Genomic DNA, 71,397 nt, shown 5'->3' on the forward strand with positions numbered 1-71,397 from the left:
TTCCTCAGCTCTCTGACTCCCAACACAAGCCTAGATGATAGGCCGGGGTGGCTAGGAAAGTGGCCTCTGTGATGCTATGTAAAATGTACATGGAACAGGAATTTCTAAGAATGCACTCCTTGACCCAAACACAGTGCTGGACCAGGAAGAAGTCCACAGCACAAAGATGGAAAGCCTCTGCACAGTTATGCCAGCCTCATCACATTCGCAATTAATAGCTCACCCAAAAAGAAGATAACGTTGAGATTTACCAGTGGATTTGTGATAACTTCCTGTATTACAGAGAGTCTGGCAATGGAAGAATTCCATATGGTATAATCTGTCACTGAACAAATGTTTCCTTAAAGTGCTTCAGTCCAAGGATGATCCTGTAAAAGGCAATAGACACCACTCCAAAGGAAGGTAGGCTTCCTTCTCAGCCAAAGAAGAGGGCATGATCTGAAGAACGGCAAACCATGAGCATGCCTAACAGTGACCTTTGAAGTCTCCAAAGGGAGGAGAGAGCCCCGCAAGGATGATTCCACCAGGACAATGATAGCACCACTAAGCTAAAAGACAGAACCTAAAGATCAGCTTTGGAACTACAAACTGCTCAGAACAATTTCGAGGTGGCTAGCTGAGATGATCCAGCCTAACAGACTACTCTAGCCAGGACTTGAGACAGCCCTGCACTTTCCCATTATACAGAGACTGGAAAACAAACGATATAGCTTCCTATCCCAGGGCTTGACAATTAACCCCAATTTTTCTTTTCAGGATTCCCTAAAGATACCATCACCTCCAGAAAGCAGAAAGTAAATTTAAGAATACAACACCCATGTTCTCAAGAGGTGGGGTGGGTGGGTTTTGATCATTCAATAGGTTATGGATATTTGTCATTGTTTAGTGTAGTTGGTTATAAGCTGTTATTGATTATGTCTAGGAGGAAAGTTGAACAAAGGAGATTAGATTCAGAGTTCTTGTTTTGAAAAGAAAAAAGGGGGATACACATATGATAGAATAAAAGGGTAGAATATTGAATTTACTCTGAAAACAAAAAATGAGGACATAGATGTAAGATAAAAAGGTAGATTATTTATATTTATTTATTTATTATGTATATGATATTCTGTCTGTGTGTGTTTACAGACCAGAAGAGGGCAGCAGACCTAGTTACAGATGGTTGTGAGCCACCATGTGGTTGCTGGGAATTGAACTCATGACCTTTGGAAGAGCAGGCAATGCTCTTAACCACTGAGCCATCTCTCCAGCCCCAAAAGGTAGATTATTGAATCTACTTTTAAAAAGCAACTACTAGGGGGCTGGAGAGATGGCTAAGTGGTTAAGAGCACTGGCTGCTCTTCCAGAGGTCATGAGTTCAATTCCCAGCAACCACATGGTGGCTCACAACCATCTGTAATGAGATCTGGCGCCCTCTTCTGGCGTGCTGGCATACACGAAGGTAGAATATTGTATACATAATAAATAAATAAAATCTATAAAAAAAAGCAACTACTAGTTTTAAATGTTTTACATTGAATTGAACTTTTGTATATTGTATACAGATTTTGTATATTGATACAAATTTGAGGTTAATTTTGTTAGAACATGCTGTACATACATTTCTACTCTTGTTCAAGGTATTGTACCTATACAACTCATTTAACAATATAATGCAAGGCCGGGCGGTGGTGGCGCACGCCTTTAATCCCAGCACTTGGGAGGCAGAGGCAGGCGGATCTCTGTGAGTTCGAGACCAGCCTGGTCTACAAGAGCTAGTTCCAGGACAGGCTCCAAAGCCACAGAGAAACCCTGTCTCGAAAAAAAAAAAAAAAAAAAAAAACAATATAATGCAAATTTCTAGTCCTTGAAAATTATTACTACCAACTGTTTAGAATAATAAGGTATTGCAGCTTAGTAGTTAATCACCTATTACAATCAAACTTGTAGTCACATTAGGCATGTTTTCAAGATCAAACAAAGATATAACTTAGATAGACAGGTCATCTCAAACACTGCAGAGATCTACAGAATATGGCATTTAGGATTATTTAATAGCATAGGCTCTTTTATGATAATAAGACAAATATGCTCCTGGCAGCACCAATCTACTATAGAGAAGATGATGGGCACTGAAGAAACTCTGCATGGAGTTTACTTTCTCTGTGGTAAATGTAAACCATCAAGCAAGAAAATGTCCTTGCCTTGACTGCTGACAGAACGCTGTTCTAATTGGACAAGCAAGACACAAAAGAGAGTGACTGCCAAATATTGTCAAGACAAGGAAGGACAGCTCTTCAGAAGATCATGCTTCACAGAAAAGACTGTGAGATATGCTAGGACTATAAGCCAATAATGGATGCCCCAACGTTGCAGAGGAACTTGGGGTGACTGTCCAGGCAGCCAGGTATTTCTGCCATTTCTCACATTTTTTTGAACTCGCTTGCTTGTGTTTCCTGCTTACTCAGTTAATATTATTTCCTTCTTGGGTCTCTGAGGGAGTTGAAGACTAGATAGCTATAGGTACAGTTTTTCTTGTTTACTAGATGTAGAAAACAAGATAAAAAGTAAATTAAGTGCAAGACTTTGGACTCACCAACATAGGATAGATAATTGAATATTTTCTCTGAATTTGTCAAATGCAAATGAACTAGACATTGTTGATGTATTTATTGTCTGTATACATTGTATATAGTTTTGTACTTATTGTGTATAGTTTTTCTAAAAAAGGAGGAGGAGGAAGATGAGAAGAAAAAGAGGAGGAGGAGAAGAGGAGGAGGAAGAAGAAGAAGGAGGAGAAGGAGAAGAAGAAAGGAGTGACAGTGGCTTGAGCACTAGAAACCTCACAGCCAGCCCCAGTAACATGCTTCCTCGAGCAAGACCACATATACTCCAACAACTCCTGACTGTGCCACTCACTATGAGCCCATGGGGCCATTTTCATTCAGGCTATCACAGATACTGTCTTCACACTGAGACCCACTGAGTTTGACTTCTGTTGCTCTGGCAACCTTCTCAGCTGGTTCTTGCTGTCATTCTCCATCTCAAACAGTGATGGATAGTTTTTGCTTCAATTGAAAACTTATGGGTTTTCAAGGCCCCCCCCCCGTGGCATCCTGGGAACACAAGTGGGCTTTAGATGATGGGAAAGTGGGTTTGTCTATTGTTAGTCCAAAATGGACAATGATTGGGTCAGGCTAACTTCTGGAATATAGTTGAGGGGGAGGGGCTGCGGAAAAGGATAATGACTTCTAAAACCTCATTCAACTCTCCTTCATGGGAATATCATTCATTTAATCTTTTTCTTTCTTTCTTTCTTTCTTTCTTTCTTTCTTTCTTTTTTTTTTTTTTTGATTTTTCAAGACAGGCTTTCTCTGTAGACCAGGCTGGCCTTGAACTCACAGAGATCTGCCTGCCTCTGCCTCCCAAGTGTTGGGATTAAAGGCATGTGCTATCACCACCAGGCTCATTTAATTATTCACTTGTCAAATTCCACTAGCCAAGCATCCATTCTGTTTATCTGAAGGTAAGATGGATGGAGGGACTAGAAGCCCCTCCCACACATACAGCGCCTTCACCTAGAGGAAGGGGACCAGAAGAATGCTGTCTTTGGACTCGGGCCATCTTCTCATCTGGACTTAATCTGGGAACAAAGCATAGGAACACAGTGTATTAAAGATGCTAGAAGTTCAGAGAAGATGGCTGGGCCAATAGTCTCAGTTCCTTTCACACAACGTCGAGGCAGGGCCCTTCATCCCAGGCCTAGGCATGATTCTTACATAAGGTGAAAGGGCTGACCCTCAGGGTGAGCAGTGGTAAGACACCAGGGTGGAATCTGAGCAGAGGAGGGGGGGGGCGCAACAAGTTTGTGAGCAAGGGCACGTCTTTCCCAGGTCTGTCAGGTGTGAAGGGGTTCTGGGGTTGTACTTTTCACTCTCCTAACAGCTTCACCAGAAGTTGCTTCTCCTATTTTATGGATTAAAACTCTGGGGTTCATAGAGGTTGAATGAGGTCACTCAAAAGTACTCTGCTGATGGGAATTCACCCGTGGGCTGGTTCTCTTTAAATTTCCTCATTTAATTCTACCAGCGTCCCAGGAGGCGGACTGCATTATCCTTATTCTGCTGATGAGGGAAACAAATCTGAGCTTAGCTCCTGGGAACATGCAGCTCACCTGGGAGCATACAGATATGGGGAACACACACCTACAGGGAGCACGCAGCCATGGGCAATGCACAGCTCACCTGGGAGCATACAGATATGGGGAACACACACCTACAGGGAGCATGCAGCCATGGGCAATGCATAGCTCACCTGGGAGCATACAGATATGGGGAACACACACCTACAGGGAGCACGCAGCCATGGGCAATGCACAGCTCACCTGGGAGCATACAGATATGGGGAACACACACCTACAGGGAGCATGCAGCTATGATAAGCATATAGTTCTCCCCACTAAGTTATTCACCCAAAGCTTCACATGACCAAGGGTCTTACAGCCTGGGACCTAAATCTTTGTTCTCAGCAGTCAGAACATTTCAGGCTGCAGAGAGGCCACACTGATTGCTATGTTCCTCTCCTCTGTCCCTCACATCACCCTGCTTCTGATCTTCCATCCACTATTGCCCTGAGCAATATCCAGATCTTTATCCAGATCTCTTTCCACACTCAGAGCCTGCTCAGAGAGCTCTCAAGGCCATTGTACAGGAAAAGCCTAGATGTCTGGGAAGAAAGGATGAACACAGACAGATAGTCAAACTTAATGATTACACCAGAGTCCCTTCCTCTTTCTTTCTACCTTTCCTCGTGTTTGAAATCTGCCACAATATTTTTGGTGTCAGGCTTGATGGCATATATCTGTAAATCCAGTACAAAGAACACTCAGGAAAAAAGACAGCCACAATTTCTAAACCAGCCTGGACTGCAGAGTGAATTCAAGGTCAACCTGAACTACAAGTAAAACCCTGTTTCCAAAAACAGTCAAAGATCTAGAAAGATGGTTCTGTGGTTAATAGTGTGTATGGCACTTGCAAAAGACTGGAGCTTGACACAAGTCAACAGCCAACAAGGGGCAGACTGCTACCCAGCCTGGCGTTGTCCTGGAGGTCTCATGCTAATTCTCCAATACACTCTTGCTTCCAGTCTCCTGTTTCAACTGAACAGGAATTGTTGTGGGCTAGTGACTTAAGGACAAAACAATCCAGAATGTTCTGGGGCAGAGTCCAGGAAAATTCCCAGTTCCTGGAGCTTCAGGCTCCTCAGAGCCACAGTCTCTTCAGGTACCCTGGATATTCCTATAGTGCCCACAGGTGGCATTCTGCTTGGATGGTCCTGTGTCTGTCCTGCTCTCCAGGCGGTGGAGTTATCTGTTCTCCATCTGTCATTCATATACACAGATCTGAGCACCCTAAAGTACTCAACACACAGTGACTGGGCCGGAAACAAGATCTTATATGCTGCTGGTGTAGGACTGAGCTGTAGAGTCAAACTAGAGGCTTTCCTTTAGCCCCACATCCAGACACTTGGGTTTGTTGATGATGAATGTAGATGATAAACTGTTCTAGCAGGTCCTCATAAAGACGCCCTTCTGTGGGAGGACAGCAGGTGCTCTTTCCTTCCCCTGTTCCCCTCTCTCACAGGCTGCTGTTTCCCATTGCTCAAGGAATCACTCCCTATTCTGTTCAGATAAGCCCCCAAAGCAGAATTTGGGGATGCCTCCTTTGGTCATTCTGCCTAGGTTTTGTTGTTGTTTTTAATCTCTTTGTTGATGTTGTTACAATTTTATTAATGGCATGGGGGGAGGGGCAGGATTACATACCTGCTGTGGTCCACAAACCAAATCAGAAGACAGCTCGCAGAAATCAGTTCTCTTCTTCCACCATGTGGGTTCTCAGGCCATTAGGCTTGGGGGCAAATGCCCTTCTCTGGCAAGCCATCTTGCTGGCCTTGGTTTTACCTAGTTTTTACTTTTCAATTTTTCAAATATATTTATTTTATATGTATGAGTGTTCTGCCTATATGTGTATTTATGCACTAAATGCATGCCTGGTACCCACAGATGTCAGAAGACTTTCTTCTGGAACTGGAATTATGGATGGTTGTGAGCCATCTTGTGGGTGCTAGGAACCTAACCTGTGTCCTCTACAAGAGCAACAAGGGCTCTTAACTACTGAGACATTTCTTCAGTCACTTGATTGGGTTTTTATTGTGGATTGAAGAGCCAGGCATGAAGAGGTGTATGCTGAGTGGACCCTCAGAATTCATTCACTGGGTCAATGTGTAAGTGGGTGCTTGCAGGGTACCTGGCAGTAGAATCATGGCAAAAAACAGAAACACCCTTGTTGAGAAATAATTCAGGATCAGTGCTGGTGACAGACTCATATCAGGTGTTGAGATGCAGTGTTGTTAAGTGGCAATCTGAGTGGTCACTCCAGGTTTCTGAGTGTCCCATCTTAATACAGGAATGCCCAGCATATCTTCCAAGCACAGCCATACACATCTGACACAGATTTGCAACCCTCCCTAATGCCCCCACAAGCCCAAAAGGGCTATAGAACACACTAGGGTCCACAGCAGAAACAGCTGCTATCAGATGAGGTCATATGCATTCCTGCCTCACCGATAAGCTAACTGAGGCTCAGGAAGGTCACAGTACCAAAAAGTGGGGGGCAAGGCCAGGCCAGTGTGACCCCTGGGTTGAGGGTGTCACCCAGACAGTACAGCCCCTCGTATTAAAGCAGTCTACCTACTGAGCCCCTGCCTCCATCTCATTGGCTGAAGGTGATCACCTGGACACTCCCACTGTAAAGAAGCCAGGGAGAGAATGTGTTCCCTGAATTGTCCAAGACATGTCCCATCTGAAAGGAAGCAGGAAAGGTTGCAATGGCTAATGTCTCTTCTTACACTTCGTTCTGGTGGTGACAGCTGTCACTAGGAAGGCTACCTACCTGTCTCTAGCACACTACCCGGCCCATGCGAGCCTAGCAATTCCCCACACCTCCCCACCTACAAACATTCATGTCCTCAGGAGGGGCTCACACAGTCCACCTCAACTACAGGGCCTGGAGCTTCAGTGGGATGAGCCATGCCTTATCCCAAACATTCACTGGACAAGAACTATGTCACCCTAACATCAGGCTCTGGACCACAACCAGTAGTGTTTTGTCCTTTGGGGTCCCAGGCCTATCTCTTCATCAGCTAAGCCCAGATACATGAAACCTGGCACCTTGTGTCCTCTCCCGGCTCTATGCCTTCCAGTCACATGCCTAGAAGCCTGGATCCAAGGCCTTACACCCCTTCTCTGTCAGCTTTCCATTTGTCAGCCTTCCCTAGCCTCTTCCCCCTTCTCTCCATCCCTCCTTATCTCCCTCCCTCCCTTTTCCTCTCTTCTGACCCCTAGTTCTAACCAGTTCTAACCCACAGCACTAATGCTAGCACATATGGGATAGTACCCACTACTTCTTGTCAGGCACTCTGAGTTTCTTTTACAGCATCATCTCATTTAAGCACCAGAGCACCAACACTGTCCCCATTTCACAAATGCAGCTCTTGAGACACCAAGAGGCTTAGTAACTTGCCAAGGTTGCAGCTTCCGTGGTGGTAGAGTAGGGTAGCAGGTGACCTGGCTCCCTCCTTCCACAACAGCCTCAGACCAGAGCCATAGATTCTGTGGCCATCCAGGAAGGCATCATGGTCTGCTGTTGGGGACTGGCCTTCCTGGGCTGAGCCAGCTCTGACTGCTCCTCTCACTGGTTCCAGCCTTCCCCTGAGCCACAGAACTTCCAAAGGATGCCCCATGGATGTTTCAAAGCAGTGGCTTTGTTGCCTGAGCTACCCTACCTGCAAGCTGAGCAGTTTGATCTCTGTTCTCACCTCTTCAGACACTGCCATCTTCTGCACAAACCCTTTCCCTTCCCTTTGGACACAGGCTCCTGTGCCACTGCATCTTGCTCTTGCTCAATGCCAGATTCTGGGGACACCTAGACAATGAAGAGATAGCCACAAACAAGGTGAGCCCAGTGTGGCTGTCTCCAGAGAGGCATGGGATTCTATACTCTAACAGTACTTTGTGCTTGAAGTAGGCCACTCCCACATGGCCCTGAGTAGACTGTAAGGTTCTGTGTCACACAGCATGTCTATCCATGTCCAGTGCTATGGTTACACAGTTCCATCTTCCTCTGCCTCTATGGCCATAGCATGTATGAAATATCCTAGTCAGCCCTGGGTCACAGCCATTGAAAGCTCAGTGGGGATAAGGCCTCCCACATCTCATGTTGAAGCCAAAATCTGGGACAACATCTTGCTGGCATGCAGCCCCCTTCTACATGCTTCCTCAAAACGCCTTAGCAAGCCTCCCATTTCCTGAGGCCTCTGTTCTGGTTCAGGCCTCTGTCTCCAAAGTAAGTAAGAGACCCTGAGATTTTCTGCAAACACTATTACCACCAATTTAAGTCCTCCTGACATAACATGGGTTCAGGGACATGCCAGGAGCCCATTCCACACTGTATTATCAACATTTCAGAAATGCTGTCTGTGGGAATTAGGACTGGAGATAGATGGGGAAAACTGCCAATGGCACCTGGCAGCAGGCAATTCCAGGTGGGCCTCCCTTTTTGTGAGGGTTAATATTGTCCACATAACAAGGTCTGGCATCACTGAGATTACAATCAAGAGACAAAACTCTGGTCAGGTTTGTGAGGGAGTTTCCAGATTGAGGCAGTTGAGGTAGAAAGACATAATATAGATTGTACCATTGCATGGACCAGGGTCCGGAGCTGAATAACATGGAGACCTTGAATGACGTTCACCTCTACTTCCTGATTGCAGGTGTAATATGACCAGCTGCCTCAAGCTTCTGCTGCCATGGAACTGTGAGCCAGAACAGAGACTTCCTTTATCAAGCTGCTTTTGTCACAGCATGAGAAAGGTACCCAAGACAACTTTCTTTTCCTATCTTAGCTAGGAATACTATTGCTGTGATGAAACACCATCACCAACTCACAGGTCCATATAACAGTTCATCATCAAAAGTAGTGGAACCTGGAGGCAGGAGCTGATGCAGAGGCCATGGAGGGGTGCTGCTGACTGGCTTGCTTTTCATGGCTTGTTCAACCTACTATCTTATAGAATCCAGAACCACCAGCCCACAGATGACCCCATCCACAACAGACTGGGTCCTCTCCCATCTATCATTAATTAAGAAAATGTCTTACAGCAGGATCTTACGAAGGCATTTTCTCAACTGAGGTTCCTTCTGTTCCTAATAACTCTTAGCTTGTGTCACGTTGGCATAAAACTAGCCAGCACACCCCTTCTTTTCATCTTATTCATACTGCTTTCTGATGGATGCATACGTGGCAGGGGGCAGCCAAACCCTTTGCCTACTCTCAAGAAGAAAAGCCCTAAAGGTGGCCCAGCAGGCTTGTGATAGGGAGAGGAAAAGACTGCAGGCGTCACATCACACCCCTAGCCCAAGAGAGCAGCCACGTTTGGGAGGCTAGTGGGAGGGGTCAAGAGGACCTTTGTCAGCCAGGGCTGCATCCAGCTCATACTGCTGTGCCTAGCTATCAGGGGACAGCCTCACAGGATAAAAGCTGCAGGAGGGGTGCCAGAGATAAGGCCAGGGACAAAGTCATGGCTGTGTAGATCAAGTTCCAAAATAAGCACTACTCTCAGTGTTTGGTCACCATGGCAACAGTAAAGTTGTTCTGTATAATCTGAAAGACTCACCACCTGCAGACTTCTTCCCTTCCCTAAGAATTAACCTGCTGTCTCCAAGAAGAGCCTGCCTAGGCCAAGCACAAGTGTAGGCACATTACACTCACTGTCCTGAGGCCCCACTGGGGTCTTCTGAGATCACCCTCATCATCCTCAGCCTGCAGGTGTAAGCACTGAGGTTTGAGACAGAGGTCATGGCTGGGTCACATAGTCCAGTACTGCCTGGATTCAGGTCCCAACAACCCAGGGAGACCTAGGCAAAGCTCCTGTCTTTCTCCTTACATCTCAGGTTCCTCATTCCTTCTGAGCCTGTGTCCCTCACCACCCAAAGCATGGCTGAGGTGGAAACGAGCAGTTCCTATAACAATCCCTGGCCCTCAAGCTCAGAGACAGCAATGAACCCTGTAGTCTCTATTAGTCATGCCTTCCTGTAGGGTGATGATGTCAAAGAGGGTGTCAGTTAATGCCTTACACGTACCCCAAGATTTCTCATTACACTTCTGGGGACAAGCCCTGCCCCATCTGCCCACAGTAATTATAAGTGATCTAGACTTGACCAGTCCATTGTTGTGGCTCATCTCTCTACTAAAAGCTGTGACCAGTTCAAGAGAAACGAGTGACCCAAGCAGAGTCAATCAGATATTGATCGGTGATGCAGAACAAAACGCCTCTTTTTCTTGGCTGGGGAGAAAAGAAGGGGCTATTCTGGTTGCTTCTTGTAATTTTCAATGATTTTGTCCCATACCCTATCGAGAGGGTACTTCAATCAGCATTCAGTGAGGCAACTAAACCCAAGATGTTAAGATGAACAGGATGTTAAGTGGCTATACTTTTGGTATCAGTGGCCCCAAACCCACAACAGACCTGGACTGCCAAAGCTGAGTGGCTCCGACTTCCACAGGAAAGTTTGGCACTGGGAAGCCCTCGCTACCTCCAAGGTTATTCTTGTCCTCACCACGGACCACACTATGCTCTGGTTCCCTGATCCTCCACAAATCTCAGTAGCTTTAGAGTCCTGCCTGTGTAAGAGCATCTGATTGCATGATCTACATGCTATCCAGGGCGTTAGCTGCACAGGAACACTGGGAAAGAAGTTTTCCAGGCAGGCACCTGGAGTGAGGGGTGTGGTTATATGGCCTGCATATGGACAGAGGTTAACCTTACTTATCCTCAATGTGGTCTCAATCCCCATGCTTCTCTATAGCTATCATGGGGACCGCACTACAGGTCCCCTGCCACACCATCTCTTATCTTGGGGCCTCAGACTATTCGTCTGCCATTTGAGATGTACAGACCTGTCCTCAGGGCCTCTCAGAGTAGTCGGAAGACCAAGGCAGAACAGGAGAGAAAGACTTTACACACTATAAAGAGCTGGACACTGGGGAGGGCTCACGATTCAGTAGAGCCCAAAAGAAAAGTGAACCCCGAGACAGCAAGATGACACATCCAAGGTCAGCTCCTCAGCCAATAAGTCGCCTAGAACTTGAACTTGTGAGTTCTGATCAGGCCTTAGAGCAATGGAAAGTAGGAGGGGAATGAGAGGACAGTTGGCCCTTAGGAGGCAGTGATGAGTATATAGGGACCTCTGTGGCTGCACGGCAAATGTCCTAGTAGCTTGAAACGGCAGATACTCACTGCCCTTGGTCCCTGAGAGTTGGCTTGGCACAGCCTAGCCTCTGTCTCTGCTGTTATCAGGTCACAGTCTCCTAGAAAAGCTATATTGAAAGAGCGCTATTTCCCATCTCCTTCAAATGGCTGCTAAGCCTTGAGTCTAACTCCTATGGGCAGAGGATGCTCACCCCAAAAAATTTGAAAGCAGAGGAGCAAGGCCTGATGCCAGCTCTCAAAATGTCTTATCTCTTCCCCAATCCCTCTACAGTGCCCTTCCACTGCCAGATTCTAGTCACTAAATAGCAACTTACAAGGAAGTATAGTTAGTTACCAGGAGGAACTTCTATGACCAACTTAGCCGTGGTCTAGACCAGAGCCAAAAGGAGTCACCACAGGCTACAGTTGCTGGTCCAGTGTCTTAGAGAAAGGGGCAGACAAAAGGGATGAGGTGGGTCAAAGAAAATAAATACCCTCCGCTCCTTTGCACCAAATGTGCCCAGGTCTGCCAATGCTGGTGGAAAAGCTCACAGGAAGCCTCATTTGGCCACCACTTTATCCCTTGGAGGCCCACCCCACAGAAAGGCAGGATGAAGGTAGAATAAATGATGCAGGGGCCTCCACATTAAAATGGGGGCCCCAAAAGGAAGTGTGGTGTCACTCAAGAAGCCCAAAGGCTTTCATTTATTTTTCTGGTCCTGGGGATTGTATGTCTGACCAAATGGCATGTTCTCTCTAGGTATCAAAAGCCACGTGAGGGAGATGAGAAATAGGTCCTGGGGGACCCTAGCCTGATAATAGTAAAGACAGAGGTCCCAGCTAGGCTGTGCAATGCCAACTCCCAAGAACCAAGGGCAGTATCTGCCATTTCAAGCTACTAGTCTTTCCTTTTACAACCCAGGATAGCAATCTGATTCTTCCTTGGTCTGCTCAGCTCCAAGATCAAGCTTTTCCAACGATGCCAAGAGCATGCTCCCAGTACCCATAGAACTGCAGCTCCATAGGGAAGGCCCTTCCTCATAGAGATGAACATCAGGGTGCTCGAATGAGAACCATCCCTAGAGGCACTGCCCCCAGCAATCCTGTCCTCCTCTCCCTATGCCTACTCCCACATTGCCATCTTTCTCCTCAGGAAGCCCTGCCAGCTCCTTCTCTACTCTCCTCTAAACCCTCCCTGACTCAGCCAGAGGAGGCCAGACAGGCTGGACTTGAGCAAGGGTCTGAGCAGATGGCCTTGGCCTAGGCTATAGAGCTGCCAGGTTTAGCACTGGAGCCTGGGAGAAGATGTATCCAGACTCCCATGATGTTCCCTTCCCCGCCGGCTTTGCAGCTAAGGAGCATGTCCATGTGGGGGCTGTGAACGGAACTGTCAAAACAGTACCCTGGCTCCCAGGCTGCAGACTTATATAATGAAGCCTGCCACCCCCACTCTCTGCCAGTCCCTTGGCTGCGTCTCAAAGCACAGGGCCACCAAGAATCCACAGCCAGAGCATTCATGGAGTTTCACTGCCTTGGGTTCTATAAGGCTCTTGGTGGCAATGCTAACATTCTTTCTAGATCTTTTTCCCCTGCTTTGTTCTCTGTATCGTCAGTATCCAGGGCATACACAAATAAAGGCAAATAAACATTCAGGCAAATAAAGATGGATGAAATAAAAGTATCAGTAATACTAAGACACCTCAGAGAAAATGCCTGGGCCCAGCATTGACACATTTAACCCTAAACTCCCAGAGTAGCAGTATGAGCAGTAGACGGAGGGGCAGAGAGATGTATGCACACACGGATGGACATGCAGGTGGACAGACAGATACCATATTCTCTCCCTGGAAACAATCCCATCTTCAGAAAGAATACCAGGGAGTGCAAGTACAGACAACAAGAGTAAACTATCGCATACAAACATGCCTTCTGATTACTGCAGCAGGTTAGGGAGGCAAAAGTCCAGAAATAATTGTCAAAATTCCCATTTCTGATCAGTATCAGTCAGGATAGTAAGATTAAGCTGAATAACAAAGAATCTGCTATCTCAACAAAATAAAACTAAGGCTTATTGCAGGGGTAAAGACAGAGTTCTGCTCATGTTGTCTTTTCTAGGAACCTACCTGGAATGTCTCTGGTTGCTGAGCAGGAAAAAAGCTAAAGGAATGATTCATTTTTTATAGGCTGCCACCTGTTATTGGCCAGAGTTAGTCACTGGATCACTAGATATGCAGTCTTCAGTGGGCCCAAATGAACGGACTGGATTTTAGAGAAAGATGAATGGCTAGACATTTAGGGTTTGTTCTGTGCTGAGCCCAAAGGTAGTGCAGGATACTTAGCAGAGTCCTTTTAGATGGGAACAATAAGGGCAAACCGCAACCGGGTGGCAGAGGGCAACATGATGGCCTCAGGGAGGAGCTGCCCAGACAGAAGCCACACCCAGACCTTAGGGCCTTCCCAGGGGATCCCATCAGTTTTAAACCCTCTTCCCCAGGCCAATCTCATGGGAAAGTCTACCTATAGCATCCCCATAGCTCCCTGGATCCTTTATTCTCCTCTCTTGAGGCAAAACGAAGGAGGATCTTGCAGGATCAGCTGGGCCTCTGTAAGATGAGGGATTCCTGGAGGAAGGAGAATCAAGAGAGGGAACCAAGGTCTTGAGGCCAGACATGTGACCCCAGGGAAACTGCAGCAGAGCATTGGGGCAGGCCAAACCGGGCCATGCCTGGTACTCTGTCGCCACCTCGTGGACACCATCCTCCTAACACCCCTGAAAGAGTCAAGAGAACCCACTTTCAACAAAATGTCCTGTTAGAGGTGTCTGAAAAGGGGGCCATCAGGCATAGTGCATACCTTTAATCCCAATACTCAGAAGGCAGAGGCAGATAGGTCTGTGTAGAGTTAGGACTACATAGAGTTCCAGTACAGCCAGCCAGGTCTAGCTTCTACAGAACACCCACCAGAAGCTCTGGATGTGTCTTCAGACCAAGGGTCTCCCTGGGACACAAAGCTTTCAAGCCCTATGCCATGAGGACTAATCTTCCACATGGAATATGAGGCACTCAATAGAGCCTGCCCGTTTCCCACTCCTCCTGTCCCCAAGTCTGTGTCAAACACACACACACACCCCTAACTTTCAGTGACAACCTCAAACAGGCTCTGGATCTTCCAGAGAAGGTCAGTAGTTAAGCATCAAGTAAGCTGCTGCTCTTCCCTAGAAAGCCCCAACCATCCATGTCCCAGGACACAGCTGACTGCCAAGGCAAGTCTGCACCGGCCTGTGCAAAAGCCTGAGACACCACAGTCTGCACAGACTCAAGTCTGCACTGGCCTGTGCAGAAGCCTGAGACACTAGGGACTGCACAGAGGCTCAAGTCTTGCTATCAGCTTATTGCCCTGACATACTCACAGGTGAGAGTCACCTGCCACTGAGGGGCTGTATGTAACTCAGAGTTGTGGAGCAGAGGATGCTGTAGAGTGTGCAGGTGTCTAGTGTAGTGCCTGGCGCATACCAGCGGCAGAATTACTGACACCACTCATTCACTCATTCATAAGCAGGTGTTGAGAAAGCCCTTCATCTACACATGAACTCCAGAACATGCTGGCAGAGGAGAGCACCATGCCCAGAGCCCCTCTCCAAATCTAATGTCCCCACATCACAGGATGAGAAACTTGGTTCACGTTGCCCAAGGTTCCTGACTCCTGAGCTATTTTGCTCCCCATCAAATGCCCTTTCCTCTTAATGGTGTTTGACAAAAGATAAAGGGAGCCTCCCAAGAGGCCAAAAACACTTGGCAACTGGAACTTGCACCTCAGACCTGAAAATTAGGCTTTCAGAAAGTAGCTATGGGACAGGTATGGTAGAACTTGGCTCTTTTTTTTTTTTTTTTTTTTGGTTTTTCGAGACAGAGTTTCTCTGTGGCTTTGGAGCCTGTCCTGGAACTAGCTCTTGTAGACCAGGCTGGTCTCGAACTCACAGAGATTCACCTGCCTCTGCCTCCCAAGTGCTGGGATTAAAGGCGTGCGCCACAGAACTTGGCTCTTAATTCCAGCAGAGGCAGACAGATTTGTGAGTTTGAGGGCAGCCTGGTCTACATAGCAGGTTCCAGACCAGCCAGGATACACAGTGAAACCCTACCTTTAAAAAAAAAAGTTACCAGGCAGTGGTGTCACACACATTTAATCCCAGAACTTGGGAGGCAGAGGCAGGCAGATCTCAGTGAGTTCAAGGCCAGCCTGGTCTACAAAGAGTTTCAAGACAACCAGGACTGTTCAGGGCTGTTACACAAGGAAACCCTGTCTCCAAAAACAAAAATATAAATGTTAATGTGGGCCCTAATCCACCCTAATTGGTATCCTTACGTTATTTGGATATATGTGTGCATGTGCACGCACGCGCACACACACAGACACACACACTAGGAATTGATGACATGAAGACAGACCCTGCATGTCAGAAATGTCAGACACCAACCTAGGCAACCATGCCTTTTGAACTTCCAGCTTCTGTGATCTGGCAAACTTTGAATGCACCATACCTGTCCACCCTTTCTGCCTTAGTCTATTCTACCTTGTCCACAGCAGGTACTTGTGGAAGTTTGAATGCAATTGGCCCCCATAATCTCATAAAGTGGCACTATTAAGTGTGACTTTGTTGGCATGGGGATGGCCTTACTGAAGGAATTATGTCACTGTGGGGCAGTCTTTGAGGTTTCCTATGCTCAGGATACTGCCCAGTGTTTTGGTCAACTTCCTGTTGCCTGCAAGATCTAGGGCTCTCAGCTCCAGCACGATGTCTACCTGCATGATCCCAAGCTTCCCATCATGATGAAAGGGACTGAACCTCTGAACTATAAGCAAGCCACCCATCCCAATTAAACATTTTCCTTAAGAGTTGCCATGGTCATGGTCTCTCTTCAGAGCAATAGAATCCTAAAGCAGAAGTTGGTACCAGGAACTGTAGTATTGCTGACAGACCAGACCATGTTTGTTTGAAGGAATTTGGACTTTTGTACTTTGGGTTATGAAAGCAGTGGAATGCTTTAAGCACTGATTAATGGGCCACACTAGTAGGAGCATGAAAGACAGAGAGGCTATGAAGTTTTGAACTGTTTGAGGGTTCATGCAATAGGTTACAGAAAATAATTTTAGTATGTTGCCTAGCAATCATTCTTGTAGTATTTTGAAGAAAGTGGCTCCTTTTGTCCAAAGAGTTTGCCTGAGGCTAAAGTGAATATTTTTGAATTCCATTGGCAGAGGAAATCTCAAAATAGCCTCATATAGACTGTGCCATGTGGTGTTTAGTGGTAACTCTAATGAAAATTTATACTGAAAAGGAGCAAGCTAAGCAGGGAAAATTACAAAATGTAAATTTTGAGAAAAAGATCACCAGGAAGTAGAATGTAGCTAAGGGCTTAGATAAATGGATTAAGAAATGCAACAGCCAAGCAGTGGTAGCACACTCCTTTAATTCCAGCACTTGGGAGGTAGAGTTAGGGAGATCTCTGTGAGTTCCAGCCCAGCATGGTCTACAGAGCTAGTTCCAGGACTACTTCTAAGGCTGCTACACAGAGCCCCTATCTTGAAAAACCAAAGGGGGAAAAAAGGTAATACATTATGCAGGCTATTTCTGAGACAGAAAGAATCTTCTGTATTCCAACTTGTAGCTGTTAACACTTTGAAGTTGATGACCCTGAACTCACGATCCTCTGAAATGCTTACAGGGTTGAGAGTTTCCATGCCTAGTCTGATATTCACCACAGTAACAGCATTTTAGGCATAGGTATGACTTTTATAGTGGCTACAGTGACCAGTGTGATTCCCAACAGCTTCTGTCATTAACAGCTGTTTAGAATTCAGCCAAGAAATCCACATCTCCCAAGGTGTAAACTACAGTAGTAATTACACATCAATTTGGGTCAGTCAGGTATGTGATGGCAGATGCAGTACAGCCCAGGAGCACAACAGGCGATCTCATTTGTGTTCATACCAATCCTGTCACCGCATGACACGAATGATTGTAAAGGGCAAAAAGGCCTTGTGCACAGAGACAGGCACCGAAGAAGCCAGAATAGTTAAAGTTTACCTCTTCAATGGAATGAGATTCACAACTGCTCTTCCTGAATGCCAGGAATGAGATAGTTTTACGACCTGGTGATACTTAACTGTCTGATGAGACAGGTTCTGCTACACCTCCCAGAATTTTAGTTATTCTAGACATTTCCCCCTAAATCTGAGCGTTGCTTTTAGACCATAAAACCTATTTTTTTAAAAAAATTTTTTCAAGCCGGGCGTTGGTGGCGCACGCCTTTAATCCCAGCACTCGGGAGGCAGAGGCAGGTGGATCTCTGTGAGTTCGAGGCCAGCCTGGTCTACAAAGGGAGTTCCAGGACAGGTTACAAAGCTACAGAGAAACCCTGTCTCGAAAAAACGAAAAAAAAAAAAAATTTTTTTTCAAGACAGGGTTTCTCTGCATTAACAGTACTAGTACTGGCTGTCCTCACTTTGTAGACAGGCTGGCCTCAGACTCACAGATCCATCTGCCCGTCTCCCAAGTGCTGAGTTCAAAGGCATGAGCACAAAACCCATTGTTTTCTTTTTGTTTTCCAAGACAGGGTTTCTCTGTAGCTCTGGAGTCTGTCCTGGAACTAGCTCTGTCAACTAGGCTGGCCTCAAAGAGATCCACCTTTCTCTGCCTCCTGAGTGCTGGGATTAAAGGTGTGTGCCATCATTGTCCCATGAGTGATGTCACTTGTGCTTTCCAAGTCTTCTGTCATCCTAACATCCACAGGCATTATGTTTAGGCTCCCTAGACCCTAAATCTTGGGCACTATCTTGAGTCAACAGTATCCATTATTATGAAAGTCATATATATTTTGTAAAGAATCTCAAATGTAAACATGTCTTAAATTGTGCACTTGGGACTGAATTGTTTTCTGAATTCTCTTTCCAAAATTGTGCTATGCTTAAACAAGACTAAAGTAAAATATCTGGGCCATACTCTAGAAATCTTGGTCCAGTGCTGGTTACAATAAAATCAAGGTGAGCCGAGTTTCATTCTTGGTTCAACCCGTTATTTAAAAGAAAAAAGAAAAAAATCAGGCCTGTCTCTTCGTGGATTGTTTTTCCCTGCCTGTTGTAAAATCTACAGGGGAATCCCACATATGGCTAAGGACAAATAATATTTAAGCTGAAAGACAAACCAGGGCTGCAAAATGTCTGAATCGTGGGCAAGGACCAGGGATCACCAGGAGACCCAAGCATGCTAAGGTAAGAAAAGGTGAAAATCAAGCTGCTGGCAGATCAATGACAGCAGCCCCTTTTTAGCACAGCAGGGAGCTGGGCTGATGCTCTTCTTGGCAAGGTTCTCAGAGCACTGCTTCAAATCCTACTGTTATCACAATCATGGGAACATGAGAAGGGGTGGAAAGAGAAGAGGGAAAAGCGGAGGGAGGCTCAGACTATCTTGGCCATACTTGCAGGGCTACAGTAGCTTGACCACACGGAGAATTAAGGGTTAGAATCCAGTTCGAATTCAGAAACCAACCAATCCCCAATTCCTAGGAATTTTCCTGGCCATTTTTCCGTTTACTGCTGCACACCCCTTAAGTACTCCCCGATTCCCTGCAAGACAATCTTATATCCCTTAGCACTGTGCCTGTTAGCAATGGTCTACCAAGAGGCAAGTACTGGTGTTTTCCACTCAATCAACCACTTCTGCAGGCCAACTTGTCCATGCACCCTACTCAAGGCGTCAAGTACCCATGAGGAAATGCTCTCACCAAGTTTGCCTTCCCAACAACAAGCACACTCTGTTCCAAGTTTGCAAACCAATCAAAAAGAAATAGCTCGGAACATGAGTCAGGAGCAAGCGCATATCCAAGAGGCATACACAGACAACCTCAAGCAGCAGCACTTTCAGCACAGGACACAACTAGGAGAAGGTGTGTTTGTACATCCTGTTCTCTGCAGCTTCACTGCAGTGGCTTTACTGTCGGTGACTGACCAGAGCATTTCAGCCAGCTAAGCCCAGTTCATTTGATGTTTCCCATTTACAAATACAGATACTTTATTTCATTCACTTTTCCTTAATTTTGTGAAGTCTATATTTCTTTTTTTCTTTTTTTTTTAGTTTTTCGAGGCAGGGGTTTCTCTGTAGCTTTGGTGCCTGTCCCGGAACTAGCTCTTGTAGACCAGGCTGGCCTCGAACTCCCAGAGATCCGCCTGCCTCTGCGTGCCTCTGCGTGCGCCACCACCGCCCGGCTAAAGTCTATATTTCTAAGAGCACAACAAAACTCTGTGGCATTTTGATAATAAAAACGTTAGGGCATCTTCCTTTAACAATGTTTCCCCTAGTATTTTCTACTATGGTGAACTCAGGTCAGGTCCTCCTAGTTCTGTTATTGATAAACCCTGAAGTCTAGTTCCTTCCCCAGGGATACACAGCATGAAGGTCCCAGAAACTCATCCACCCACTCTGCTGTAAATAAAACCCAAAGTCCCCTGGAGGCTTTCCACACTGCAGCCTACTTGGGTTTTCACTCTCACTCGCTGAGCTCAAATACAACCCTGTGAGGCAATGTCAAACTTATTTGCAGACTAGGAAACTGAGGCACAGATAGGCTTAGTGACTGATTCAGTTCTCACACCAGGTGCTGCTGGAGAAAGCTAAGACAACCCCACACTTCACACAAAACCACTGTTGCACTGGCTCTACGATTAGCAGCCAGGAACTGACTTTATTTCCTCTGAGCACATGAAGAAGCTTGGCAGTCAGGCAGCCCAGGAGCCAATGTACAGACCTGTCTACCTACAGAGCCTCTTCTTGCTCCAGACCTGTCCTACAGCGAAACTCATACACCCAAACACAGTGATGAGACCAAGAGACCAAAGCACACTTCCTGGACCAGTGCATCTGGAGACAGCAGTCAGAGGCGGTGAGGCAGAACCTCTTCCTTAGAATGGCGAACACCAACTGGGAGGCAGAGCGGAGCTGGCATTCAGGTTTGAGGAGAGGTGGAGCGGTGCTGGCATTCAGGTTTGAGGGCTGATGGGCAGTGAGCTCACTTGAGGCGGTAGAGCACCTTGCGCTGCATGCGGTGTTGGACCTCACCCCTGCGCAGCATGAGCTGCAGCACCTTTCGAATGGCATGTTCTGGATACTTCTGTAGGAGGGAGCAGAAGATAGATACAGGGGTGTATCACCAGGACTCAAGAAAGCCCACGGTTGCTCATAAACAACTTTACAACAGACAAAAGGCTTCCACCTTCATTCTGCCTTGACTTCAGAAGGGCTTATACTTTGTAATGCTTCCTGTGTACCAGGCAAGTATAGTCCTATATCAACTTTAAACATCCAGTATTAGGAATTATCTCATTTTACAGAAGAAGAAACAGGCTCAGAGGGTATCTGAGATCATATAGCAATTAAGTGAGCTAGCACTTAGATCCTTGTGACCCTAGAAACCAAACTTTCTCCAGCCCCAGACTCAGTAAATGATAATCTTTCCACCTACAGAGCAGGATGTTGGTGAATCTTTTTACCAGTATGAGCTATTGTGTAAATTACTTCCAGGAGCAAAATGAGGATACACAGAAAAAAAAAGCCAAGAACAGAAACCAGGGCTATCTTCATGATTTTAAAGGGCACAGGTTCCTCCTAGCACCCAAAAGCACTATCTCCTGTGCATGGGATCAGTAACCCTCTGCCCAATGGGCTACAAAGCTCACTCATCTGGTTCTTGGCTCTCTACCCTTTAAGGAGCCAAGCAACAAGGGAAAAAGACTAAGAGATGGGGAAATTAGAAGGTGGTTTCTGCTACCCAGCTTGTACCTTTCCCACTTCAAGGGATATATAAGTAGCCAACTCCAACTGTAGTGGTTCTTAAGAAAAAAATGGTGGCTCAAATACTCCCCACCCCAGTAACCCACTGTTGAGCATAGAGCACAGGGCAAGGGAACCAGCAGGAAACCCTCTGTATCCTGGGCACGGCTTACAGGTTCCCAGTGTTTAGGAAGGCTTACCTGCTTGGTAAAGTCCTGAACAATACTGTGTTCAGACACCTGGGAGCCAATGGCAAAGCGGCGCTTGAGTTGCTTCTCAATGCGGCTCAGCATCTCTTGGTCCTCCTGAGTAGTGAAGCCCTCCACTCCTGTGAAAGTGCAATAAGGAACTGGGTACTAGAAAACCCAGTTCTTCTATACTGGGAGGGTCAGAGAAATGATAGCCTCTCAGTAGAGTGGCCTAAACCAGAGAGAAAATTAAAGACAGAACAGTATCAGGTGACAGCGGGAACCTTACCACGGAAGTGAGAACCAAGAAATAGAGGGCGCAACAGAGGCCATCCAACAGGCCCAGCGCCAGGTAGCAGAGACATAGCCATCATGGTAACTGAGAGCCAGGTACCATGAGGCCCTGTGGGTCACACACACTGAGGTAACAGGAATAGCCACAGAAAGGATCAGCCAGAAGCAGTTTTGTTTGGTTGGGTTTATTTATTTATTTTGGGGGAAATGGTGGCCTCAAACTTCAAACTCAGAGATCTTCCTGCCTCTGCACCACCATGTGCTATGGAAGGACAAGTTTGGAGTTACAGAGCAAGAAAAGAGGGAAGACCTGATAGGGTCCAAATATAGGTGACATTCTTGAGAAGTCCTGGGAAAGAGAAGCTTACGATCTCCACCAGATGGGAGAACATCATTCCTTCTCCAACACAGCTGGCCCAGCTGTCACCACTCCCTACCACTCCTTTCACTACCTATACCTACCTCCTCACTGTATCCCACCAAGAAATGTAAGAAAGTCTATGGGATAGGTAGAACAGGGAGTTTGGGAACTGCTTGCTTACAGCTCTGACACCTAGACAGTGACTGGCAAATTCTCAGCCAGAATCCTGGCCAGATCAGAGTAAACCTAACTCTGAAGAGGCTGACATATCACCAGTCTCAGAAGACTGGCTGAAAGCAGGCAACAGACACTAGGGCTCAGTCACCAACACGCCTGTGTTCCACTAAGTCTTGTGACCAAGGCACCATGGAAGCTCTGTGTCAGTCTCATCTCCGAGACAGGAAGGACTGACAGCCAGGCATCCCAGATGTAACTGTCAAAAAAAAATGAGGTGACAGGCTGGGAAACTCTACAATTCTGAGCTCAACACAGGGAGGAAAGAAGGCTGCCAGCCATTCTTCACCAATGACAGGCTACAACAATTAAATTTAATGAACTGGCTCAAGAAGCCTGGAGAGCCAGGCGGTGGTGGCGCACGCCTTTAATCCCAGCACTCGGGAGGCAGAGGCAGGCGGATCTCTGTGAGTTCGAGACCAGCCTGGTCTACAAGAGCTAGTTCCAGGACAGGCTCCAAAACCACAGAGAAACCTTGTCTCGAAAAACCAAAAAAAAAAAAAAAAAAAAAAAAGAAGCCTGGAGAAAGCTTCCAAAATAGTGAAAACAGCCAATGGAGAAGTGGGGGGCAAGGTTATTATCAATGGAAAAGTGGGGGGCAAGGTTATTATCAAAAGCACATCCAAGAAGCACCCTACAGGCCAACAGCTAACTAAATCTCTAAGGCTAAGGTCAGGACTACAGCCTAGCACTTACTCACCTGACAGATTGCCAGATAACGCAGCATCCAGAGTGGACACCTGGAATAATCTCAGTGCTTCCTCCACATCGGCCTCAGTGGCAAAGGGCTGCAGCTTCATCTTACTTAGGGCCTCAGCAATGCGCACAATAGCCTCCAGCTGCCTGTTGGAACAATAGAATACTCAAAGGCCTCAGCCCACTTACTCCCCCCACCCTTTAGGAAGGAGCATGGCCAAGGTAGTTAAGACTATAGGGGAGGGGGCTGGAGAGATGGCTCAGTGGTTAAGAGCACTGCCTGCCCTTCTGAAGGTCCTCAGTTCAGTTCCCAGCAACTACATGGTGGCTCACAACCATCTGTAATGAGATCTGGTGCCTTCTTCTGGCCAGCAGGCAAACAGACAGAACACCAGGAATACTGTATACATAATAAATAAGTAGGGGAAAAAAACTATAGGGGAGATTGCTGGATAGATTGCTATCCCCATTATCTATTACCCTATATTCTTAGTACTGGAACCCAATTTTCATTCCAGTACATGCTGCCTGGTAAAGGATATTGCCTGCCTCTTTGGTCAAGGTGGCTGTGTAAACAAGATGTGACCAATGAGCTCTAAATCCATGCATCATATGAAAATGTCAGAAGTATCCTTCAGCCTTGATGAAGGGGAGGGCTTGGTCCAAACTCAACTTAATGTTCCAGGCTTTGTTGACTCCCCATGGGAGGCCTTACCCTTTCAGGAGTGGATGGGGAATGAGTTGGGGGGAGGGGGAGACGGGTAGGAATGGGAGGAGGAGAGGAAGAGGAACTGGTGTGTAAAATGAACAACAACAAAAAGTGTGTCCCTGGGCTGCCTCCCTTGATGATCAAAGTGATGGCTGGAACTTCTAGAACCTTATGGGGCTGAAAGGTTAACAATGATGGACATAATGAAACCCAGGCTGACAACTCTGAAAAACCACCATAAACTACATATTCCCCAGCTTCATAATGAAAATAAACTTCCAACATAAGCTACTCTCTCTGGGTTTCATTATACACAATCAAATCTACTTGTAACTTGTCATCAATGCTAGAGGTAGGATTCAGCTTAGATAGTAGGCCCCAGCTGTAAGTGTAAGTTGAGATCCAGTGAAGATCAAATTCGTTATGGTTACATAGTTGGCCAAAGGCTAGAACAGAAGCCTTGCTTATCTCCCAGGACAGAGGGTTCCCCCTTACCTCAGTCTGCCTCTCAGAGAGGGAAGCCAGGCCAACTACAGAAGTGAGGCACACCCAACCACCCCCAGGCTTAAACAAACACACAAAGACAGACCATTAGGAGGCCGGAGCACATGGTTCCAGAGGCTCCCTTTCCCGACCCACCCTGGGCATGTATTATGAGGATGGCAATGGCCAACTGACCCTACTCTGTGAGATGAGATCCACTTGCTCACCTCACAGTGATGGGGATGCTGGAACGGCGATCACTGTCCCTCTCATGCTGACGGGCCCCACTCCGCATGATGATATAACGATTCTTCAACTTCTCTGCTGCCTCTGCCGACAGCCGAGGGCCACACCTCCTGCAGATAGCAGAGTGAACTAGAATGAGGCCAGCAAATCTCAGTTGCCCATCCCATCCCTAGGCCTCTGCTTGGCTTGCAGACGTGTATGTTCCCACATTACTTGCAAGTCATTTGAAAGAAAGAGGGACTCGGACTGGCTATGAGCAGGTGTCAGAGATCTACATGGCATCTCTCTGAGAAAGCTGGTTGAGATCTGAGCAGATGTGAAGAAAACTACTGGCTGCTACTGGCTGCACTGTGCTATTTGGCCAACAGGTGTACATTCTTCCAGCACTGAGGTTCCACAGCAGCAGGCTTCTGAGCAGTCTCCTCCTCTCCACCCCGCTGATTTGAGAAAACTGAGGACCACCTCCAAGGCTACCCAAAGCTCAAAGACATAGGAACTATCAGACAAGGCTCTGATGCCCACTCACTCTGGCAGGTAGGTGCATGACCTGGGGGACCACTCAACTGCTATGTTCAACCAACCAGTGCACCATCTTTGGCGCCAACCCTTTCAAAGATAACTAATACTGAGAATCTGAATGAGGTTAATTAAGGGCACAGCCTTTGGGGCGGGTACCTGTCTGTTCCCACAACTTCCCACATATGTCCTCAGACAAGTTATCTAACCTTGTACCTCACTTTTCTACAACAAAGCTACAGGTCATTTATATACAAAAAGACAGAACCATGCCTAGGACAGAAGAAACGTGTAGGGTTCCAGTGATAGTAAAGGCTGCAATCCACTGAGTACTGACCCAGTGCAGAGAGATGCCAAGAATTTAACCATTTTGAGCAGTCCTTATAAAACATCAACGTTGGGCTACTGAGGCTCAGAAAGCTTGAGCAACCTGCCCATTATTGTGGGCACCACAACGTTAACTTTGAAACAAATAACCTTATACCCATGGAGTGAGTCACAGTGCTAGATAAGAGCAGAACACAGTTCAAAACATGGTTACCAGGTAATCCTGGGTAAGGAGAACAGGTCTGCACGCTTGCCACCCATGAAGCCCATGTCACCGAACAGGGTTTTCTCCCAACACTCACGCTCGGCAGTAGGCAATGAACTTCTTCATCTTGGCCAGGTCAATCTCACCCTCCACAGCCTGTGTCTGTGTCAGTGCACTCACATGCAGAGTGATCACATGTTTGGCCAGCATCTTAGCAAAGGAGGAAATATTGGGTAAGCACAAAGGTTGAACAGTCAGGAAGAAATAATGATGTGGTTGGTAGGTGCTTCTGCTCCAGTTCCTGTGGCCTCTCTACTGCTGGCAAGTTTCTACCTAAGGATGGACATAGAGCGGGGTGGTGGATCTTTGTGAGTTCAAGGCTAGCCTGGTCCAGAGTGAGTTCCAGGACAGCCAGGGCTACATACAAAAACCTGTCTTGGTGTGGATATTGGACATACCCAGCCAACGAGAGTCCATCCTGGGACCTCTACTAGAACTACTAGAAAAGCCTTCTCCCTCTTTTCTTTAGGGACAGTTAAATCACCAGCTATCAAACTGAGTACACATTATTGATTCTATTGATACTCAGAATTGAGCCAGGATCTCTTACATGCTAAGAAAGCACTCTGCCACTGAACAAAAACCCCAGTCCTTTTTTACTTCTTTTGAGATATGGGTCTAAGCTGCCAAGCTGACCTTAAAGTTGCAATTCTCCTGGTTTAGCCTCCACTGAAAGTACAGGCCTAATCCCTTAAACCTGGTCAATCTTTTTTTTTTTAATATTTAAATATCTGGGGCTGGAGAGATGGCTCAGCAGTTAAGACCACTGCCTATTCTTCCAAAGGTCCTGAGTTCAATTCCCAGCAACCACGTGGTGGCTCACAACCATCTGTAATGAGGTCTGGTGCCCTCTTCCGGTCTGCAGGCATACACACAGACAGAATATTACAGATGGTTGTGAGCCACCACGTGGTTGCTGGGAATTGAACTCAGGACCTTTGGAAGAGCAGGCATACACACCTCTAAGCCATCTCTCCAGCCCAACCTGGTCAATCTTTACCGTCTGTGGTGGTTTGAAAGAAAACAGTCCCCCCAAAGGAAGTGGCACTATTAGGAGGTATAGCTTTATTGGAATAGGTATGGCCTTTTGGAGAAAGTATCTCACTGTGGAAGAAGGCTCTTTGAGTTCTCATATATGCTCAAGTCACACCGTGTCTCAGACTACTTCCTGTTGCCTTTTAGTCAAGATGTAGAACTCTCAGCTCCTTCTCTAGCACCACATCTGTCTGCATGCTGCCTTGCTTCCCATCATGACAATGGACTAAACATCTGAACTGTAAAGCTACCACAACTAAATGTTTTCTTTATAAGAATTGCCAGCCGGGCGGTGGTGGCGCACGCCTTTAATCCCAGCACTCGGGAGGCAGAGGCAGGCGGATCTCTGTGAGTTCGAGACCAGCCTGGTCTATAAGAGTTAGTTCCAGGACAGGCTCCAAAACCACAGAGAAACCCTGTCTCGAAAAACCAAAAAAAAAAAAAAAAAAAAAGAATTGCCGTGTCTCTTCACAGCAGTAGAAACCTTAATTGCCTGAGAATGAAGCAGAGACAGTTGGGCCAACAACCACCTGTGCACTAAACTTACTGCCTTACCAAATTCCATAACTATTTTCTTTCAAAAATTTACTAGCGAGGGCAAGGAGTGAAGCTCAGTGGAAGCGTCTTGCTAAAAATCACACAGCATCTCCCTCAAGGCACAAATAGGACTAGGCCACAGGACTCCAGGTCCCTCTCCAACACTCTGCAAGTCACTAATGCAGTCATTTCATGTGCTTCTCGCTCATAGCCTATCTGAGCACCAGCATTTCCCTGACAAAATCTCTTGTTCACCCTCATGACCATGAAACCACCTGGAGCCACCAGCCCAGCCACTGAGACATACCATGTCCCTCTCCTCATTGTGCTCATCTTTGACGATGAAGATCATGTCAAATCGGGACAAGATGGTAGGCATGAAGTCAATATTGTCCTCCCCTTTTGTCTCATCCCATCGGCCAAACACTGAGTTGGCTGCAGCCAGAACAGAGCAGCGAGAGTTCAAGGTGGTAGTGATCCCAGCCTGAGGTGGAAAGTGGGGGGGAGGAGACAGTCAAAAAATCCTAGGACAGGCCTCTCCTTCCTCGCATATAAACTCATACACATACACCCATATACATACATTACATGTGTGCACATGCGCACATATAAGGATGCGTGCGTATGTGGGTGTCTGTGTGTGTTCCAGGCAGGCTGCTGCCAGCACAGTCCTAGGTAAATATAACTTGGTACATCCATCAGAGCAGCTTGAAGAAGACCACCAGGCTGAACTGATGAAGGATGAAAGGGCCACTCACCTTGGCAATGGAGATAGTCTGCTGTTCCATGGCTTCATGGATTGCCACACGGTCATCTTCCCGCATCTACATTGGAAAGACACATCTATCAGAATTCTCACCCAGGAGAGGTAAGTGGCAGGAGAATAAGTAGGAATTGCTACCATTCCGTAATAGACTTCAGGTCAGCCAATGGCAGATGACCACATGAGCTTGGCTTTCACTCTCCCCAGTTTCCAGAGTATCTCAGAGAGGTAAAGCAAGCAACTTATCCATGTTACCCCAGAGTGATAGGCACAAGAATTACATACAACTCTCTCAGAAGTGCTGTGTGCTACCACACCTGAGTCCACACACCCCAGTGCTGCAACTAGAAAACTTACCTTGTCAAACTCATCAATACAGACAACCCCACCATCTGCCAGAACCATGGCTCCACCTTCCATAATAAAGTTTCGGGAAGAGGGGTCCCGCATCACTGAGGCGGTCAAGCCAGCCGCACTGCTGCCTTTTCCAGATGTGTATACCTTGGGAAAGTGAGGAGAGTGTCAGCACTGAATGCTAGCCCCAAATGCCAAGAACCCAAAGGTTGTGACTACTCCACATCACACTGCAAAGCTGATTGTACAGTCCAGAACTCATGGTCCAACTGAGAATTCTTTCTTCTGCAAGGAAAGAGGCCATCCTGGGCCTCAGCCTAGTTTAAGAATTTCTTTGAAGCTGGGCAGTGTTGGCACACACCTTTAATCCCAGCACTCAGGAGGTAGAGGCAGGTGGATCTTTGTGAGTTCAGGAACTATAGACCTAGTTCCAGGATAGCTAGGGTTGTTACAGAGAAACCCTGTCTTGAAAAACCAAAAACGCCGGGCGGTGGTGGCCCACACCTTTAATCCCAGCACTCGAGAGGCAGAGGCAGGCGGATCTGAGTTCGAGGCCAGCCTGGTCTACAAGAGCTAGTTCCAGGACAAGAACCAAAAACTATCTCGAAAAATCCAAAAACAAAAAAAAAAAAAAGAAAAAGAAAACCCAAAAACAAAAAAAGTCTCACCTGAGCTACAGCACAGCCCTGTAACAAAAGCAATGAGGCCCAGAAAAGGAAGGACATATTTCAAGTTGGCCTCAGGGCTGGAAATTCCTGGTTCTTAGGTTGCTGTCTCTACCCTTAGAGTTCTTCATCTGTGAAGACCTGCATGCTACATGCTGCCAGACTCCTTGAAACACATACCTACCTGAGATGTTTGTAAATGAGACACTCAGATCAGACTGCACTACTGGGAATGCCAAGTACTTGTCTATAGTAGGCCTGGGGTGTGGCTTAGTGTGTTAAAGTGTTTTCCTAGCAAGCACAAGATTTTTAGGTTCCATCTATACTGACAAAAAAATTATTTATATTGAACTACAGGTTAAACAGATTATACAAGTTATTTTCACCTAGTCTTACTTTCTAAATGTGGCTACTACAAGATTTAGCATGACAGAGCTCACAGTTTCAGGCCACGGTATTTCTATGGGATAGTGCCAATGTGGTAAACTTAGCACACACCCTCTCCATCTAAAACCATCACTTCCTACTGCACAGTCCACTTACCTTGATCTTCCCAGACCTAGGAGACCTGGATCATTAGACACACTGGCTCAAACCTTGTTCTAAAGTCCCCCAGTAGTGCTCCGTTCCTATCTCCAATGCATAACACGGGTGGTAATACTCATGAGGAGACAGTTAAATGAGTAAAAACTTCACAGGCACATCAGGAAGCATCTGGCCCATCTTGATACCAGCTATTATCACTAGCAGTGCAACTAGATAGGTTGATGCTCAGGGAGTCTAGGCTACCTCTTCAAAGTCCACGTGACTACTGCCAGTCTGAGAAGCAAACCAGGCCTGACTCAGTCCATGTTCTTATCACCCACACCTAACCTACCTGTTGCTCCTTCCTTCTCACACCCTCTCTGCCATCCCGACAACAGACAAGATGAATGAAGAAAAAGTTGGTCCTGGTTGAGCAAGAGCCCATGGATGCCCAGGAACTGTAGCTTTATTCCCTGCTGGGAAATCCAAGCCAGGAAGAAAGTAATCCCCAGCCACTCACCCCAATGGGAGAGCACTTCTCCACAAACTTCAAAAGCTGTGACTTGGCTGTGCCAGGGTCCCCCAACATCAGCAGGTTGATGTCACCTCGGCGAGTGAGTCCATCAGGGAGCCTAGACACAACAGGTTGGTAGAAGACAGTGAATCTGTGGGCTGTCTTTGAACTCACCATCTTCCTACCTCAATCCTCCAAATTTTAGGATTATAATTATAGGCATCACCACTCCTGGCTTTGTCTCAGAACAGGTGCAAATCACAATTTGGCCCAGAAACAGTTCTGTGCTTCCTAGCCTAACACTGGGGGGCAAGACTTATTTCCCGAGTAGAGATGTAAAGGAAATGAGAGCTAAGGGTGGGGGAGGCACACCCGAGAGCTATGCATAGTGCAGAATAGCCACAGAGCAGGATCCAGTCCAACCTGGTACCTGGAGTAAGCCTCTTCATTCTCTGTGCCTCAGTTTCCTCATCTATGAAATGGACACTACAGTGACATCCTTACAGGCTAAGAGGACAGGGCTGGGTTGGAGGAGTACCAAAGAGTTCCACAATAGCCTGGAATGGAACATAACAAAGGTATATTTATTTGGGGATAAACTCACAGTAAGGGTAGTCACCGCAGTCCTCTGCCTGTGCTGGGAACTGAAACCGAATCCAGCAGAAAGGGGGCTGCACAGGCTTTGCTTACAGTACATGAGACCATGCCCAATGTGGGCGGGTATCTTAAAGGCTATTGGCTGAAGGAGTTCCCACAACACTTCCTCCTTTCTGTCTAAATAAGAGAGTACTGAGCTTAATACAAAACTACATACAAGTATTGTTTAGGAAAAAGAAGAGGCAAAAACATACATAAAAATTAGAATTGCAGCCGGGCGGTGGTTGCACACACCTTTAATCCCAGCACTTGGGAGGCAGAGGCAGGCGGATCTCTGTGAGTTCGAGGCCAGCCTGGTCTACAAGAGCTAGTGCCAGGACAGGCTCCAAAGCTACAGAGAAACCCTGTCTCGAAAAACTAAAAAAAATAAAAAAAATAAAAAAAAATAAAAAAAAAAATTAGAATTGCAACCAGCATGAACAAACATCAAACAAGAAAAATATGCCAAATGTTTCACTAGTTATCCTATCCTAAGGCATCTAAGTCATATATTAAAAATGGCTCATATACATGCATATAATGGTAGTTGCCACTTATTAAAAATCAAAGCTGGTTTTGGAATTTGATGTTGACTCTCTAAATCTAAGCATACTGTTTTAAAAAAAATTCAAAGTTTCTGTCTCATGAGGAGCCATCTAGTATGGAACAGAAGGAAGATAAAATCTAGGTTCTATAGTTAATCAAAACTCTACTTTCAAAAATTTTACTTCTCCCCATACCTACTCTTGCCTCTATGGTACGCTTTCGTTGAAATATGTCCATAGAAATTCAAACTTTCCATTTTGATATGAATAAAGTTTTCCACAATGAACAATACATTTTCCTGAAGTAATCTTTATAGTCTCCAGGAAGAAGATAGAGCACCACAATTCCACCTGGCTGATACGATGTCATTACGCTGATAGCACCACTTTAAGATCAGTTTGGGTTGTAAACTGCTCAAGATGATTTCAACTTGGCTAGCTGAGATGGTGCACCGTCTTATAACGTTCTGGCCAGAACTTCAAACAAGAATTTCAGAAAAACCCTACCAACTATACTCAGAGACTATCTGCAATTGTACCAGACAATAATCTAGAAATTTAACCCATCATTTTAGTTATACAGGATCCCATAGAAATAACATTGTTTGCCGGGCGGTGGTGGCGCACACCTTTAATCCCAGCACTCGGGAGGCAGAGACAGGCGGATCTCTGTGAGTTCGAGACCAGCCTGGTCTACAAGAGCTAGTTCCAGGACAGGCTCCAAAGCCACAGAGAAACCTGTCTCGAAAAACCAAAAAAAAAAAAAAAAAAGAAATAACATTGTTCCTATGACAGCTGGAAGTAATTCTAGAAAATGACGTCCACTCTCACAACAAGTTTGTCCTCAGGGTTAGGGCCTTCTATTAGGGGTTAGTTATAAGTGGTATAGTGTTGGGGGTAGATCTCTCTTGAAAAAAAAAAAAGGGGGGGGAGTGGGGGAAGCCAGGCAGTGGTGGTGGTGCACACCTTTAATCCCAGAACTCAGGAGGCAGAAGCAGGCAGATCTCTTTGAGTTTGAGGCCAGTCTGATCTACAAGAGTTAGTTTCAGGACAGGATCCAAAGCTACACAGAAACCCTGTCTCGAAAAATCTATCCCCCCCCCCCCAAAAAAAAGAAAGAAAAGAAAAAGGGGGGGTGATGGATGGGATGGGATAATAGGTAGATTCTCTTCTCAGGTCTTTGATGGGGTTGAAGACAAAACAATCAGTTACTTTCCTCTTATGACTTAGCCAAGCCATTTTCTTTTTTTTTTCTTTTTTCTTTTTTTTAATTTTTTATTTTTATTTTTTGGTTTTTCGAGACAGGGTTTCTCTGTGGTTTTGGTTCCTGTCCTGGAACTAGCTCTTGTATTTTTTTTATTTTTCGAGGCAGGGTTTCTCCATAGTGTTTTGGTTCCTGTCCTGGAACTAGCTCTTGTAGACCAGGCTGGCCTCGAACTCACAGAGATCCACCTGCCTCTGCCTCCCGAGTGCTGGGATTAAAGGCGTGCCGCCACCACCGCCCGGCTAGCCATTTTCAATATAAGACTTAGACTCCTTAGGATAGAATAACCTAAAGGCGTGCTGCCACCACCACCCGGCCGTTTGTTCTTATTGTATATAGTTTTGTATTAAGCTCAGTACTCTCTTATTTAGACAGAAAGGAGGTGTTGTGGGAACTCCTTCAGCCAATAGCCTTTAAGATACCCGCCCACATTGGGCGTGGTCTCATGTACTATAAGTACAGATGAAAAGCAAAGCCTGTGCAGCCCCCTTTTGGCTGGATTCGGTTTCAGTTCCCAGCACAGGCAGAGGACTGCGGTGACTACCCTTACTGTAAGTTTATCCCCAAATAAATAAACCTTTGTTATGTTCCATTCCAGGCTATTGTGGAACTCTTTGGTACTACTACAATTGGTTCAGGACACATTAAGCACAAGAATGCTCTGAACATATAAAAAATGTATTAAACAGTAGCCACTAGTACAATGTCATTGCTGCTACTGTCTGTAGCTATATTTTAGTTTCAAAAGAACATAGGAAGCCATAAGTGACCCACACCTGCAATCAGAATCTGGGAAACACTGAGTCAGAAGAATCATAAGTTGCAAGGGCAGTCTGACTATATAATGAGAAAAAAAAACAAAAAATGTGTTTCAAAAAAGAAAAACCAAAACAAAATATGTGTATGTATGTATATATATATATGACACTTTCTAAGTGCTAGATGTTTCCCATATCTCATTCAAGCACAGAAACTTTGTTCGAGGCGGCCTCTCTCACTCCCCACACAGTCCAGGGCAGAGATCAAACCCTTGGTCCTAGTCCAATGTTTTCCACTGTGCTCCCCAAGCCAGCAGGCTGAGGGACCTGGGAGACATGAAGAAAACTAGGTTCTCAACACAGATGTCCTTCTGAAGCAACCTTGCCATTAATACCCTCCTCCCAGGCTCCTCACCTCTTCCGTGAACCCCCAAAGAGTAGGCAGGCTATAGCTTTTTTCATATCCATGCCCCCAAAGATGGAAGGGGAAATGCTCTTAGAGATGAGCTCATAGATGTTGGGGAGGGCAGCCAGGCGACGAAATTCCTCCTCTTCCTGTGGGCTGACAGACCCAGCAAAGCTGCGGCCTAGGAGGACAGACAGGTGCATAAGCAAGCAAAAGACATCTCCTCCAGCCTACTGCTGGGCTTAGCCCTAAATCAGGAACCTCCTCACCCCCTTAGCACACTCACACCCCCTCAGCACCAGGAGGGCACAATCTCATTTAAGAAAGGGCACAGGACTATCCCAGTCTTCCAAATCTCAAGGGTCCAGTGAGGAAAAGAAGGTTCCAAACAATCAGAAAGACAGATCATGGATAGGGTTAAGTGGTGTACGCCACCTTTAATCCCAGCACTTGGGAAGCAGAGACAGGAAGGTTTCTGAGTTTGAGGTTAGCCTAATCTACAGCGTGGGTTCCAGGACAGCCAGGGATACAGAGAAACTGTCTCAAAAGACCAAAAACAAACAAACAATCATATGGCCCCTGGGGACCATTGGCAAATCTCTTATAAGGCAGATAAAGTAGAGAACCAATGCAATTGTTTGGTCGCAATAGCATGGCTCACTTGAGCTGCTGAGGAATGGAGAAAGTGGACTCTTTGTTCTTCCAAGAACAATCTACGAGAAAGAGTGGGACTCAGACCAGGGCACTAAGAAGTGGACAGTCCTAAGTGTGAACGTAAACAGCCAAACAGCATACTTGCAGATGAGGTGGAAGGATTTAAAAAGAACTGAAGAGGACCTGGAGGGTTTGCTGAGCAACTGAAAGTGGGGAAAGGCTAAGGAGGAGCCAGTTTCAGAAGATGGGAAATAAAAGTGCTTAATTGAGCTGGGCGGTGGTGGCACAAGTCTTTAATTCCAGCTCTTGGGAGGCAGAGGCAGGAGGATCTCTTTGAGTTCAAGGACAGCCTGGTCTACAAAGGGAGTTCCAGAACAGGCTCCAAAGTTACAGAGAAAGCCTGTCTCGGGAAAAAAAAAAAGTGCTTAACTGTAGCCACATTAAGTCTGGGATGGCAAGTCAAGCAGAGTTAGATTTGGGTCTGGAATATGGCTAGATAATCAGGTGGCTTTTCCAATTTTATACCAGGAGTTTTATGAACATAGAATATGAACAAGGTACTCAGAACTCCATCACTCTAGCCCAGAGGTTGCTACCACTGCCCCTGGGTGCTAAGCACGAGTTTTCTACTCCATGTGACAGTTGAGGCTATTTACTTGATTCCTGACATTTATGAGTTGAAGCTATTTACAAGGCTGCTGCCATTCAACACAACTCTTACTAGAGATCCAGTTATATCCACCCCCTACAAGGCCTGAGTTCCCACCAGCTCTCCTATATGCTGCAAGACCCTTTTCCTCCACATCTCCATCCTTCCAAGTCAGTGCTGACCCCCTGGTGAAGGAAGCCTTCCAACAACACTCTAGCTCCTTCTCAGTGCCTTGATGGAATCAGGCACCTGCTCCTCAGAGGCTGTTTTTTCAACTAGACTGCTCAACCCTCTTTGTCTCCTCTACAGCTACTGAGACGCAGTGAAGCACACACCACATTGCATCTATCTACTGCACTGAGTCATGCAACTCAAGCATGCATTTAGGCAACAACCTCAGAGCAGGAGCCACAACTATACAGAAAGTGACATTTTGGAAAAACAAATTTTTGCTTTCTGAAAAATAAACACCCTGGGATTGGAAATATAGCTCAGTGGTAGAATATTTGCCTGGTATGCACAACGTTCTGGGTTTGAGCCCTACCATGAAAAAGAAAAGAAAAGCATGCCCTGATGGTTTGACCAACTCACCAGAGCCATCTGTATCCACCTGGATGCCCAGGACCCGGATATAAGAACTCCGGATGCCCACACCCACTCTGTCCCGGCCTTTGCCGGAATTCATTCCAAACTTCTTGATGGAATAGATGCCCATGATGGTGACTCTGTTCCCAGGAACAACCTTGTCACACAGGTACCTGAGAAAAGTGCAGTAAAGAATAAAGAAAAACAAGTGAAATCCAGGGGTGACGGTGTGATCAGCTTAGCATGTCTACCCCTAACATCACTATCAGGCTGGCTGGATCCTCATAAGGCCTAGAGGAAGGGACCTTTCCCTACTCCTGCTACACACCCATGTCTGTCTGGATGGTGAAGGCAGTGTTTATGATGCTGAGCTGGCTCTCACTGAACTCAGGACGTCACAGGCTGTGCTGGTGGAGCCCAGCCTTCAAATGTCCTAGCTCCATTTTATCTGTGGCCAGGATCAATGGGTGTCTCATTTTGCCTCCTTAGGGGACCTTTCTCCTCATACCCTGCCAGACTCCTTGCAAGGACCACTCCCAATTTCTGCCTCTGACACTCCCTGAACTCAACCAAGTCAGCCTGCTTGTAGGTTTTCAGTCAGTTCTTTTAATAAGATGGTACGTGGTTAAAAGTCTCCAAGTTTCCCCAGAACCAGTGTGCCTTAAAAGACCAGAGCAGGGGGCTGGAGAGATGGCTCAGAGGTTAAGAATACTGACTGCTCTTCCGGAGGTCCTGAGTTTAATTCCCAGCAACCATCTGTAATGAGATCTGGCTCCCTCTTCTGGCCTGAGGCATACATAGAGGCTGAACACTGTGTACATAATAAATAAATAAATCTTTAAAAAAAAAAAAAGAAGAAAAAGAAAAAAGACCAAAGCAGCTGTGTGATCTCAAAGAAGTCATTGTGCCTCTCTGAGCCTAGAGACATGATACTTAATCTGACTTGTCTCAACTGTTGGGAATCAAGCAAGGTAAGAAACACAAAGATGTGGGCAGTGGTGGTTCACACCTTTAGTCTAAGCACTCAGGAAACAGAGGCAGGTAGATCTCTGAGGGTCTGAGGCCAGCCTGGTCTCAGACAGGTTCCAGGACAGTAGGACAGCCAGGGCTACACACAGAGATAGCCTGTCTCGAAGAACAAAAGAAAACACACACAAATTCTTTTTTTTTTTTGAGATTTATTTATGCATTATGTGTACAGTATTCTGCCTACATGTATGCCTGCAGGCCAGAAGAGGGTATTAGATCTCAGTACAGATGGTTGCTGGGAATTGAACTCAGGACCTCTTGCCCCACAAAGGTGTTCTTTTTTCTTTCTTTTTTTTTTTTTTTTTTTTTGGTTTTTCGAGACAGGGTTTCTCTGTGGTTTTGGAGCCTGTCCTGGAACTAGCTCTTGTAGACCAGGCTGGTCTCGAACTCACAGAGATCCGCCTGCCTCTGCCTCCCAAGTGCTGGGATTAAAGGCGTGCGCCACCATCGCCCGGCCACAAAGGTGTTCTATACACTCACACTATCAGATCATAGCTTCACAGGACTGTCTCAGGCGCCCATACTGTTTATTAACCTCCTACACATTCACACCTTAACCCTCAAGCCCTCTGGATACTCAGAGAATACTCTAATACCCTATACTCAGTTAAGGAATTATGTTAAACCCTTGACATTTATTGTTAAGCAGTCTGAGATAGTCCAGACCCCCATTTTACTGATGGGGAAGAAAAATGAGGCTTAGGGTGTAACTTTCCAAAGAGTCTGCGTCTGCACATACTTGCCAGTGATAAAGCATGGGGACAACCATGGTCCATCATTCCCCAGAAAGCTTTGCATCTGTACTTGACCTCAGGTGTATGAGCCCAGGGTAAGCACTCGGGGACCTGTAAACCTTCACCCCAGGTCAGTTTATAACTACTCAACAAAACCACAGGAAAATTCTTTTTTTTTTTTTTTTTTTTTTTTTTTGGTTTTTTGAGACAGGGTTTCTCTGTGGTTTTGGAGCCTGTCCTGGAACTAGCTCTTGTAGACCAGGCTGGTCTCGAACTCACAGAGATCCACCTGCCTCTGCCTCCCGAGTGCTGGGATTAAAGGCGTGCGCCACCACCGCCGGCTCACAGGAAAATTCTTAACAGGAAGCCTGATTAGGACAGCAGAATAAACAGGAGCTAGCACAGCTGCTGGTGATCCTGCTGTGCTGAAAGGGCATAGGCCTTGGTCATCTGACCTCCCCCAGCTACAGTCCCCATGTAAAATATGGGTAGACAGGCCTTGTGGACAATGGGAGACGAGAGATGACAGTCAATAAGAGGCACCAGACATAAGAGCTCTACCCTGCACGTGCACTCTGCTCCATGATTTCTATGGTACACCTGAGTGCCATGTGCAACAACCCACAGCCCCTGCCAACTTACCTGTCACAGTAGAGCTGCATGTGCCTGGGCATCTCACCATGAGGCACGGCATCAGGAAGCTCCTGAAGTTTCAGGGTCTGAAAGTCTACACACTTGCACTTATCAGGCATGATGAAGTAAGGGTCCAATGGGCACTTTGGGCGCCCTGCCTGATCCCTGGACAGGGGAGAAAGCAGTCACCAGAATTACCCTGAGGACTCAAAGGCAGCACTCATCCATTCAAAGTCAGCCTTGAGATGCAGCAGCAATATAAGGAAGAGCTGGGCCGGGCGGTGGTGGCGCACGCCTTTAATCCCAGCACTTGGGAGGCAGAGGCAGGCGGATCTCTGTGAGTTCGAGACCAGCCTGGTCTACAGAGCTAGTTCCAGGACAGGCTCCAAAGCCACAGAGAAACCCTGTCTCGAAAAACCAAAAAAAAAAAAAAAAAAGGAAGAGCTGGGATAAGTTTGGAGAAAAGCCTGGAAGGACAGTTTCCATGATGGTAGGATGCTATATCCAAAGTCAGAACTTCAGGAGCCTTGGCACACTGAGGTGGCAATCATACTCATAATTCCCTCGAAGCCTCACTGTCCCAATATGTGAAAGAGAGGCTATATATCAAATTCCTACATAAACCACATCCACAGCCAGCATCTTTTCCAGTAAGATTTTATCACCTCTAGAACATTCTGAGGATGCAGACTCTAAGGCCTATATATAAATCTACTCAACTAATATAGGTGAGGAGACACAGCAGTGAACCAAAAGTCCCTGGTCTAGAAGCTAAGTTCCCATTATGATTGAAAACTATCTGTATAGTATAATGACATTCAGTAAAAATAGGCAGGTGAGAGGGTGAGCAGATATGTGTGTATCAAATGCAAGCACAGAATAAGGAAGAGGATAAGGTAAGAAGAGAGTTAAGGAGCCTAAAGAGACAGGAAAAACGTGGCAGCCTGAGGGAAAACCATTTAGGCAGAGAGAACTAGACCCACAGCAGCCTATGGAAGGGCCAAGCCACTCTGCTCCTGAATAGGGAATAGAATGAGGAGCAGTAAAGCTGGGACATGAGGAGACAGAGGAACTCCTCTATGGCTGCAGGTGAGGGCAAGCAACAGCCTAGGACAAGGCCAGTATGCCTCAAGCAACGTGAAAGCTGAGAAGAAACCAGAAGAGAAAGCCCAAAACAGTCAGGATACAAGTAGGGTTCATTAGGTCAGAGTCAACAAACATTTCCTAATAAGAACCATACAGTAAATATTTTAAGTACTGCTAACTGAAAGTCCATTTGTTCTACCACTGTAGTGGAACAACATGTAAAATGTCAAGTAAGATAGCCATGTTCTCAGGCAGTACAGTGGGCACTCTGGCTCTAGCCCAGCAAGTCAATTTGCTTTAGAAGATTCTATGAGTGGGGTAGTGGTAGCACATGCAGGCAGATTTCTGAGTTCAAGGCTAGCCTGATGTACAGAGTGAGCTGCAGAATAACGAAAGCCACACAGAGAACCTCCTCCCTCAAGATTCCATATAGAATCCATCTCTATGGACTGTTTCCTCTTCAACCTTGGGTCTCCCACATAGGTAGTGTGACATTCAGGTGGGGCACCCACGTGAAGGAACACCATGCCGGATCTGACCCAAGGATATCACTACCCAGCCCTTCACAGAAGGCCTAGAACAAGTAGCTACAGGCAGTTCTTGCCAGGGTTGTTGGCTTTTTGATCTGAAGTGATTCATTCAGGTCACTTCCCCCAGAATCCCTCCCGGCTATACACTCACATATTGCACTTCCTGGGGAGAGCATAGCCCTCTAGTCCTGGACGCATGGCAATATTGGTAAGGGTGTTGTGGCAGCTGCGGCACTGAATGGAGATACGAGTAGCTTTGGCACGAACCGCGGAGGCTGAGATGATGATGCCGGGGATCTTCACCAGGTGTGACATCATGTCTGACTGTAACAGAGACACAAGCAGACTTGCTGGTTAAGGAGAACCAGGAGCCATGAGAAGGTGCTGAGGAAAGACATGGACAAGATCTGGAGGAGGTGACAAAGCCATGGCTCATAGTTTAGCTCAGACTTTCCAGAGTATCCAATGCCAGGCTACCTCGACACCAGGTTCAGGAGCCTCAGACACAGGCCGGTACTTTCAGGGGCCTTGAAGAACAATGGGAGAGGACTGGAGAGACGAAGGAAACATGAAACACACTTTATGACAAAACCATAAGACCCAAACCCCAGTTCTAACAGTGACTTCCTGTGCTGTACCACAGAGAACACATGGGACAGAAGCCCAGGCTCTCGTTCAAGTTCCATCTCCAGCCACTATGGACCTTCTGCCAGCCTTAGGTTCCCCATTGTAATGACTATTGGATACTAACACTAATTTTTGGGGGGATGGGGGCGGTTCAAGACAGGGTGGACAGGGTGTTTCCAGGACTGCCTGGAAATCTTTATGAGTTTGAGGCCAACCTGGTTTACAAAGATTCATCTGTCTCTGTCTACTGAGTGCTGGGATTAAGGCAAGTATCACCATTTCCTGCCTTCTAACACTAATTTTTAAGTGTGATGTTACGATGGTTATGTTACCAAACTTAGGGTCACACATATATACCAAGAAACCAGATTCAACTACCCATCCTAAACTAGGGATAGGCAGTGGATCTCTGTGAGTTCAAGGCCAGCCTGGTCTATAGGAGCTAGCCAGGACAGGCCCCAAAGCTAAAAAAAAAAAATCCTGTCTCCAAAAAACCAAAACCCAAAAGAAAAACAAACAAAACAAAAATCCATGGGGGGGGGGGGGGTTGGAGAGATACTCAGCTGTTAAGAGCACTCACTGGTTGCTCTTCCAGAGGACCTGGGTTCAAATCCCAACACCCACATGGTAGCTTCACAACTATCTGCAACTCCAGTTCCAGGGGATCCAACACTCTCCCACAGACATAACATGCAGGCCAAACACCAATGCACAGAAAATAAAAAATAAAAATGCATGTCACTTAGTTTTTAACCATATTAGGATATTCCAGAGGATATTTAAATATTTAAATAACCTTTTCTTTGATAACATTTTGCTTAATCTTCCTGTGATTATCAACATATTCTGTGACATACTAGTCTTTTGAAATGTACTGAAACTTAAAAATGCATTTTTGATTTTTTAAGTTTATTTTGGGTTCTTTGTTTTTTTTTTTTGGTTTTTCGAGACAGGGTTTCTCTGTGTTTTTGGAGCCTGTCCTGGAACTAGCTCTTCTAGACCAGGCTGGTCTCAAACTCACAGAGATCCGCCTGCCCCTGCCTCCCAAGTGCTGGGATCAAAGGCGTGCACCACCACCGCCCAGCTCACTTGGGTTCTTTGTTTTACAAGACAAGATCTTACTATACAGCCCAGGATGGCAAAATATTTGTAATCCTGCCTTTAGCATGTCAAATGCTGTAATTAGAGGCATATACAACATTCAGCTTAAAATTCTTCAGAAATAAACAGGAAAAGGCAGAAAACTAGATAAAATATTAGCATTCATTCTCAGTTAACAGCATATGGAGCTCATTACACTTTTCTCTACACTTCTGTATGTGATAATAAGTTTCTCACAGTGGGCAGGTGGGCTAGAGATAGCTCAGCAGTTAAGAGCATTGGCTGTCCTCCACAAGTTCCAAGTTTGGTTTCCAGCACCCACATGGTGCCTCACAACCACCGGTAATTCCAGTTCCAGGGATCCAATGTTCTCTTCTGACCTACATGTACACATACATTGTACACAGTACACACAGGCAAAATACTCATGCACGTAAAATAAACCTAAAACAATTAACAAGCAAAGTTCCTTTTTCCATCTTTCCATTCCAAGTTTTTCTGGAACAAAGGGGCTCCAAAACTGTTCGAAGGAGAAACACAGGAAAAAGTGGCCACCTCTGGGAAAAGAGGATGGAGTCACAAAGACCTGCCCAGGCATTAGAACCCTTGAACAATCCATATAACAACTTTTTTGAAAATCACCTACAAGGGTGCAGATATCCCATCCCTAGTAGGGGAATCCCTCTAGAACACTGGTTCTTAATCTTCATAATGCTACAACCCTTTAATATGGTTCTCATGTTTTGGTGGCCCCTCCAACCATAAAAATATCTGTTGCTACTTCATAACTGTAAATTTTGCTGTTAGGAATCATAATGGAAACATCTGGCATACAGAATATCTGACATGTGACCTCCAAAGGGGTGCGACCCACAGGTTAAGAAGTACTGGTCTATAGGGCCAGGTACTCACGGCAACCAGTACAGAGTGGAAGAGGTATGGCTCTGGACAACCCACCCCGCTCAAACCCCGCCAGCAGAGGGACAAGCTTCTCTTTCCAGTGAAATAGCAGCCCCCACCCAGACAGATCCAATGCCACCCCCACAGAGGCAGAACCTGCGATGCAGTTCAGTTCTAGATCACAAGACTCGAGAAGAAACCAACAACAGAGACTGCGCAAAGGACTCAGAGCTGTCTATGGAAGCGAGGCTGTCCTGCTAACCAAGAACAACTTGACAGGGCCTCCAAAACTGCAGAGCTCTCCACGGTCCAAGCAAGATGAAGAACAGCCTTCGGTGTAGTGACACCTAGTGAACGGTGACACCTGGACACTACCACAGAGTACTGCCACATGTACTGTGCTTTTGATTCTCAACAACCCTAAGACAGAACAATAATCAGTGTCGCGTCCTCCTTCCCTTTCCGCCTGCATTATAAATCCTCTTCCACATAGCAGCTAGAGGGATCTTTGAACTCGGCATCGGTCTCGGGCTGGAGTTAAAGAGTACTTTTGCCAGCCTCATAGAAAGAAAATGGAATCAGGGCCAGTGAGTAAAGACACCTGCTTGCCTCCAGGAACTGCACATGTGGACGAGACTCGGACTCCCACATGTATCCTCTGCTCTCCACACTTGCAAACATCATCCTCTTGTTTACCAACATTCAGGCTCCGGGGACTCCAGCTGCACAGCTTTCTTTCCACTCCTCCAAACAGGCAACCACCATCACCCCAGGGCCTCTGCACCTGCTGCTCTTCCTTGAGCTAGTGGAAAGCCCTTCCAGGTTTTGACCTGGCTGGCTACACACCCTTCAGTTTCAGCTCCAATATTACTTCCTCAGAAGGATTCCCTGTCACCTCTCTACCCCTCTCAGCCAGGGCCACAGTGTACCCCATTTCTTTTGGTCTTTTTATTTTTTAGGTTTTTTTTCTGAGACTGGGTCTCACTATGTAGACCAGGCTGGCCTCATAGATTTGCCTGTCTCTGCCTGAGTTATGGATGGTGTTTACTGGTTTTTCAGTCTCCCCAATGGACAGGAAGTCACTGCTGTTTCTACAAGACTCAACTCTGCCTTCCCTTAGGACATCAATCTACAGAAGTATTTTACACATAAGGACACAGGCTTACTTAAGTGTCCTGCTCAGGGTCACACATCTGGTGCCACAGGCTACCGATGCCAGAGCCTTGTGCACCATACATCAACCACGCCACCCTGACTGGCCCACTCAATAGACCCACCTTCAGAATCCGAATGCTAGATGGGCTGGCATCTGACTTGAGCATGACCTGGATGTCCTGGAGCTGCTCATCACCTGCAGGCCGGGGTCGGGTCACCTCATCTGCTACCTCCTTGGCAGCTTCCTCAAGCTGAAGAAGAGGAAAGGTATAAACTGCTGGTGACAGGACAGGGACCGGCTATACAAGACTCTGAAACGGGCGCTACTCACCAGTTGCAGGTGCTCGGCTGGCTGTTTGTACAAGTAGTCGGCCAGCTCCTCGTCAAAGCTGGCCAGGTCCTCCATCTCCACCTCGACCCAGTATTCCCCCAGGTTGTAATGCCGCTTGAGTTCATCTCTGCGGTGGTCAACAAGACGGCGACGAGGAGCCGTCAGCCGCGGTGCCCACGCAGCAGCCCTGCCCCCACCTCCCCGACACCTGACCCCAGAGCGGCCCAGCCTTTACCCAGAGGGTCCTCCCTGGACCTCCTTCCGCCTCACGCAAGCGGTCCCACCTGTACTTGAAGGTGAAGCCCGTGCGGTCGGTGCCCACTCGGTACTGTCGCAAGAACTCCTTGAAGCGCCTCTGCAGCTGCGACTTGCGGGCCTGGCCGTCGTCGGCGCCCGGGTCGCCACCGAAGCTGTCGCTGTAGAAAATGCCGGGGTCGTCGAAGCCCGACATGACTGCACCTCGGTCCCTCACCTCACAGCGCCGCGCCACACGAACCTCGGTCCCCTAGATGAAGCCGGCTTTCGCGGGAAAACCTGCCTTGGCGTTCGTCCGCCGCGGCGTCTGCGCTCCTATTGGTCCGCTCGGCCCCGCGGCCAGCTATTGGGCCGCTCTGGGTCCGTCGAGTCCCGCCCCCCTGCCGTGTTCCCAAAATGATTGGCTGTGATTCTTGGTGGGGGGGGGTTCGTGCACCACGTCCTTCCGGTCTCCATTTTGTGAGCGGGACGTTTTGGCGCGAAACTTGTGAAAAAGGAGGAAGCTGTGACTGTGGCGCGAGCCAAGCCACGCAAAGATGGCGGAGCGCCGCGGGAGCTTTGTGCTCATTTCTAAAAGTCTTTTAGGTCTGGCGAGGAAGCCGAGCCTGGTGGCGCAGGTCTGTCAGCCCCGCTACAGGAGGATCGCGGTAAAAAGATGGGCCTGAGAGATGACTCCATGATGAACAGCGGCGCTTGCTGTTCTTACTCCTCGGTTCCCAGCGCCCAAGTCAGGGGCTCACAACTGCATGTAACTCCAGCTCCAGGGGATCCAACGTCCTCTCTGGCCTCAATGGGCACATATGCGTGATATAGAGATGCATGTATTTTTTAACTTAAAAAAATAAACTGGCCGGGCAGTGGTGGCGCACGCCTTTAATCCCAGCACTTGGGAGGCAGAGGCAGGTGAATCTCTGTGAGTTCGAGACCAGCCTGGTCTACGAGAGCTAGTTCCAGGACAGGCTCCAAAGCCACAGAGAAACCCTGTCTCGAAAAACCAAAAAAAAAAAAAAAAAAAAAGAACTGTAACAATGGCTCAGCAGTGCAAAGAGCTATTGCTCTTGCAGAAGACAGTTCCCACACACACGCCCATATCGGGCATCTCACAGGCTTGTAACTCCAGCTCCGGGGAATCAGATGTTCTCTGGCCTCTGCAGGCACGAGCACTTACTACTTGGGTACATATAAATCTCCCACGGGTATACACAGACACTCAGTAGACTCCCATGTCACTGAGTATGGTGATTTGTTCTAGCCCTGACGAAAATGAATGAAACTCGGCCTTAAAAGTGGAAGGGACTAGAGAGATGGGTCAGCGGTTAAGGGTACCCTGGTTCAATTCCCAGCGCTCGCATGGCCGCTCACAACGGTATGTATTTACAATTCCAAGGGATCCAACACCCTTACACAGACAAAATAAATTTTTAAAGAATTTTAAAGAATATGCAGATGCCGGGCGGTGGTGGCACACGCCTTTAATCCCAGCACTCGGGAGGCAGAGGCAGGCGGATCTCTGTGAGTTCGAGGCCAGCCTGGTCTACAAGAGCTAGTTCCAGGACAGGCTCCAAAACCACAGAGAAACCCTGTCTCGAAAAACAAAAAAAAACAAAAAAAACAAAAAAAAAAAAAAGAATATGCAGATACTGTAAGAAAAATCTTACAGTACTAGCCGAGCGGTGGTGGCGCACGCCTTTAATCCCAGCACTTGGGAGGCAGAGGCAGGCGGATCTCTGTTAGTTCGAGGCCAGCCTGGTCTACAAGAGCTAGTTCCAGGACAGGAACCAAAAGCTACGGAGAAACCCTGTCTCGAAAAATCAAAAAAAAAAGAAAAATCTTACAGTACTACTGGGAGAAAGTAGTATGCCTGAGAGGTGTTCTTTTGCTCCAGCCCAGCAGGAGACGCCAGAGTACTGTCCCTGGCAGCTAGCTCTGGCGACAGGTTGGTTTCCGGTTTCTGACAGCTCACCTACCCCTAGAGCCAGATGGTACCAAAACTAAAATGAACTAAAAGGGGCTGTTTTCTTTTTTTCTTTTAAGATTTACTTATTATGTATACATCATTCCTTCCATGTATGCTTGCATGCCAGAAGAGGGCACCAGATCTCGTTACAGATGGCTGTGAGCCACCACGTGGTTGCTGGGAATTGAACTCAGAACCTCTGGAAGAAGAGTCAGTGCTCTTAACCTCCGAGCCATCTCTCCAGCCCAGGAACTGTTTTCTTTCATCCAGGTCCAGGTGAATGATGATGACGATGGTAGAAATTTTTTAATTCTTTGGCAATGTTTAAGGTAAAATTCATAAACAAATTTCCAAATTGAAATCTTGAAAAAAATGACAGATTTGGTAGAGCAACACTGGTTGTGTAATTCCCCTTGGTTGAGTTCCTACCGTGCACATGAACAAGTGGAAACCTGTTCTATGCCACAGCCATTCAAACATGTATTTACAGAGAATAAAATATATGTATTTTTGTAGTTTATAAAAAATATCAAGTGAATCTAAGACTTGGTTTTCTCAACATTTCATGGTCATCCCTGTGTGACAAGAGATCTGGCACATTCTATTTGAAGCTGCTGTAGTCTCTTCTTGACCAAAATCTAGGCTCTGAGTCTGTTCTCAACAGTTGTCACCAACAGCAGAGATGTAATTCCATATGGTTGACTGGAGCCTCCCTCAGGTGCAGGTGGGATACTTGACTTACTGTACAGAAAAGAATTTTAGGGGGTTGGAGAGATGGCTCAGAGGTTAAGAGCATTGCCTGCTCTTCCAAAGGTCCTGAGTTCAATTCCCAGCAACCACGTGGCTCACAGCCATCTGTAATGGGGTCTGGTGCCCTCTTCTGGCCTTCAGGCATACACATAAACAGAATATTGTATACATAATAAATAAATATTTAAAAAGAAAAAAAAAGAATTTTAGGGTGAGGCAGAGTCAGCAAGATCACTGGTCAAGAAATAGGCAGTATTAGAGAGATGGCTTAGTAGTTAAGAGCACTGGCTGCTCTTGCAGAGAATCCCAGTTCAGCTCCCAGCACATATATAGTGGCTCACAACCATCTGTAACTCCAGTACCAGGGCATCGGATGCTCTCTTCTGGCTTCTACAGGTACCAGACATACATGTAGTGAACATATGTAGATGCAACCAAAACATTCATACACATAAATATAACCTTAAAAATAAATAAATTGCCAAGTGGTAGCAGCACACGCCTTTAATCCTAGCCCTCAGGAGGCAGAGGCAGGTTGATCTCTGAATTTGAGGCCAGCCTGATCTAAAGAGTGAGTCCCAGTACAGCCAGCATTACACAGACGAATCCTGTCTCAGATAATAATAAATCTTAAAAGAGCCGGGCAATGGTGGCGCACGCCTTTAATCCCAGCACTCGGGAGGCAGAGACAGGCGGATCTCTGTGAGTTCGAGACCAGCCGGGTCTACAAAGGGAGTTCCAGGACAGGCTCCAAAGCCACAGAGAAACCCTGTCTCAAAAAAAAAAAAAAAAAAAAAAAAAAAAAAAAAAAAAAAAAATCTTAAAAGAAAAGAAAAAATAAATGGACAGATGCACTTACAGAGAGCCAAATGAAGGCATCAGTGCTTCAGATCCATTAAACAGACAGCTTGGGGGCTTTGGAATTCAGCTGTGTATAGGAATGAACCTACACTCACTCAAGTGGGCGGAGTGAGGGGTGTGTTGGTCTATTCATTTCCTTATCAAAAGATTTTCTCTTTTTGTTTGTTTTGCTTTTTTGTTTTTTGAGACAAAGTTCCTCTGTGTAGCTTTGGCTATCTTGGAACTAGCTCTGTAGACCAGACTGACCTCCAACTCAGAGATCCACCTGTCTCTGCCTCCTGAGTGCTGGGATTAAAGGAGTGTGCCACCACCGCTCAACTGTTTGTTTTAATTTTAAGATATCTGTTTTATTTTATCTATATGATAGTGTTTTACCTGCATGATGGTTTGTGCATGAGAAAGTGTGAGAGACCTGAAATGGATGGTTTGTGAGCCATTGTTGAAACTCTTGACCTGTCGGCAAGGCAAGAGACATGAGCCATGTCCAGACAGGTGAGGGTGGCTGGGCTGTTTTCCTGCCTATCCCTGCTTTGCCTCTATCTAAAAAAAAAAAAAACACTTGAATAACCATTAATATTTGGAATGGTTCAAGGCCATTCTCTAGCCAGAGAAAATGGAAAGTGACAAAATCATCAGCACTGTTTGCTCCACCCAGCCCTGAGGATAGGACCTGTTGCCCAGTCTCTGTAAGAAGATAGAATTTGGACTTTGATAACTGTCTGCTGACAGGCACAGCTGGCCTCAAAACATCTACATTTACTAATCCTTTGTAATTCTCACTTCCTTAACTCTGGTCAGCCTTAACCCCTTCTAGTCCACAAACCTACCACTAAAGACCCAGGGCAGGCTGGCACTTAACTATTCTTTTGTGGAATTCAAAACTAGTTTTGCTTTGTCCCTTTTTCCTTCCCTTTACTTCCTCACCCTCCAGGTATTATGTTTGAACCCAAGGCATCCCACATGTTAGGCAAGCACTTTACCACTGAGCTATATCCCCAGGCTTTTTGTTTAATTTTATATGTATGGATGTTTCGTGTGCATGTATGTCAGTGCATTACATGTGTGTCAGGTACCCAAGAAGGACAGGAAGAGTGTTTTGGATCCCTTGAAACTAGAGTTACAAACTGTTGTGAGCCACCATGTGGGTGCTGGGAATTGCACTAGGTCCTTTGTAAGAGCAGGCAGTGCTTTTAAGCACTGAGCCATCTCTTCAGGACCTCCCCCTCAACCTTTCTTACTTTATCACAATAAAAATGTTCACAGGTGAGGAAACTGGGCCCACAATAGGAGAGCAATCATTGTTATCTTTGCATAGATCTATACCTGTATCCTGAATTTCATAAAGAATGACTTACAGACCTGGTTTTATGTGTATCTGAACCATCCAGAATGTCTTTCTTGTATGGTGACTCTGGGATCCCACCTCTTGGCAAAGTTCTAAGCTCTGTGACTGAGTACCTCCATGGAGTTCTGGAGTTTCTGTGCACAGAATAGTATTTTGACATCATTTTGACATTACTGTATTCCTTCATCAGCAGTGAGAGGCAGATGTATTGCTCATCTTTTTCCATGAGCAAATGAGCTCTGAAGCAATGTGCCCATGCTTCCAGACTTGGTAATAAAGCCAGTATGAGGGACAAAGATCTGCTAACTCCCAGACCTCTGGTACCAGTGATCCAAAGTAGGTACTTCGTTCCCTGCTCTACCTCCACTAAACATACAGTGGAAGCTTCCCGTTCAATGTTTGGATGGCTTTCATCACTTGGGCTGGAATCCTGACACTGGCACGTTTGCCACAAGGATATACAGCTACACGCGTGACAGACGACTCCTCCAGTACAAGAGTCAGAAGACATGGCATAAGAGAGCTGGGTGATGGAAGGCCTTGGGATTGAATGTTCTTCTCAAGACAAGCAGGTGAGGTCAACATCATTGTATTAATGTCACAGGTGGTGAATGAGTCCCAGAGGGGTAAGTGACCAACTCCCAAGTGCAGAAGCAGACGGTTCAGTAGGAAAAGTACTTGCTGCCCAAGTCTAAGCTCAACTTCTGGACCCACATAAAGTGGGAGAACTGCCTCCTCACACTGACCGCAGGGCTGGTGCCTCCCAACATGCATCGCACACACAAAATGAGTGAAAAGTTAGAAAGAAAAAACTTGAACCCAGGTATTCATCCTAAGTATCATTCAGAGTACTAACAACTTTACCCCCAAATCTGCCCATTTCAGCCTCAGGCGATGTGAGTCTTTGGGCTGAAGAGATATGTCAGTCAGGCATGGTGCCATGTGCTTGTCATCTTAGGACTGTAGAGGCAGCAACAGGAGGGTCCCTGGAGCTATTTATATCTGGGAGCTAGAGGCCAGTGAGATGCTGTATCTAAAAATCAGGCGGACTGGCCAGGCACGGTGGCCCAAGCATTAGTTCCAGTTGTTGAGAGACAGAGGTAAGAGGATCTCGGTGAGTTCAAGGCCAGTTGCTCTACACAGCAAGTTCCAAATCAACCAGGATTACATAGTGAGATCCTTTTAAAATAATATCACTTCCAAATGTCAAGCACAGTCCAACATCGAAGCTACCAACATCACCTGCCCTCCTGCCAGGTACTGAAGAGACAAGATGGGTAGGGCCCGTTTCATGGACGGTAGAGACATGAAGACACTTCGGTGACTGTTAGATAATGTCATTTATTATTTCATACAGAAATTGAAGACAAAGGTTACAACTGTTAAATACTTCTTTCCCACCCACCCCTCAAAAGACAGCCCAACTTTGTTAGGAAAAAAACCAACAACAAAATACCACCTTTCTGGTGGAATTGGGGAAATAATAAAAAAAGACAAACACTCTGGACGGTGGCGGTGCGTCTTTAATCCCAGCACTCGGGAGGTAGAGACAGGTGGATTTCTTTGAGTTTGAGGCCAACCTGGTCTACAGAGCAAGTGCCAGGACAGGCTCCAAAAGCTACAGAAAAGAAATCTTGCCCACAAAACAAAACAAAACAACAAAGACAGAAGCACAAGACTGAACACCTCTGCACACTGTTATCAAAGTGGCCATGAAACCTTAGGAAAGTGGTCATGGCCAGTTTACACAGATGCCAACAACCAAAGCCTTGGCTCAGATCAGCTGCCACTTAAGGCCACTGGCTGGATGTGCTTTTGGTGAAGGAAAAAAATGCATTGATCATCTTTCTCCATTGCAGAGAGGGGGTCAGGAGCCCCCAAAGCATCTTAGAGGCCCAAGAGAAGAGAGCCAGGCAAGATCTCCCTTATAGAGAGAAGGCCCTTCATGGACAGAGTTCACAGCCCCTGGGGGCCAGCACATTTACATTTACATGGCATAAATTCCCACTGCCACTGTTGCCATCAGAAAGCTAAGAGTAAGGACCCATCGGAGGAATGGCGCCTGGGATGAGCTAGTGCTGCTGATTCGAGACTTCCCTCTGGGTATCTCTTCAGGGGTAGTGTCTGAAAGAGAAAGATAGAAAAGGTCAAACACATGTAGCCTGGGGAATATGACATTAAAGTACACAGTGTGAAGGAGACGCAGTGTCTGTCTCTGGTACAGCTCCTGCAATAGCACAGAGCGTCCACTAGCAACTGCATGCATAAATGAATACCTTCAAAGCTAGGAACTCCCTCCCTCCCTCCCAAGCTGTTCATTCTCCTGTGTTCAGCCATGTCGTATCAAGGGACAGTCCCAATCAGGTAGCCAGTACCATCAGGACTGGTCACATTTCAGGCACCAGAAGCAATACTATTAGTAACAGGGCCATAGGATCCTGTCCCAGTTGGGAGAATGGGAGAACCTTAGGCAAAATGTTAGGATGGCATTGAGCAAAACAGTTTCACATAACCTGCCCTGCCCATCCTCTCGTCACCCACTCCCTGCTGTGGGATAATGCTCTTGTATATGGTAAAGATGTGTCACTTGTATTGGTTTGATAAAATGCTGATTGACCAGAAGCCAGGCAGGAAAGTATAGGAGGGGCAACCAGACAGAATTCTGGGAAGACGAAAGGTGGAGACAGAGGAAGCAAGATGAGAATGCTTTACTGAGAAAAGGTACCAAGCCACGTGGCTAAATATAGACAAGAATTATGAGTTAATTTAAGTTGTAAGAGCTAGTTAGTTTACAATTAATATAAGCCTCTGTGTGTTTCTTTGGGACTGAATGGCTACAGGACCAGGCAAGACAGAAACTCTGTCTACAACTTTCCTGTGCCACACTCTGTCCCAGGGGTGGCAGGTTCAGGAAAGGCACATTTTGTGTCACTTTGGTCTTTTTCGAAGTCTTAATATAGGTCCAGCTATCATGTAGGAAGGCACACGAGAAAGGGGCTGGCACCCAAGTTCCAATAATCACATGCATTCCTAGTGTCCCCTGGAAGATCAGCACTTAAAATAGGTTCCCAAAGGGCTGGAGAGATGGCTCAGTGGTTAAGAGCATTGCCTGCTCTTCCAAAGGTCCTGAGTTCAATTCCCAGCAACCACATGGTAGCTCACAACCATCTGTAATGGGGTCTGGTGCCCTCTTCTGACCTGGAGGCATACACACAGACAGAATATTGTATACATAATAAATAAATAAATATTTTTAAAAAATAGGTTCCCAAAGCCCTGCCTTATTATATATGGGGGTCTTCCAGAGCCTTTAGTGGTTCTGAAAAAGAAAACACAATTGCAGCTATTCATGAAAGATTGAGGCAGGAGGATTGTTTGTTACCAGGGGTTTGAGGCCAGCCTGGGTAACACAGTATAACTGCCTCAAAAACACTTTGGAGGGATGTTCCTAAATGAAAGGATTTCTCTGCCAGTGACTTCTAAGGGATTTCTGTATACCTCAGCCAATGCCCAATGTGGGGAAACTGTTCACCCAGTCACATATTACAGGCTGACCCTGGGTCCTTTTATCTGTACCCTATTTCTAATTTAAAACATTCAGAAAAGAGGAGAATAAAGAAATCCCAGAGACAGACAGCTGTGCCATGTTGCTGCCAAGAAGAGCCGGAGGTGAGAAGGCATCTTTACCTTGCACCAGGCTACCAGAGCGCTGGCGAAGCCGCTCCATCTGTGAGGGGATCTGATCCTTGTGGTCCTGTGTCAGCAGCCCCTGCAGCTCCTCAAACAGCTAGAAGACAAGACATACTGTCATCAAACACCCATGTGTCTTTCACCTACCCTAGGAGAGATATGACAGGTTTAGTTAGCTCCCCAGTGCTGTCTGTATCCCCACCTGGTCCCCACCAGTAACAGCTGTCCTGAATCTGGAATTCAAGATTTTATGTGTATGCCCACAAGGAGAGCCACTTTGCCTCCTCTGAAATAACACATGGATGTGTGGTGGCTGTGCAGCATACAACCATTCAAACTGCTGTCTCTTCTGAGCTGTGCACTGCTTGGCTGGCTCATCCTTGCTAAGAGGCTGCTTGTGCAGGTGAGGAAACCACAGCTCCTGGAGCAGAGCTTGCTCGAGATTGACTAAGAGGTCAGGATGGAGACCCAGCTCTCAGCTGGGCTGAGGTTTTTTGGTTTGTTTTTTTCCAGACAGGGTTTCTCCGTGCAACACTGGCTGTCCTGGAATTCATTTTGTAGACCAGGCTAACCTTGAATTCAGAGATCCATCTGTTTCTGCTTCCCAGAGAGTGCTGGGATTAAGGGCGTGTGCCACCACCTCCCAGCTTCATATCCTCAGAAGGATACAAATGGTCTAGATGTGGTTGGATTTAGAGATTTGAAAGGATAGTTTCCTAACAGGTGCTTGCCTGATGAGCATTTTAAGGGATCCCAGACTGAAAGCAGGGAGTCAGGAGGGTATGAATTGAAACCCTGACCATCAAAACAACCCCATCAATAGGACACTATACCCTTCCAGCTCTATCTTTCAAACGCTTGCTCAAAATCCACTTTCTTAGAGACTGGGAAGATGGTTCAGAGGTTAAGAGGACCAGCTCTTCTTCCAGGGAACCCAAGTTCAGTTCCCAGCACCTACATGGCAGTTCATAACTGCCTGTAACTCTAACTCCAAGGAATCTGACACCCTCACACAACACACATGCAGGCAAAAAAAAAAAAAAAAACAATGCACATCAAAAAAAAAATCATTACAAGACCCACTTTTGCAGAAAGTGAGACATCTCTGTGACTACATAGCAAATCTCCTAAAGCAAATGCCACCAGAAGCATTCCAGCCTCTGAAAGCCTTACAGTGCCAACCTGGCTATGCATAAGTGCGTAAGTACCCTGACAGTCACCACTGTCACAGGATGCCATCTCCACGACAGTCATGTCCCATAACACCAGAGAGCAATGGCATCACAGAGCTTACCCTGTCCCAGCCCTTCCACAAGTGATTCCTGGACCCTGCCCCTCTAATAACAGAAGTGTGACTTGGAAGAGCAGTGGGGCTCACCTCGATGTTGAGCAGGAACGCGGTCTTGGCCTCCTCTGTCACCCTGTGCTTCACCTCAGGTGTCATCTCCAGGGTGTTCATGCGAGCACGATAGAGCTGTTTGAACTTGGTGGCGTTGTCGATGTTGGGGAAGGTGAAAAAAGCCAAGCCCTCACCAGAGCCAGGCAGGGCCAGGGACTTCTGTGCAATCTTCTTCAGGACCTGGCCCCCTGAGAGGTCACCCAGGTAACGGGTATACGTGTGGGCCACCAGCAGCTCGGGATGAGTGTGCCCCACCTCGTGGAGGTGTCTCACATAGTGCTGTGTGGCTGGAGTGTAAGGGATGGTCTCTTGCCAGTGGGACCCATACCAGAAGGCCATGTCCTGCTCCAGGGCAGCCTTTCGGTGCAGCTCCTCAGGGAAGTAGAGCGGGGCATAGACAGGGTTCTGCTTGTTGCGTTCTATCTCCTCCTCCAGGGCCGCGTAGATATGGTACAAGGAAGCCATCACCAGCTGAAACCAGAGCCAGTTTCTCAGAAACCCTCTGTGGCTACCTACTGGGAGACTTTCTGTCCCCACCACTCTGCAGTCCCTCAATCTCCACCTAGCTCACAGTGTTCTCTCCTGTGTGTCTAGTATTTTCTTTTTCTTCTCTTTTTGGCTTTTTGAGACTGGCTACACAGTCTTTGTCTGTAGACCAGAATGGCCTTGAACTCACAGAGATCTCCCTACCTCTGCCTTCTGAGTGCTGGGATTAAAGGTGTGCACCACCACTGCCCAGCTGTATCAAATGTTTTTTACTGACATCAGTTTCACAACTATGCCAGGAAATAGCAGAATCAAGAGTCTATTGTGTATGCTGGGTACTTAAGAAAGCCCTACTGTCAAAACCAGATTTCTCAGAAGCACTCGGGAGGCTGAATGAGCTAGACAATCTCACTGTTAGGACAAGACACTGCAGGGCTAAGGCAACTTCCCCTTGCCTTCAGAAGCAAATTGGAATTGGGTTAAAGATCTGGGCATGGTGGTACAAGCCTGTGGTCCAAATACTCAGGAGACTGACTCGGGAGCATTGAGCGTTCCTGAACTATGTAGGGAGACCCTATCCAATAATCCAAGGTCAGTGGTTGGTTGAGAAGCTATCCAGCCCATGCAAGGCACAGGGTTAATCAGGTCAAGAGAGGATACTCTGAAATTAGGCCATCTCTGTTGGTTTCGGTCCTTTCCACATAATGCTCACTGTGTGGCCTCTTAACCTCTCAGGGCTTTCCCCTTATCGACTCCTCAAGGCTGAGACAGGAGTATAAAGCGACCAACATAGAGTAAGTCTTCAATTAGCATCCTGCTGTCCAGGCTCCTCTGTCAGCATCACACAGCAGACCAAGAACTTGCTGTGTGACCCTCTCCTCTCTTCTCTGAGCTAGTGTCAAAATTAGTAGGATGACTTCCTTGGACAAGCCCTCATCACCCTGACTCCAACCTCTCCATTCAATTATTGGCCTGAGAGCTCTGGGTGTACCTCCTACACCCCCCCCCAAATGTTCTGGCTAACCGACAGTCACATACCTTAAAGCCTTCCCTGGTCACCTGGCCCTTCTGGAAGTTCCTCATGAACTCAACGTTCTCTGCCTGGGTGTGCACCTCCTTGGTGGCTTCCTTCAAGGTCTCAGACAGATCCTTGGGCATGCTGTGGAGGAAGGAGGAGAATCAGCAGGGGTTGGCTGTGAATATTTCTTCCCAAGCTAAAGACAGAATGCTGGGACCTCGCACATCCTGCTGGGACGTCGCCATCACAAATGGACCTACAGATAGGTCCAGCCTCCAAGCTAGACAAGCCAGGGCCTTAACCATGCAAATAATCATCAGTCATTAAATACTATGGGATGTAGTTCCCCAAACCACAGGGAGAATTCCTATTCCAGTTACTCCCAGTGAAGAGGAGAAAAGGTATGGGCTGACCACAAAGAGGAGTCCCACCACTCCAAGGTCCATGTTCAAGAACAGATCTTTTAGCCAGGCGGTGGTGGCGCACGCCTTTAATCCCAGCACTCGGGAGGCAGAGGCAGGCGGATCTCTGTGAGTTCGAGACCAGCCTGGTCTACAGAGCTAGTTCCAGGACAGGCTCCAAAACCACAGAGAAACCCTGTCTCGAAAAACCAAAAAAAAAAAAAAGAACAGATCTTTTTTTAAATTTGGTTTTTGAGACAGGGTTTCTGTGTGTAGCCCTGCCTGTCCTAAAACTCACTTTGTAAACCAGGCTGGCCTCAGACTCAGAGATCTGCCTTCTGCCTCCTGAGTGCTGGGATTAAAGGCGTGCGCCACCACTGCCTAGCTAAGGATAGAAAGCTTTGCCCAATGTGAAGGCATTTCTTTCAAAAAGTTTCAATTATGAATTTCGCAACCAGCTAACTGGGTGGTGCAGCCTTTAATCCCAGCACTCGGGAGCAGAGGCAGGCGGATCTCTGGGAGTTCGAAGCCTGGTCTATTTACATGGTGAATTTCAGGACTATTTAGGAAGGCAGTTACAAAAAGAAAAGAAAGAAAGAAATTAAAAGACAGAAAGAAACTTGCACACACACCCACATTACGCGCAAAGTGTCTGGATTAAACAGTGTTTGTAACCCAACTTTACTCAAAGGAGTTCTGCTGCAGGAAGATTTGAGAGTTCCAGGCCAGCCTGAAGGACTCATTTAAGACACTGTCTCTAAAGAAAAAAGGGCAGTTGTTGTACATTAGTGGTAGAGTGCTTGCCTGGAATGTTTGAAGTCCTAAGTTCAGTCCTTAATGCTGAAACGACAGGAGTCAGGGGTAGACAGTGTATGAGATGGCTCTGCCAGTGAAGGCGCTTGCCACCATGTTGGAAAACCTCACCTTCCTTGGAATCCACACTGTGGAGGGAGAAGAGCGACCCTCAAGTTGTCCTCTGACCCCTACATGTTTAGTGTGGCACATATGTAGCCACTCTATATGCACAATAAATAAAACATAGTGGCCGTGGTGGTTCATATCTTTAAACCCAGCACTTGGGAGGCTGAGGTGGGCAGGTCTCTGTGAGTTCAAGACCAGCCTGGTCTACAAAGCTAGTTCCACGATAGCCTGAGCTGTTACAGTGAGAAACCCTGTCTCAAAGAAAACAAACAAACAAACAAAAAATGAGGAGGAGGAAAAGCTAAGTGTGGTGGTGTTGTATCTTTATTCCAGCACACCGAAGGCAAAGGGATGAGGATCTGAGTTCAAAGGTTCAAAGACAACCTGGTCTATATATCGAGTTCCAAGACAGCTAAGACTACATAGAGAGACCCTGTCTCAAATAAAAAAATAAATGAAATGAAATAAAACAACCCCCCAGAAAATCCCAGGTTATAAACACCCACAGTTCTGCTGTTGCTGCCTCCCTAAGCCTTGCATTCTCCCGTGAGGTTGAAAGCTGCACAGCCACGGTTATGTACAACCTGAGACCACTCCACGCCACCAGGAGAGCCAAAGCATCCCCCTAGAATGGTGGTGAGTCCAGGATCCAGGACTCAGCAGTGCGCTCACCAGCCCTCAAACCTGGATGCCATAAGGACACTCTCATCCCGTCACCCACAGCGTGTCAGAGGGGTGAATCACATTTCCTCCCTCCAGCTGCCCATGGCTACAGGTAGACTGGGCGGCAACTCGTCCGCGGGCCCCCACAGCATTCACCGGCTGAACAGAGAACACGGGTCGCTACACTTCCCGTCCCCACGCAGCGACTTGCCTGTCGGGCTGTGGGCGCTCCATCACCGGGGCTGGGCTGGCTCAGGGTGGTTCTGTCTGCTTTAGGCTCCGGACTATGCTGGAGAGGATTCTGCTCTGGCAGGCTCCACTCAGTAGCCGTCTGCTGAAACTCTGAAGGCGGCAGGCGACTGTGAGCAGCTGCCTAAGCCAGCCCTTTAAGCAAGCAGGTCACGTGGCGGCCGCCTAGCTGAGCTCGAGTTCTGGCTTCATTTGCAACACCACGCCCCGGGGCGGGCTGGCCTGGTCTGCAAGCGGATAAGTCATATGACCCTGGCAAGCTCTGCTTACAGGATCTGGGGGGGGGGGTGAAAAAAGGAAATCTGAGTGAGTTGCCTGTGGGCAAGATTTGGATTCTTTCCAGAACCCTCTCTACACTGCTCAGTGACAGGAGGACAGGAGTAGCCCCTCAAGAATCTTGAAGGTTCCAGAACTAAGAGACATTGCTGATGGGGAACCCCAGGGACTGACCCACGGAACCCTGGGTTCACCTCAATCTGCCTTCCCAGAACTCTGTGAGGACAAGACAGCTGGTTTTCTCAACTCCTTTATGGACACTCAGTCCTGCTTGGTTTGCCAGCACCCGCTGAGACTTTTTCCGTAGTTCACACATAGTGCTGGGTGGATGGCTCAGGCTTCACAGGTGGGAAAACTGAGCAGGAGGACGACTGTGCTGCCCAGCAGGGGGTCACGGAGAACAGCACCTGAGTGTCTGGTTGCCTTCTCCTCATCCTAGAACCTGGTCCACACCATGGCTTCCTAATGCTTCCTAAGTCAGGACACATCCACCATCACATATACTCACTGAGGCTTATCAGGGTAGGGCTTGGACAATCACCCAAATTTCTGGTCATGTGGACCCCTCTGGACCGGACAGAAAATACACAAACATACTGGATGATTACACGAAGCACCCATAATACTTAGTTGTCCTTTTTTGGGTTAAAAGTGACTTCTTTAAAAAAAAAATATTTGTTGCTGGGTGGTGGTTGTGCAAGTGCTTAGTCCCATCACTCAGAAGGCAGCAGCAGGCAGATCTCTGTGAGTTCAAGGTCTGTCTGGTCTAGAGAGTGAGTTCCAGGACTACACTGAGCAGCCGTATGTCAAAAAAGAAAAGAAAAAAACAAAAACGAAAACAAAAAACAAAACAAAAAAATTTATATTTATTTTTGTGTGTGTGTGGACCCAAGTACATGTATATGTGCATTCGTGCCACATGCATTCAGTTGCCTGAGAAAGTCAGAAGAAAGCATTGGATGCCCTGGAACTGGAGTTACATACAGGTGGTTGGGAGCTGCCCATGTGGGTACTGGGAACCAACTTGGGTTCTCCAGAAGAGCAGCCAGTACTGTCAGCCTCTGAGCCACCCCTCCAGCCTAAAAGTGACTTGTAATGTCAACAAGATTTCATTTTCGTTTGTTTGTTTGCTTGTTTGTTTCTTCTTTTATTTTTAAGGATATTGTTTAGAAATGGTGGTTGCAAGTCCTCAACTCAGAAGAAAGACAAATGGAAGTTGGCAACTGCCTGTCAAGCGTGGATCCCCATTGAGGGGAGCGGATGGCCAACTGCCTATCAAGAGGGGGGATCCCCCTCTAGGGGAGCAAGATGGCCAACTGCCTATCAAGAGTGGACCCCCCTCAAGGGGAGTGGGATGGCCAAGTCCCTTGTGTCCTCACTGTCCCACTCAGCACAGTGACAATAGAATGGCAGCTCCAGTAACTGAAGACCCACGGCACATGGACAATTCCTCTCTCAAGAACTCCACCAGAGCCGGGCGGTGGTGGCGCACGCCTTTAATCCCAGCACTTGGGAGGCAGAGGCAGGCGGATCTCTGTGAGTTCGAGACCAGCCTGGTCTACAAGAGCTAGTTCCAGGACAGGCTCCAAAACCACAGAGAAACCCTGTCTCAAAAAAAAAAAAAAAAAAAAAAAAAAAAAAAAAAAAAAAGAACTCCACCAGAAAAGCCCAGGGGCTGACTTTAGAGAACAGGACAGAGGCTTCCGATAGTACGTGAATTCACTGAACCAGGAGGACTCCACGTTCCCTGGGAAGCAGGCGGCATATCTTCTGCCTGCGAATGGTGTAGACAGGACAAGTGGCTATGGCCACTGCCAACCAGCAGGTGCTTCTCTGGGTGTTCTGGAAAGGGCCATCTTCCCCAGGATGGATGGAAAACAAGTGGGCCCCGACTCTATCCACTTGGTGCCATAAATCCCCAGGGCTGAATCTGTGCCTGGCACATTACAGACGGTTAATAATAACTGCAGGGACGAGGTTGCCCAAAGACTCCTGATGGGAATGGGGAGGAGGTGATGGTGTTGTTTGGCTGTCGTGATTCGAAGCTGCCAGGAAGGGCACAAAGTGCAATCCTAGCCAACCTTTGTTCTTGCTGTGTGCAGAGGCTCAGCTAATCCCGGCAGCAGCGTGAGATCTGTGCAACTGCCATCTGCATCTCTCTTTCGTCTACTGGAGTCTAATGAGGAGCAGTGAAGTCAAGGAAGTTTCTTGTCACACGGCTATGTTGATGTCAGAATCAAAATTCTTGCCCTGGTAACAGGAAGCTAGGCCTCCCTCCTGACCACCTTACCCCAAGCCCTGTCATGGAGGGTCCAGGAGTTTAGGGGGCAATAATGGGAAATATGGGCAATAATAGGGGTCTACAGCCTGTTGTTCTAAGGACCGCAAAAAAATGAAACTCACAACATGAATCTCCTTTTTAACATGGGGAGCTGGGGCATCCAAAGAGAGAGGCACTGACTCAGGCTGTGGCCCCATTAGAGACACAACCTTTGCTTAACCTTTGTTTCTGACTCCTGGGCCCTGGCTTGTTCTCTGGAAGCCCCAGATGTATATAGAAGAGAGACTACACAAAATTTGGGGACAGAAGCAGCCAGACCAACCCCGCCCCATTGTGCACACGCATGTGAGTGCACACACATGTGTACACACACACACTACCCATATTAACTCAGGTAGGCATACTAGGCTGTTCTGGTTCCATCCCAGATATCTCCATCCCCCAACACACACACACCATGCACACTGTGCCCACACTGACTCAGGCAGCCAGACCAGGCTGTTCTGGTCCCTTCCCAGCATTCCCCCACCCCCCACCCCACACCCCACTCCCATGACCATACTAATTCAACTTCCTTGCTTCCTTTGCCTCATGCACCCAAAAGACCCCAATCCATGCCCTTTCTCTTGCTGCAGTGACTAGCTGAATACCCACCCCTCAAAGATGTCTGACATCAAGACCAGAGAAAAATTCTGAAGGCAGATGTGTGACTGCCCTAGACCGTCCCTCAAGATTTAGGGTCATTGTTAGTATCCAGGCACCCCTTGACCCTGCCCCATGGGAACCCTTGCCTGGATACTAACAATCATTACAAGTACATGATGGGTGCAGAGACAGTTGATAGGTGAGGAAAGATGGAGAGGGACAGGAGACGGGAAGATGCTGTCCTGCCTTCTGCAAAGATGAGGGACACAGCAGCAAATTGACTGACATGCGCAAGCAGAGTCAGGAAGCTAGAAACACAGGGAACTCCCGCTACAGGAGTTACCCACGCCACCGCTCCCCAGCCCATCGCACAGGCTCCTGCGGTGAATTTCAGGATAGAACAAACGTAAGAGAGCAGTCAGTCATAACTCTAAGCTTTCCAAACTTTGTGTGTGTGTACCTCACATTCAGGTCAGTTTGGTGTGTATGTGTGCGCGCGCGCGCGTGTGTGGTGTGTGTGTGTGTGTGTGTGTGGTGTGTGTGTGGTGTGTATGTGTGGTGTGTTGTGGTGTGTGTGTGTGTGTGTGTGTGAGCGCGCGCGAGCTCCTCATATTCACGCCAGCTTGAAACGTTTCAAACAGGGCTTTACAATTTAGAACCAAACAAGCGGCTTCTGTACCTTGCTGGAACTTTCATTTCCTCCTGCCTGGGGCTAAAGCTACCCTTTTACCAACTAACTTATTCAGAGGGAAGCTGAAGAAACAGAGAGTGACTCAGCAAAATCTGCCTTCCCTTTGTCTGCAATCTCCCTCCCAACCATGACACAGCATAAAAGCAGCTGCAAAGCAGAGGAAACCGCAACTCAGCATGGGAGGAGGGCGAGGGTCAGATTCAGGTTTGGGTTCTGCTTCCAGTTGCTGTGGAAAACAAGGTCCAGGCTCCGGGACAGGGCGGGGGCGGGCGGGAGGGCGGGGGTGAGGGGATGAGGGGTGGGAAGGGGGTCCTGGGCCAGGGGTGGAGCTCTTGTGCCTTCTGCCCCAGTTAGACGGCAGAAAGGGGATTTGTGTGGGTATCTTTGAGCAAGAATTCTCAGAGGGCATATTGACTACACCACGCCTGAGACAGTCCAGGAGGGGACGGAGGGCAAAGGACTCCAGTGGGGATCTTCAGCCTACATATACACGGTGTACTCCCTGATCCAAGACATGGATGACAGAAGGATCATAAGTAAAGTGGAAATCCTCGGACAGGCAGACAAATACATGCTGCCACACATGTAGGACAGAAAAAGAACATTCCTAATGAAACAGCTGCCCAAAGCAGAAAGACAGGACAAATGACAACCGACCTCTGGTAGGGAGCTCCATGACAAACCCTCACATAGACAGCAGGTGGACAGCTGGATCAGACGCTGGACCCTTTTCTTCTCCACCATGGCATCACTGCACACCCGTGGTCAACACCTGTCAAGGGCTCCCTGCTGTCCCTGGGGTAAAGTACAAGGCTTTTATCTGGGCACAGCTGGTCTTGCAGATCTAGCTAAGCCCACCTCTCTGGCAGTGGAGTCTCACTCCCATACACACTCCAAGCATGTCAGACTCAGAGGAGCACTTCCAGTCTGGAACCACCAAGACTGTTATCCTCAGGGTTGTTAGCCTCCCCTAGAATACCACTTGCCAAGAGACTAGTGAGGTACATGCCTGTCACCTAGCACTGTGGAGGTGGAAGCAGGAAAAACAACCAATTCACTAAAGATGTAAGAGTTACTTATGTAAGATATATTTTTTATTGGAACCATCAGCTCACAAATAACAATACCATGATTTATTACTAATTATGAAAGCTCGACCTTAGCTTTTACACTTTGTCCCACTAGTTCTTATAACTATAATATAATTATAACTTAAATTAATCCCTTTATATTAACTTATGTTCTGCCATAAGGCATTACCTCTCTTCCACCTTATGCCTCCTGTTTCCTCTCCATGTCTTGCTGGAGAATCCACCTTTCTTCTTCCCTGAGTTCTCTCTTTGTCCAGAAGTCCTGCGTATATCTCCTGCTTTGGCTGTTCAGCTTTTATTTATTTTTTTAAAATATTACTTATTTATTATGTATACAAGGGCACCAGACCTCATTACAGATGGTTGTGAGCCACCATGTGGTTGCTGGGAATTGAACTCAGAACCTTTGGAAGAGCAGCAAGTGCTCTTAACCGCTGAGCCATCTCTCCAGCCCCCTTTACTCTCTCTTTAAAGACTGTACTTTATTAAACTATTTTTATGACTGCCTATATCCATTTTCTTTTCTTTCTTCAGCATCTAAGCTCCTTTTGAAGTATTTGTACCTTCTTAGAGTCTTTTTGTGTCTGTACCTGGCTTTCTGCTCCTCTGCAGTGTTCTCTGCCTGTGTGAGGAAAACCTTAAAACGGCTAGGCTACCGCCATGCCCCCCCCCCTTTTTTTGTTTTTGTTTTTTGAGACAGGGTTTCTCTGTGGCTTTGGAGCCTGTCCTGGTGCTAGCTCTGTAGACCAGGCTGGTCTCCAACTCACAGAGATCCGCCTGCCTCTGCCTCCCGAGTGCTGGGATTAAAGGCGTGCGCCACCATCGCCCGGCCCGCCATGACGCTTTAATGGCTGGTTCCGTCCCTCTTGGTTCCATGAGAGCCTAGCCTCAAGCTGGTGGATATTGGCCCTGGAGCCGTATTTACCCACCCCACTTCCTGGAATTTGTTGTGTCTGCCTGGAGCAGGTGTTTGTACCCAGTGTCAGCTGCTCAAGTGCTTAGCTGCTCAGCAGAGCCCCTTAAAAGAGCCATGTCTCTGTATGCCACCACACCTACCAGAGAGACTGCAGTCTCCAGGAAGCCATGTCTTCTAGGTTCTTGGCTTTTAGCTTTCTCAGGCCTTATGTTCCTATATATGGCACCATATATAGGAAGTGTTTCTGTTGGGACTACCAGGTCACAAATAACAACACAAAGACTTATTATAATTATAAAAACTCGGCCTTAGCTTACACTTGTTCCACTAGCTCTTATAATTTAAATTAACCCATTTATATTAATCCACATTCTGCCATGTGGCATTTCCTCTCTTCCATCTTGTATTTCCTGTTTCCTTTCTGTGTCTGGCTGGCAAATCATCCTTTCTTCTTCCTAGAGTTCTCTCTACCCAGAAGTCCCGCCTATACTCTTCTGCCTAGCTATTGGCTGTTCAGCTTTCTATTACACCAATCACAGCAGTACATCTTCACACAGTGTACAAACATCCAAGTTACCACCAAAATATCCACTAGGTATGAGAAAGGACAACAAAATGCCAGTTCAACACCCCAAAAGCGTTCTACACTTACTAAAAGGTCTTACTTAAGAAGATGGGTGATTCTTTATTTATTTATTTATTTATTTTTTGGTTTTTCGAGACAGGGTTTCTCTGTAGCTTTGGTTCCTGTCCTGGAACTAGCTCTTGTAGACCAGGCTGGTCTCGAACTCACAGAGATCCACCTGCCTCTGCCTCCCAAGTGCTGGGATTAAAGGCGCGTGCCACCATCGCCTGGCTTAAGATGGGTGATTCTTATTGCTACTGAAAACTTTTTATTGCAAGTGATTAGAATCTTATCCTAATAACATGCTGTGCTAGCACACGATCATTTTGAACTGAACATAATAAGACCCCCAAAAGTTCGGTGCTCTCCCCTCCCTCTCCTGCCCCAAAGCAGGCTTAGCATCATCATAGTGGATAAAAATATTGGATCTTTCCAAACTCAGAGAAAGCCACTTAAGGTTTCTTTTATAGTAACTATTTTATTTTAGGTGTGTGGGTGCTTGGCTTGCAGGTATGTCTGTGTACCACATGAATATCTGGTGTCCAAGGAGGCCAGAAGAGGGTATTGTAGATGCCCTAGAAGTGAGTTACAAGGGATTGTAAACTGCCATGTGGGTGCTGGAACTGCACCCAGATCCTTTGCCTCCTGAGTGTTGGGAGGGATTAATGCCAGGCTTCACCGGGCACAGTTTCACTTGTCTTTTTGTTGGTTGTTTTACTTACAGTCAGAGAGCCTAGGAGGTAAAAGGAAAAGGTTCCTAGACCAAGCTACTCAGAGTTTCTTCAAGCTCTAAATGTCTACCTACTCTCCAAACAAGGACTTAAATTTTAGAGACTGTTCAGGGATACTCATGGTACTTTATTTGCCATAGTTTCAAACTGAGATAACCTATACATCCCCCAGCAGGTGACTAGATAAACAATTTGTCATATAAACATGAACACAATAAAAAGGAAGGGATTGATTCATGCTTCAACATGCAAGTCTTCAAAATAGCTCTACTGACTAAAGACAAAAAGGTGTGCTGGCATATACTGTTAATCCTAGCTCTCGGAACAAAGAGGCAGGCAGATCTCAGTGTGTTCAAGATCAGCCTGGTCTACACAGCAAGTTTCAAGACAGGTAGGGCTACACAGAGGGACCCTGTGTTAAGAATTCAAAAAGCAAAAAGGCACTTGCTGTGTAATCCCATTTACATAAGAACATGTATAAAATACATAACTAACAGAAGATAACTATATATATATATATTAAACTAACTTAAAAATCTAGAAAATAGCCGGGTGGTGGTGGCGCACGCCTTTAATCCCAGCACTCGGGAGGCAGAGGCAGGCGGATCTCTGTGAGTTCGAGACAAGCCTGGTCTACAAAGGGAGTTCCAGGACAGGCTCCAAAGCTACAGAGAAACCCTGTCTCGAAAAAAACAAAACAAAACAAAATCTAGAAAATGTCAAGCAAATTAATCAAGTATCGTGTTACCTGGTCGAAGTCTGGTCCCACCAAGGTGAGAAAAGCCTTAGGAATGATGAACATGCTCAGAACCTTGGCGGTGGGGTTGCTTTCATAGATCACGGGGCTTGAACTCACCATACTTTGTACATATGTAAAGTTTGCTACAGTTCAGTTTCAGCTCCATGAAGCTATAGACTCAGCCAAGGCTTTCCTGCTTTTTCCTATATCCAGACGCTTTAAAGGGCCTGCCCTCAAGACCCAGTGCCCTACGACACTCCACTCCACCTAGTTGTAAGCAACCCAATATTGGGAAGCCAGATGACTCAGGTATCACCTTCCTAAGCTAGAGCTTTGTAGCATCACACAGGCAGTGTTTGCCTGCTTAATGTTGGAGGCTTGGAAAGCTGAGCTCAACTCCTACCTGGAGGCCTCATACTCACCTAAAATGTGGAACCAGGTGTGCCTGGCATCCTGCATGCTCCTCTTCAGAGTAACCCACCAGGCCTAAATACCAAGGATGTAGATAGAACCACACCCTTTCAAAACATCATCCAGCCTCCCTCAGGCTGGAGGTCTTCTGTTTGCACACCTAGACCACAAGGACCATATTGCCATGTACAACCTGGCTATAGTTCCCAGTCCTGGCTACGCTTGATTGTGCACGAAGGAGGGACGCCTAGGACAGTGTAAGCTCTAAGGAAATGGACTTCAAGCAAAGGTTTGCAGCTCAAAGCAAGATCCTGACAAATAACTGTGTGTACTTGAATTCCCTAAGCTTCTATTTCCTCATTTGACAAAATGAGAATTAAAAATTGCATCCACTCAGTGTGGGGGAGGGTTGGGTCAGTTAGTATCTATAAGAAGCTCAGCGGAGGCTGAGAGACAGCTCAGAGGTTAAGAACAGCACTGGCTGCTCTTCCAGAGGTCCTGAGTTCAATTCCCAGCACCCACATGGCAGCTCACAACTGTCTGTAAATCCAGGATCCAACACAGACATACATACAGGCAAAACAGAAATAAATTTAAAAAAAAAAAAAAAAAAGGAAGAAGGAGCAGCAGCTCAGAATTGGGTGTGGCTCAGGGAACAAACAGAGGAAGTGTCAGGGAGAGCCAGTTCCCCTTTCACCATTCAGACCCAGCTTTTCTCTAGAAATTTCCAAAGGGTTCTCTGACCAACCTTGTTCTCCATCACAAGTTGTGAGCACCAGCTTCCTTCTGTCTCTTTTCATTTGTTTATTTGGCAAGATGGCTCAGTGGATAAAGAACATGACAACCGTCTTTGACAACCTGAATCTGATCCCTGCAGACCATGTAAAGACGGAAGGAGAGAGCCACGCAGTTGTCCTCTGACCTCCACCTGTGTACCTCTCCATTCTGAGGTATCTACCAGAGAAAACTCCTCGAATATGAATTTATTAATCAGCCAGTTAACACACTGGGTGCTCAGCATCCCTGTGAGGCCTGAGCCTTCCTCAGGGGGAGCTTTTAAGCACAAAATAATATATCCTGGATTGACATACTTCAGTTAACACGAACAATTAGTGAAAATCTCTGTAGGCTAGGCTGGCCTCGAACTCACAAAGATCAACCTGTCTCTGCCTCCTGAGTGCTGGGATTAAAGGTATGGGCATCTTATACAATTTACTGTAGCTTAGAGTTTTGTCACATGTATATGTGTCTGGCTCCACCTGCCCCTGCCCCTCACCAAAGACCATTTTCCTCTACCTTAAATTCTTCACCAAATTATGCCTTGGTGAAAGTTTCTCGACAACAACCACCATTTGATTTGGAGCCAGGCACTTTTATGTGAGGCACTTATGCTAAGGAGTAAGGGAATCTATAAAAGGCAGAAAGGCTATGGGATGAGCTGAGTGAAGATGAACCAGTAGAAAGTGTCCACATACCAGAAAAGACAGAAAATAGAATCTGCTTAGCCCTGCTCCCTGGCTTCCAGGAGATCACAGCTTTCCTCCTGGCCTGTGACTGGTTGGTTTCCTCCACTCGGAGACTGGATTTCCTGTCTTTGTTGCTGGTGTGTGTGTGTGTCTGTGTGTCTGTGTGTAGAAAAGGGGTCTTGTTTTGTAGTCCTGCCTGGCCTAGTTTTCAGGCTACCCTTGAACTTGCTAACTTGTCTTCTGCCATAGACTCCCACCAATCACTAGATTAAAGAGGTATGAGTCAAAATGCCCTGCCTTAGTCTTTTCTTTCTTTCTCTTTCTCTCTTTCTCCCTCCCTCCCTCCTTCCCTTCTTTCTTTCTCTCTCTCTTTCCTTTCTTTCTTTTTTTTTTCCAAGACAGGGTTTCTCTGTGTAGCTCTGGTTGTCCTGGAACTCACTCTGTAGACCACACTGGCCTCAAACTCACAGAGATCCACCTGCCTTTGCCTCCCAGGTGCTGGAATTAAAGATGTGTACCACCACCTCCTGGCACTTTGATCTTTTTTCAACTAAGTTTTTCATTTATTTACTAATAGTGGTGAACATCTTTAATCCCAGTGCTCAGGAGGCAGAGGTAATTGAGTTCCAGGCCAACAAAGGCTATATAGTAAAAGTAATTTTTTTTTTAAGCCTTTACCACAAAATAATTCCCAAAAGGCTGGGAAGATGGCTCAGTGGGCATTAAGTGCAATCCTGACCATCCAAGTTCAATTTCTGGAACTCTTGAAAAGCTAGAAGGAGATAACTGACTCTACAAAATCATCCTCTGACCTTCACTGAGTGTCCCTCCTATCTCTCTCTCTCTCTCTCTCTCTCTCTCTCTCTCTCACACACACACACACACACAAATAATAAATATAATTTAAAACATTTTTAAAATGCAAAAATGGCATACTTGGCCGCATGGTGGTACATACTTGGGAATTGTTGTTTCAAACTAATTTATTAATTTAAAGGCAAGGTCTCATGTAATCCAGAGGGGCTTCGGACTGATCCTCTCGCTACCACCTTCTGAGCGCAGTACACCACACGTGCTGGGTGCTGGGGATCAAACCCCAAGACTTTCTTGCTTACTATGCAAGCACTCTAACAACTGGCCCACGTCTTCAGCACTCAAACTCTCAATGAAAAGCCCAGGGATGTTAGTGCAGCTGGATGGTAGAGTATGTGCCTAGCGTGTGTGAGGCCCTGGATTCAACCCACAAGACTGGGGAATTCTGGCACTCGGGAGGCAGAGGCAGACGGATCTCTGTGAGTTCGAGGCCAGCCTGGTCTACAAGAGCTAGTTCCAGGACAGGAACCAAAAAGCTACAGAGAAACCCTGTCTCGAAAAATAAAAAATAAAACAACAACAAAAAAAAAAAAACACAACTACATACACACGTTATTTAAGTGCAGACTGTACCCAAAAAAATCCTGTTCATTTGAGGGACAACTTTGCTGTTCCTGTCCTCTGTGCTATCCTTAACCTCTGCCTTGTCACTTTAATGTGTTTCAAAAACACAAGCCAGCTGTTTTCTTTGTGTTGGATCTGATCCTGAATCGAGGTGCCGTCCCTCACCCCACGTCCGTCCGTCCGTCCGTCCGTCCGTGTCCCGACCCCCGTCCCCCCCGTCCCCCGTCCCGTCCCGTGTCCCCCCCCTCTCCCCCGCGCGAGCTATGCAAGCGCTGGGGATGTGCGAGTCAGCACGTCTGCTCTCCTTCCTGCCAGGACTCCTCCTCCAGGAGTTCAGTCCGGAGCAGTTCAAACCATGACTCAGCGCAAACAGACCCCGGGACCGTGACTCAGCACCACGTTGCCGGGACCGTGACCCAGCACCACGTTGCCAGGACCGTGACTCAGCACCACGCTGCTCCTAACCTTGACTCAGCAGAAAAGGCTAGTGGATTGTTTAGGACTACAGAGCTCCGGGCGGGGTTGGCTCAGGCTGTTGCTGCTCCCTGGGGATAGCTGGCTCACTTTGCACCCTGGGCCCTTCTGCTTCCCTCTCTGAGCCCTGGAAGCTTGTGTGGGATTTGTCTGGAGACCCTGCTGAGAGCCTCAGAAGCTTGGGAACCAGCTGCATTTTCACACACACAGCGTGGTACTGGAGAGAGATGGGTCTGTAATTAAGAGCACTGACTGCTCTTCCAAAGGACTTGGGTTCAATTCCCAGCATCCACATGGCAGGTTACATCTATCTGTAATTCCAATTCCAGGGGAAAAGTAAATAAATTAAGAACAGCCAGGCGGGGGCTGGAGAGATGGCTCAGGGGTTAAGAGCACTGTCTGCTCTTCCAGAGGTCCTGAGTTCAATTCCCAGCAACCACATGGTGGTTCCAAACCATCTGTAATGAGATCTGGCGCCCTCCTCTGGCATGTGGGTATACATGAAGGCAGAAAGTTGTATACATAATAAATAAATCTTTAAAAAAAAAAAAAAAAAAAAAAAAAAAAAAAAACAAAAAAAAACAGCCAGGCGGTGGTGGCCTACGCCTTTAATCCCAGCACTTGGGAGGCAGAGGCAGGCGGATCTCTGTGAGTTCGAGACCAGCCTGGTCTACCAGAGCTAGTTCCAGGACAGGCTCCAAAACCACAGAGAAACCCTGTCTTGAAAAACCAAAATAAAGAAAGAAAGAAAGAACAAAACAAAACAAACAAAAAACCCTGTACAACAGGCTGGATGGCACATGCTTTTTTGTTGTTGTTTTTTGGGGGTGGGTCTTGAGACAGGGTTTCTCTGTGTAATAGCCCTGGCTGCCCTGTCCTGGAACTCTTTCTGTAGACCAGGCTGGCCTCAAAATCACGGAGGTTCACCTGCCTCTGCCTCCGAGTACTGGGATTAAAGGCATGTATCATCTGTTAGGCCCAGATCGCACAGTCCCCCGAAAACCAACCCTGCAGACTGAGTCCTGTATGTAAAAGCAAAGCGCTTTATTATACAAGTTTGCAAACTCGGACTCTCTCTGTGTCCATCATATTGGAGTGGTCAAAGAGCCCTGAGCTCAACTGAGGTTGGGTTTTTGTAGGAGCAAACTGGGGGTGAGGGATTTCTAAGGTTCAGGACCCCTGATTGGCTGACATTTGTCTAGGGGTGTCCTGGTGAAAAGCATGGGTGTATGCTGGCAGGTGATCCTATCTACAGTGCTTGGACCATTAGGAATTTCCTTAGGATGGTCTGTTGCTGGGTGGTCTCAGTTTGTGGTCTTTCTCGGAACCAGGGTAAACTACTGAGACTCTGGCCTCTATTGAGCTTGTCATGGCTGGTCCTACACCACCGTGTCCGGCTGTCGCTTGCCTTTGTAATCACAGTACTAGGTCTCTGAGTTTCAGCACAACCTGGTCTACAAAGTGAGTTCCAGGACAACTAGGACTGTACAGAGAAACCCTGTCTCCAAAACAAAAAACCCTGCTCATCAGGAGTCTGGAGAAGACATTCGGAAATGACAGAATAAAGGTAAAGGCTGACAGAGATGAGTCCTCTCTGTACGCAGTCATGCGACTGCCCAGGATGTGGCCCAGAGGGGCAAGGAGCTGGGCATCCCTGCCCTGAATATCACTCCATGCCACAGTACCAAGACCCCTGGACTTGGAGCCAAGTCAGCCTTCAGCTCTTGTACACTCAAGCATGAAGATTGGTCAGATTGAGGATGTCACCTCAACCCCTCCGACAACACTCGAAGGAAGAGGGGTCATGTGGTCACCATCTGTGAACAGGGCTTCTCAAATGATTTTCTAACAAAACCCTGCTCAACAGACTATTTTCCTTCCACTTAATACTATCCTTGGCTGTTACACAAAAATTTAAGCGGTCCTGAGAAGCAGGAGGTTGCCCCCTTGCGATCTTCACTGGTATTTTCATAATTTTCTGTGACACACTCCCTGCCAATTCCAGATCACTGGGCTGTGGTTTCTTCCCTTAAAAATCGATTCTCCCGGTCACTAGGGGTCAAACTCTTCCTCTGCCTCTATCAAAGCCAGGTCTACATCCCTAATCTCCCCTTACAGTTTCTCATAAAAACTTAGAAGTTGGGGCTGGAGAGATGGCTCAGAGGATAAGAACAC

The 71,397-nt window shown here is 46.9% G+C and overlaps 2 protein-coding genes across 2 annotated transcripts; both read right to left on the reverse strand.

The window, feature by feature from the left end:
- Positions 1-20,004: 20,004 nt before the first annotated feature.
- Mcm5 (minichromosome maintenance complex component 5) lies at positions 20,005-44,003 on the reverse strand. Its single transcript, XM_057753632.1, has 16 exons — positions 43,729-44,003; positions 43,445-43,571; positions 43,236-43,364; positions 39,482-39,654; positions 37,724-37,879; positions 35,325-35,491; positions 33,440-33,611; positions 29,828-29,939; positions 28,121-28,264; positions 27,759-27,824; positions 27,308-27,484; positions 25,466-25,578; positions 24,302-24,430; positions 22,887-23,029; positions 21,310-21,437; positions 20,005-20,450 (listed from the first exon to the last, which is right to left on the reverse strand). The coding sequence occupies exons 1-16, from the start codon at positions 43,893-43,895 to the stop codon at positions 20,349-20,351; spliced, it is 2,205 nt and encodes a 734-aa protein (XP_057609615.1). The 5' UTR covers positions 43,896-44,003; the 3' UTR covers positions 20,005-20,348.
- Positions 44,004-49,942: 5,939 nt separating this feature from the next.
- On the reverse strand, positions 49,943-57,577 carry Hmox1 (heme oxygenase 1). The gene is made up of 5 exons (XM_057753911.1): positions 57,402-57,577; positions 55,226-55,346; positions 53,681-54,172; positions 52,300-52,399; positions 49,943-50,736 (listed from the first exon to the last, which is right to left on the reverse strand). Exons 1-5 carry the CDS (start codon positions 57,422-57,424, stop codon positions 50,600-50,602), a joined length of 873 nt encoding a protein of 290 aa, XP_057609894.1. The 5' UTR covers positions 57,425-57,577; the 3' UTR covers positions 49,943-50,599.
- Positions 57,578-71,397: the final 13,820 nt, after the last annotated feature.

The sequence above is a fragment of the Chionomys nivalis genome, chromosome 21 (genome assembly GCF_950005125.1).
Source record: "Chionomys nivalis chromosome 21, mChiNiv1.1, whole genome shotgun sequence".
NCBI lineage: Eukaryota > Metazoa > Chordata > Mammalia > Rodentia > Cricetidae > Chionomys > Chionomys nivalis.

Bases quoted from the DNA above. Each gene is read 5' to 3' on its own strand.
- Hmox1 (XM_057753911.1), bottom strand. From the start codon at position 57,424: ATGGAGCGCCCACAGCCCGACAG. The intron at 55,347-57,401 runs GCAAGTCGCTGC...CTTCCTCCACAG, and splicing joins GAGCGCCCACAGCCCGACAG to CATGCCCAAGGATCTGTCTG. The intron at 50,737-52,299 runs GTAAAGATGCCT...TTTCTCTTTCAG, and splicing joins CTCTGGTAGCCTGGTGCAAG to ACACTACCCCTGAAGAGATA.
- Mcm5 (XM_057753632.1), bottom strand. From the start codon at position 43,895: ATGTCGGGCTTCGACGACCCCGGCATTTTCTACAGCGACAGCTTCGGT. The intron at 33,612-35,324 runs GTGAGTTGGTCA...CTGTCCTCCTAG, and splicing joins GGTGGATACAGATGGCTCTG to GCCGCAGCTTTGCTGGGTCT. The intron at 20,451-21,309 runs GTAAGCCTTCCT...TCCCTCCTACAG, and splicing joins TTCAGGACTTTACCAAGCAG to AAGTATCCAGAACATGCCAT.